General features: G+C 35.3%; 3 protein-coding genes and 1 long non-coding RNA gene across 7 annotated transcripts; 2 read left to right on the forward strand and 2 right to left on the reverse strand.

Annotated features, from left to right (window-relative positions):
• Window positions 1-16,714: 16,714 nt before the first annotated feature.
• Window positions 16,715-25,009, reverse strand: LOC104907003 (uncharacterized). 4 transcript variants are annotated; one of them, XR_007272671.2, is made up of 3 exons: window positions 23,618-24,806; window positions 23,279-23,340; window positions 16,715-22,948 (listed from the first exon to the last, which is right to left on the reverse strand). It is a non-coding gene; the product is annotated as an uncharacterized LOC104907003 (long non-coding RNA). The 4 variants fall into 4 exon arrangements; XR_007272670.2 differs by having other exon boundaries at window positions 23,306-23,340; window positions 23,618-24,805; XR_002041349.3 differs by having other exon boundaries at window positions 23,306-25,009.
• Window positions 25,010-25,087: 78 nt separating this feature from the next.
• On the forward strand, window positions 25,088-25,930 carry LOC104907004 (40S ribosomal protein S16). The gene has a single exon (XM_010695848.3). It carries the CDS (start codon window positions 25,264-25,266, stop codon window positions 25,705-25,707), a length of 444 nt encoding a protein of 147 aa, XP_010694150.1. The 5' UTR covers window positions 25,088-25,263; the 3' UTR covers window positions 25,708-25,930.
• A 14,041-nt stretch (window positions 25,931-39,971) lies between these two features.
• On the forward strand, window positions 39,972-43,367 carry LOC104907006 (uncharacterized). The gene is made up of 2 exons (XM_010695849.4): window positions 39,972-41,351; window positions 42,013-43,367. Exon 1 carries the CDS (start codon window positions 40,248-40,250, stop codon window positions 41,013-41,015), a length of 768 nt encoding a protein of 255 aa, XP_010694151.2. The 5' UTR covers window positions 39,972-40,247; the 3' UTR covers window positions 41,016-41,351; window positions 42,013-43,367.
• Window positions 43,368-44,390: 1,023 nt separating this feature from the next.
• On the reverse strand, window positions 44,391-46,901 carry LOC125495575 (uncharacterized). The gene is made up of 4 exons (XM_048640335.1): window positions 46,659-46,901; window positions 46,461-46,553; window positions 44,930-45,034; window positions 44,391-44,837 (listed from the first exon to the last, which is right to left on the reverse strand). Exons 1-4 carry the CDS (start codon window positions 46,899-46,901, stop codon window positions 44,391-44,393), a joined length of 888 nt encoding a protein of 295 aa, XP_048496292.1.
• Between the last annotated feature and the right edge of the window lie 25,188 nt (window positions 46,902-72,089).

Consider the following 72,089-nt stretch of genomic DNA (forward strand, 5'->3'; position numbering starts at 1 on the left):
GTTTTTTCCTTTGAACATCAGGGTACACACAAAGGAGTGCTGGTGTATGGTCAAAGTTACCTTCTGGAAGGAAAGTAACTTTAGCTAACTCAAAGTTTTCCATCCATAAGCTATTAACCAGAACCCTATCAATCCTTGAGAACACTCTAGAATCCCCTTCCTGCTTGTTGGTCCAAGTATAGAACCTACCATTGGCCTTAATATCCATTAGTTCACACACACTCATACATTCTACCATAAGGCCTATTTCAGACAGCCTCACAGGGCTTCCCAGCCTATCATCAACACTGGAGATGGCATTAAAATCCCCTAGTACCACCCATGGCCCCTGACATTCCCCAGCAATATTTTTTAGTCCTGACAGTAGGATGGACAAATGATGTTATTGAGTCTAGGAAATTAATTATGTAACTTTGAATTTATTTTACATAAATTCATATTATCTTGATTTTAATTTATTTAATTATAACTTGTGAAAAAATGGTTATGAGTTTAACCTAGTCAAGTTATTTAAATAAATTAATTCCTACTAGATAATTAATTTTGTAACTTCGAATTAATTTTAATATTATCTTGAGGATAATTTATTTAATTATAACTTATGGAGAAATGGTTATGAGTTTAACCTATTCAAGCTATTTAAATAAATTAGTTAATATGCTTGAAATGTTACGTGTTATAAATTGCTTTGAATTAACCAAATAACATGGAATATTATTTTAAGTAAAATAATTTTCATGATATTTGTTGGAGTATGCTTTGTTATTATTCTACAGGTTTAAAGAATTATTCTGTTGAAAACAAGAAATAACAAATCGAGCTATAATAGAGGAAGCGCATCAGGCTGCAGTTCCTACAATCCAGGAGATTGGAAACTAACTGACAAGTAAGCTCCTAGAATCCAGGGACTGGAAACTGTTTGACCAGTCAGTTCCTAGAATCCAAGAGATCAAACTAACTCCCAAATATTTAGCCTCAACAACAAACTTCACGCTGAATATGGAAGTAATGGTTGAGTTTACGTGGATGTGAATGTGGAGTTAGTTGGAGAAGATCATGGATAAAATGGCTACATCAACGGATAGATCATGGGTCACTTCCAACACCCATGCATGACTGCTTAGAGGAGAAAAAATAGGAGCTGCTGTGATCTTCCATATATAGCTTAATGATGAACCAGAATAAACAGATAACTTCCCAGATTTTATTGTATTATTTTGTAAGGAAGTTTATTTCGGTTTTAATACTCTTCAAAGCGATTATTCTTGTAATAGCTTTAGAGTGTTGGGTGAGTGAGATTTATAGAACAAAATCTTGTATTCAAGAGAAAGAGAAAGAGAAGACTTCGAGTGAAGTCAAGAGAGAAAAGTCACGAGTTCAGGGGGAACAAGATGACTGGGGAACCAGTTCCTAGAGGAACACAGAAGGTCCAATATTAGGTTGTACAAAAGAGAGTCTTTTGGCCTAGTATATTAAAGAGAATTTGAGTCAAAATCTCTCGTGGTCAAGGTTTTTCTTCCTTTTGGGACTAGGAAGTTTTCCTTGTAAAAATCTCGTGTGCTTGTCTCTTTCTAATTTCTTGTGCTTGTCTCTTTCTAATTTCGACTTTGTTTTAATTCCGCAAAAAGCTTGAAAATCTCCCCAACTACAATTCACCGACCCCCCCTTGTAGTTGATCTAGTGTTAATACTAGACTAACATAAATCAAACTATTAAATAAGACACGAATTTTTATTGATAAACATTCAAAACATAGTAAATGTCTTCACAATGTAAATATGAAGTAAACAACCTAAAGCCATTCTCCCATACGCTTAATCCCCAAAGACCTAGTATGACACTCATGCTTAAGTTGGGCTAGTGATTTAGTAAGAGGATCTACTACATTATCCTCAGTATAAACCTTGCTTACTTTCACATCCTCTCTTCTAACGATATCTCGAATAAGCTGGAATTTCCATAGCACATGTTTGGACTTTTTTTGATGCGATCTAGGGTCCTTAGACTGAGCTATGGCGCCATTGTTGTCACAATACAACTCAATGCCATTCTCATGCTAGGAACTCAACCAAGGTCACTAATGAACTTTTTTTGATCCAAACAACTTCCTTTGATGCATCTGTTGCATCAATATACTCAACCTCTGTTGTAGTATCCACGATGGTACTCTGCTTTTTAGAGCTCTTCCAGCTCATAGCTCCTCCGTTTAGAGAAAATATGAAACCATAGTAGGATCGAAAATGATCTTTTTCACTCTAGAAGCTTGAATCAGAGTATCCAGTAACAACCTCATCATCTCCACCATTAACCAACAATTATCCTTAGTCCTTCGCAAGTACTTAAGGATGTTTTTCGCTTCCATCCACTACGCATCTCCTGGATTTGACTGGTATTTGCTGCATATACTCAAAGCATATGCAACATACGATCGAGTTCATATTATGGCATACATAATGGATCCTAGTACTGAAAAAGCATAGGGAACATTACGCATACGCTTGACCTTATCAATATACGTCTCTTGACTAAGTCCAATCAGCCTTTTTGATCTATCTCTATAGATCATTATTCCCAATATGTACTCTACCTCTCCTAGATCATTCATAGAATTTTTAAGCCATTCATTGATTGACTCAAGCATGGTTTTATCATTTTCTGTGAGAAGTATGTCATCCACATACAAGACCAGAAAAGTAATACTACTCCCACTTAACTTCTTGTATACACAAGATTCCTCTTCATTTCTAAGAAAGCCAGATTTCTTGATTGTCTCATCAAATCTGAGGTTCCAACTCCTTGATGCTTGCTTTAGTCCATAAATGAACTTAAAATTGCATACCCTCCCAGGATTTTATGTATCTTCAAAACCATAAGCTTGTGTCATGTATACATCCTCTTAATAACCCATTCAATAAATAAAGCGGTTATAACATCCATCTCTCATACTTTATATTCATGAAAGGCAGCAATCGCAAGGATTATCCTAATGGATTCCAGCATGGCTACTAATGAGAATCTTTCATCATAATCAATACCATTAATTTGTTTGAAACTTTCGCCACCAACCTTGCTTTAAAACACTAATGCTTCCATCCTTATCTGTTTTGAACATGAAAATCTATTTGCATCCAATGGGTTTCACCCCATCAGGCAAATCAACCAAGTCCCATAATTGATTTTGAGATATGGAATGCATTTCAGATTTCATGGCCTCAAGCCATTTTTTGGAGTCTTGACTCTTCAAAGTATCTTCGTAGCTAGTGGGTTCCTCTGATTCTAAAACCGTTATTTCAAAACTTTCAGTTAAAAGGAAATTGTAGACACATAATCGTGTCTCCCCATGTAAGAGTCCAATGATGAAACATACTGCGGTATTAGTTGGCACAACCCAATGGAGGAGAAGTCCGAATAACCAGGCCATATGTGTTTTGAAATGACATTATAAGAGCTCAATTAATTATCCATGATGATTAATTACAAATTAAACCCATAAAATATTTTAAGTCCATTTTTAAAGCTCGATTGAATATTTATTGTTTAATAAATATTTTCGTAATTTTTTTTATCTTTAGAACATAAATCATATTTTCAACCCGTAAAATTCGATCTCCGAATTTTTAGGGATAAAAATGGCATCTTAAAAGCATGCGTAAAATAAAAACGAATATTAATGGAATATGCGCCGGACGAGGCAGCTACGCTTAGCATGCCACGTGCGTCCAACACATTGTTCAGATCGTATTAGGCGCACCAATGAGGGCCTGACCCGTGTACTTGTGATTCACACAGAGTCCTGCAACTGACGCAAGTCTTGTGTGAGACGCAAGATACTTCTTTATCTTTTCGATAATGCGTTTCCACGTGTAACTTTTTGACTAGATGAACCACGTCAGGCACGCCAATCTGCGCCTAATGCAAGTCCTTACGCCTGCCACGTAGGCATGTGCCTTGCGCAGGGCTTGCGTGGAGCGCACATTTTTGTTTGGCTATAAATACGGGTTGATTTCTCGAATCAAAGGCAAATTAGAACTATTATTTTACGAACGCAAATTCTCTCGAATACTCCAAAGTACATTCCGAATACTAAAACACTCAAACACTTTCAATCTTTCAAATCTATTCGTATTTCTATTCATATTATATTCCTAGTTCCAATACTGCTTCGCCTGAAGGTCATTACACTATCAAATCTAAACCACGTAGGTATAATCCTGAGGAGACTTGAATAATTATATTTTATTTTATTGAAGTTACTAACCGTTTCTTGTCCTAATGTTGATTTTTTAAAAAGTAATAATCACGTCTCTTTGTAGATTCTAACCTCTTTTTCTCATGTTTCTATTTATAATATTCATGTTATTATATGATTGTTCTATGCATGTTTTGTTGCTTTTCACCCACATGTTATTTATTGCTAAAACAAGACCTAAAGAATTGTAATAATTAATTCAGATAAATTAGACAACATGTTAGGAACCTTGTAATATATTTGCATAATAACATTACACTAAATAATTAGTCTTTTTTTGTGTTTCTTGAAGCAACTTAGATTAATTATTTTTAGGGTTCTTAAAACGTTATTTGATTATTCTTCTACATAATATCTGTAATGAATCGGTATTTAGTAGATGCCAACAATGGACAATATAGTTCCTGACTACACCCTCACCCCTGTACTAAATTTTTTGGTTCCTAAGCATATATAGACTCATGACGGAAAAATCTACATTAGATAAGTCCCTAAGATGTCTCTTCCGTTTCAATATCCAATCAGGTTTATGATTATTCCTTTAAAGAATTGTTACCGACTTCAAAAACATATTTTTAATAAAATCATAACATTGGGATGGTCAAAAAAACACCCTCGCACCTTGTGTAGGCATTAAAGGAATTGAAAAATCCACGCCTACAATTTGGCGACATCACTGGGTAGGATTTTTTAAAAAATTATTTTTTAAAAATAAGTGGGTGAAACTCAAAAACTACGATTCATTTTTATTGTTTTTCCTTTGAATAATATATAGTTTTGCATATGCATCACTATTGTTCAGCCACTATAAGGACAATCTACCTTGCCTCATTAACACATGTTTTATGTGTGAGGTCACCCCAGGGGGTTTGCACTTTGTCCTTCCAAAAAGCTTCATGAGCGATAATGTTAGATCTTAGTCATAAGCAAACTTACCCAACCATGGCAGTATTCTCTTGTTCATGACTTGATACTGGAGTGTGTCTTACACGTGGCCACCTCTTTAAGTAGGGGGTACGAAGCTGGGATCAATCTCTTAGTCATGGACCCTTTCAGCCTTAACCTAAACATGACCAATAATTCAATGTAGAATTGGACTTTAGGTTAAGAACTTCAACATCCATGTTACTTGACATTTATGTATGCTCCCAATTCTTTCCTGATCATATTTTATTCACATGTTGATATGTATAGCACCTAAAAATAACACAAATTGCGTCTAAAAAAAACAATAATCGTCGTTTTCGCACAAACATTCGTCAATTTACCAATTTGCATGTCGTAGAGCATTGCGCCAAACGCATTAAGTTATGTCTGGCGCAACGTTCCCGTGCCTGATGCATAGCCCGCTTGCCGCGCACATCTGTTGTGTGCCGCACGCATCTGTTGCGTGACACACAATCTTTTCGTCCCATGCAAATTGGTTTTTGGACCATTTGTTCGAGTCAACACTTGGTATCAATTGGTGAGTCTTTAATTTAGTGCATCCTAAACTGTCACTATAATTAATACGTCGGTTTTCGTGTCCTGGAATTATACCAAATTTGTCAAAACATCGTCTAATCTGCCATGAAAATTAGGGTGGGATCAGCATGCTAGTTGCATGAGAATGGTCTGATGAGGTGGTTGACAGGCTAAAGTCGTATCACCTAATCAGAAATAAGTTAAGGTCCACTAACTAGTAGTCAGGGAAGTCAGGATCGAATCTATAGGGAGAAAGTTATATTATCAAATCTGAACTCTAATATTATACAAACAATATCAGATGAAGATGGTTGTGTTACTAAACTAAGCAAATAATAGAATTAAACACGAAGGTATAAATCAATTAATATAGTACTAGGATTATGGATCACTATGCATAAAATTCGGGAAATCAGGGACGAATAAGAACCACCTAATAAGTCAAATTATCTAGGGCACGTGTAATTTCTCTCGAACATTACCTCCCTCAAAGATCACCTAGTTGTGCTCGCATGGTCAAGGGCCAGTTTGCCTAATGATTGAAAGCCTATACGGTATCTTTCCTCTCAAAGTAGATTCGATATTGCGATATTAGAAATATAAATCAGGCCTAACTTATAAATCTAGCATGAATTATTCAACCACAACAAACAATTTAAATACAAGGCAATTAGACTTAGCTATTAATCCTTCATTGCATACATAGATCCCCATAATCCAAGAAATAAAACTACTCACTCATAATTATGAAAGCAATAACAAAATCAATATAAAAACTCATACTTTGAAACATTGCAAATAACTAAGAAAGTAATCTAATCAACAATAAAGAAAGTAATAAAGAAAGATTACCAAATTGAAGAATTGTATTGAACTTATAAATAAGCCAAATGTTTGTTGTTAAATTGAAAGCAAAGAGCAATAAACTAGGGTTCTTAAATCACTCTCTAGATAAAACTAATGTTAACACTAAGATGAATAATAGAAATTCTAATTTTTCTATTATACAAGTCCTAAAACCAATAGGAAAAAGTCTTAAACACTAGCCATAAATTCATTAAAAAGCGCGTGGCAGGTCGTCGCTCGATCAGGCCAACTACGCCCGACCCAATCGGGCTTCAAAGCACGAGAATCAGCATAGAAACACAAGCGACCGATGTCATCGGACCGTCTGTTATCTCAGTAGTGGTGCAACAGAAATTTCCATGGGCGCACGATGAAGTCGGGCCAAATCGTCCGATAGGGCGTCAACAATGAATTACGACAGGGCTTGAATGCCTGATCAGGCCACAACAAAAGTTATTTGTGTCTCTTTGGCTCTCGATCGAGCTGTATCGCCCGATTTGATCAGGCCCAACATTCTTTCCTCGTTTCTTGGCTTCAAGTGCCAAATCTTCAGCTCTTCTTTTTACTCAAGCGTCCTGGAAAGCGTCCTCGAGACCTTGGGACCTCGGGACTCAACATCAAACCTCTCCAATCCAGTATAGCGGTCATATAATAGATATAAAGTAGGGAATAGTTTCCCTAAAACCTGCAATTCAACACAAAACAACAAACCATAACTAGATAGAGAATGTTAGTACAAAAATGGCTCCTAAGAGCACCATAAGCATCCCTTTTAGCATATAAGTAGGGGGGGGAAACTCTATATAAAATCATAACATCAAACTCCCCCAAGCTAAACATTTGCTTGTCCCTAAGCAAAGCATAACATGAATATGAATAATTGCTTTTTCACCCTTCAAATATGAAATTCAAACTCAAACATTTTCAACTCAAAACCCTTCAAGCAAGCAAGATTCAAGTTCAGTTGCTTAGATCACCCTAACCACCAATCACCTAAGTAATCCGTCAGACATAGCTGCCCTACATAACATGCGAATCATGAAAAGGTGCTCACCGAGGTGTCACTCCTCTCGATTTTGTGGCAAGCATAAAGTGTGCCCAATCGCTCATCAACCCAACCATAATATCCCTTACCGCTCACACTCTCATGTGTTTAGAAAGGTATAATATCGCTCATCCTAACCTAGTCGACTTAAATAACAAACTTAATCTTCAACTTTGGCATATTGACTCTATATTATTATAATAAACAATCAAACACGTGTTCAAAAGGTCTTTCTCAGGGTTGTAATGGGGCTCGGGTAAAGGTACAAAAATTATTTGAGAAATGTGGTGGAAAAGCCAAGAAAAGAGGAGCAAAAACACTAGTAGGACTAGATGTGGTCAAAACAACTCCCATGGCCTCAACAACATGACCTAAATAATATCCAACTTTGAATTTTACGAACCAACCAACACTTATCTCATTCCATAAGTTTTCAACAATTTTTCATGAATCATAAATTGTAGAAACTTAATGAATGGAAATCATGGAGATTTTTCATGTGTTATTTTTATTTATTTTTCTTTTATTTCACTTTACTTTGTATCAACAAAACACTATTTTCCAACCAACCCATGGAATCAACCACACAATATAGTACAACCTAACAAATGCTTCCCCAAGCTAGGCTTGTGTAAATAATTATTGAAGGCTCAAGGAGTGTAATGTGGCTTAGTATAGATCCAAAAAGTCATTAGGCTCAGCGGGGCTAAGAGGGAAAAATGATTCATTTAACAACTTTGAGGCTAAAAAATCCAAAAAATGAACGCCTCTATCACAACACATGTCCAAAGTCATCAGAAATCAACGAGTACAATGCCAAAATCAAGAAAAGAATGCTACGAGGAACTAACATACAAGGATAGAACGGACATAGATATACATCCGAAGGCTAGAATGAATCATTACAGTGTAACCAATTCAAGCATGCAGTTAAGGTAGGCGCTTTATCATCAAAATCTACTCAAAATCAAGGCAATCAGAGATCACATCACAACATCTCAATCACAAATGCCCAACTATCCAATATAATGAGTTAAATCATTTTTCAAAGCAAAGTTCTGGGCACAAGAAAGGAATCAATCTATTCATATTCAACTTGTATTTTTGGTTTTTTTCCAGCAATATTTCATTTTTTTGGGTTTTTGCATTTTTTTAAAAGCAATTAAACTAACTTAAGTAACCTAAAAAGAAGTAAAACTAACCTAAAAAGAAGTAAAAGTGAGAGTAGTACTTACACAAATCCTCCCCCAAGCTGAACTTGGCAATGACCGCATTACAACAAGGGGAAGGAGTGACATGGATATCAGTCATCCATGAAGGTATCACCACCATCGTCGTCCTCACCTCCGCCGCCCCTACTACTGGATCCCGGCTAACTGTAACTCGGGTTCCAAGTCTACCAAGATGGGTGCGCATCATGTTCAGCAATCCGATGAAGGCGGCAGTATTTGTCATACATAGGATACATAGCCAGGTGTTGTTCATTGGCCAATGTATCGACACGCTGACTGATGCTCTGGAGAGCTGCAGAATTGGCATCAACCTGCTGAATGATGCCCTGGATGGTCGATGTGTTGGCAATAATTCCAGTCTCCATCCCCTGGAGCATGCTCATCATCTCTTAAAAATCAAAACAAGGAGGAGCAACAAAATATGGGGGAGGGGGAGCATCAAAAGTAGATGGTATATCCTCGATATGGGGTGGGCAACGGTGGTAGGTACACTCGGGTATTATACGTTGAAACCATTTATTGACGACAATCGGTTTCTTAGGTTTATTATACGCCTTTTTAAGTAAAATGTTGCAATATACATACATTATCATGTATTTGCGGCTCCTTGTATATACGCTTTTTTTTAATTTTTTTTGATAGGTTTGTATAACAATTTATAAATAGCCACAATAATATTATTAAACATACATTCTTGCTTGCTTTATTCATCCTGTCAAAAAAATATTTGCTACGTTTAATTTATATACAAAAGCAATTCTATTCAAAGCATCAATTTCTTCTAACAATGTCTTAAAATGAAGTTTCTATAATCTAATGCTAGCTACTAAAGCTAAAATTCTAAAATAATCAAATAAATATGTACAAGAGCTAGACCGTCGTCTTCAATCTCCATCATCTTGTGTTTGATTATTTAAATAACTCACCCACATATCTTTTAGCTTGTCAATTATGTCTTGCGAATAAGTGATTATTTAAATAATAAGAGGACAGTCAGCTTGCTCTCGTAGCACCAAGGACGGTTTTGGAGCCCATCTTCACCAACTTTCTCTTCCCACGGTAGTCTTGAGCTGCGACCCTCCAAAAAAACCTGAAATTACGCCGAATTTCAGTTTTTAGTTTACACTGCAATGGAATACCGTATTATTGAAGAAGAGATGATAACAAAACTTCAAGATCCAAATTTAATACATCTTCATAAACTTTAATAAGATTATAAACGTAAATCTCAAACATACGATTTAGGTGTCTTTGATCCTTGTCCAACCTAAATCACAAAGAAGACAAAAAAATCAAAAAATTACAAAAACAAAATGAAGTAGTTTGTCAAAAATCAAGAAATAAAACCTTTGGAAGATAACGATGAGGCCACCGCTGCTTACCTTCATCAGCCGGAAGAGAATCTTCAGGCAATCTAAGTCCATTTCTTTATTTTTAACCAATTTTCGAGGAATTGTCTGGCCATAACTCATCGGAGATTCAGCATAATCTTCATTTTCTCTCTCCTCGTTAAAACTAAGCTCTGTATTCTCACTTTCTCCATTAACTGAGCCTGATTACAAATGTTTGGGGAGGATGTCGTGGTTGGTTTGATCACCCATCTTGCTATTGCCATAGTTGGTTTTGTCGAGAGGGTTCATGTTCCGGTCGTAGGTCCTAACCTGTTTGACTTGACTTATATTGGAGTCCTAGGTCGGCTCACTTATGGGTCAGATATACTTTAGCTTGGACACATCTACTGGACTCACTAAAAGAGGAGACTTTTCCTCTTGCGTGACTCAGAAGGCCGTACAAAGTTTACACCTAACCGACCTAACTATCTATATGATGATGATGATGTGAACGTATTACCACTACCACAACCTCATTCTCCGCCTGAGCCTGCGCCTCACACCTATTTTCTTAGGGGAGGATGTCGTGAGAGAGGGGGAAGGGCTAGTGCTAGCCTGGTCCTAGAGGAGAACAGGACACTCTGGAGCATCGTATGAAGAGGCTTGAGCTCAATCAAGCGGCTCTCAATTACCTTAGATTTCTTACTCTTCGACGAAGCAAAAGAAGAAGAAGGTTTCTTCATTGATGATTTTCGTTTCGCCATTGATGAGAGCTTGAGTGAGGAGAGAGAGATGAGTAACGCGACGAAGAAAGAGGGAGAAGTGAAGCGAAGTAATAGGTTATAAAATAGGAGAGAGAAAGAGAGAGAGAGTGTGTGAATAATATGGGATAGTGAAGAAGTGGGGGAAAGTTGGAAGATTTTTTTAATTGGATGGGGTGGGAGTTGTTCGAGGGGAAATTTTGTCAAGGCGGGAAGTTTGAATTTTGAACCGTTGTAAGGCTTGAATTTGGTATGAGTAACTATTTTAAAATTAAAATATTTCAAGGAAACCGGTTCTAGTTATAAGTAATCTCCTATATCACAACAAGAAAAATATACAAGTATCATAATGTATTATGTTGGAAAAAAATTGAATTAAAAAATTAAAATATTTTAAGAAAACCAGTTTTACTTGGAAGCAGTCTCTTATTTCACAACAACTTTTTTAATTAGTCAAAAAGTTAAACTTAAGAGACTGGTTTTAGATAATCAATGGTTTCCTATATTTAAGAAATGGGTTAGTAACCTCAACTGGTCTCCTATAGGTAGTCTCTTTGGCTATTTTTGTAATAGTGTGAGACCACTCAATACCAACACAAGCACCTTTGATAGTGCTCCACCAATTATCGGCTTCCCTTTTCAGATAGTAGGAACAGATAGGTACCCGTTTAGCAACAGGATAATTAGTAGCAGCGAATAGTTTCTCCATATCACGAAGCCAGTTCTCCAAAATTACGGGGTCAGCAGTACCCTTATAAGTCCGCAGCCTGTGACGATCAAAGCGAGCAAAAGTTGATTGCCCAGAAGATGAACTAGAAGTCCTATTGGCCAAAGAAATGAAAGTAAAGTGTAGGAACAAGTATTAGAACAATATACACAATTCTTTAAGTAGATTGAGGGTGATGTGGATATATAGTTTGAATGGATGATGAAAAACGCCCCTAATTGCATTTTCAAGGTGATGGGTCTCAGCATGACCCTGTTGATGATATAGCACGCTGTGTTGACTTCCTCAGTCCAAAAATTCTTTGGAAGATTGCAGGCTATGAGCATTGTTCTAGCCATGTCCTCCAGAGTGCGATTTTTCCACTCAATCACACCATCCTGTTGTGGGGTCCTAGGAGCAGAGAAGTTGTGATCTAGTCCTACATTGCTGCAAAAATCATCAAACTTGGAGTTTTAATTTAAAACTCCTTACCGTGGTCATATTTTTCCTGCAAAATAGAACTCGTAAACTAACCTCGGGGGTTGATCCGAGGAATGCCCCTCCGATGCCTAAGTCAGTGATGGGTAAACCGGAATCTCTCATGTGGAGTATAATGATGATAGTAAAACGTAATAGGGTTTAGGGTTCAGATGTAAAGAGCATTTTAATTTATGAAAAGGTCTGAAAGTTTTAGGTCCATGTTACAATCAACAAATGTTGATCATAGATTAGAACATAAAAGTTGTTGACTCTATATATATAGGCTAAATATACCCCAAATAATTCCATGAACAAGTAATTGTGCGAACCTCATTTACAACAAACACAAGCCTCAAATCTAGTGTGTTATTTGCATATGGAGCTTAAAAAGAAGGAAAAGCAAATAACACATACAACTTTTTAAAAATATCCCCATCATCAACTAACCTAATTAAGTCAGAATAAACAAAAGACATAGGAATCTTCTCTTTATCCCGACAAACTCCAAAATAATCCCTCTAGCTTGCTTTCAACTCAAAATGCGGATTGCTCGCATTAGCTCCCCTAGACACATCCACAACATCCTTTCCCTCATGTAGAGGAAACTGAAACACATCATAAAAATCAAATTGGTTAACCTTAAACTCTTTGGCATAACCAACTCTAAACATGCCAGAACCACCCTCAATCCACTTAAAGAATTGTGTATATTGTTTTAATACCCGTTCCTACAAGCTAGTCTGAACATGTAAATTGTAATATAATGTTTATGATCTCATTACATTCTACACTATTACCTTCATGCAAAGTATTATGTTTAGGTTTAGGGTTTAGGGTTTAGGGCCATAGCACAATTCCTTGTGTATATTGTTCATGGAAACTGGATCAAGGTATTCATAATAGATGGGTTAATTGAAATTTTTTAGAGTAATTTGATATAATGTCAGACTTTGAAACTTGAAGAAGTTTTTTTTCTTTTTTTTTTGGGTGTCTAAGAGGTAGAAGGAGAGGAGAGAGAGAGGGAGATGAAATCAACAGTAGAGGTCATAAATTGTATACATGGTTTCAAGATCATAAAGTTTTAGGTCGAAAACACCTTATGTGTTCATTTGTGTTAATTAGGGAGATCATAATGGATCTATGAATGTTTTTGGTGAGAGTTTTACAGCATTTTCCAAACATAATACTTCGCATGAAGGTAATAGTGTAGAATGCACGCGATCTTTTAATTTATGATTCAGGTGTTCCTACAACCTATATTTATATAGTCAACTATAATGAAATTTTTATTAGAACAATAGGACTTCTAATCATGTAAGGTATTTTCAAAACAAAGCATTTCAAGCTCTTCCTTGCTCCGACAGTTCCACAGGGTCATGCTGAGATCCATCAACAGTTCCATGTTCCTAATTATTTGGGGTATATATATGTATATATATATATAATATATATATATATATATATATATATATATGTATATATGTATATATATGTATATATGTATGTAATATTATATATATATATATATATATATATATATATATACATTCTCTCCCAAACACAAACACCACGCTTTCTATCTTCTTCCCATCTTCTATGAACGTCCCCCACAAAACTCAAAACATCTCCCTCTCCCTCTCCTCTCCTTCTACCTCTCAAATTATAAACACCCAAAAAAAAAAAACAAAGAAAAAACTTTTTCAAGTTTCCAAATTCGACTATATCAAATTATACTAAAAAATTTCAAATAACCCATCTATTATGAATACCTTGATCCAGTTTCCATGAACAATATCTCTTTCACTGTTGTTTGTCACTTGTTTTCTAATTGGACAAAAGTAATGAAAATTTGTTTTAAATAAGTCAACCTTTGCACAGTCTTCCCATTTTAAGTCTACCTTTTGATTATCACTGATTGAGTTAGGCTTGTATGTCTGTTTTTTTCTTGAGTTTTAACTTATTTGTAACTTGTTTAGTAAGTTACTTATGATACATGTTACAATGTCCCTTCTTCTAATACAGGCGAGAGTGGGGGTGGGACATTGTAACACGTATCATAAGTAACCTACTAACACGTATCATAGCTAAACCATTTGCGTCGTTTCCGCATACGACGCAGATCGTTTCTGAGTCATTTGCGTCGATGGCTTTGGCGTCGCACCAGAGTCCGACGCAAATAGACGCCTCACATCCGACGCAAATTGCCTTTTCTGTACTAGTGAAACAACTTAAAACTTAATAGAAGAAAATAAACGTACAAGCCTAACTCAATTAAGGATAATCAAAAGGTATACTTAAAATGGGAAGACAGTACAAAGGTTGACTTATTTAAAACAATTTTTCCTACAAGTAATTCAACAAAAATTAATTGTTGAATGAACCTCAATTCGATGAAATTAATTGGCGACAAAGAAATTCAAACAGAACAAAAAACTCATAAATGGTAGATCGAAGGAGAATGATGAGAGGGATCTCGATTCCAATAGCTTGTTGTCAATTCTTCTATAGTAAAGCCCAAAGAATAGATCTACAACTTCAAAGCACTAAATTATACATTCTATTCCTAAATTTCCAAGGAAAAAAAGAAATTGGCAAATTAGGAGACATAAAACCTGTAGGGAGACGACCAAGCAGTATGAACATTCACCGGAGAGCTCTGCACTTGGGGAAGATTAGTCAGTGGTTTCTCCGTTTATGTGTGCTAATCTCAATGTCAGAATCATAGATTAGTCGGTGTAGTATAGAGAAGACGCGGGTGGGTGAAATTGGGAATGGAGGGTGGTCTATGGTGGTAAGCGATAGTGGCTGCGATGATGAAATTAAATTGTAAAGGGAAGAGAATTAGAAATTAGAATGGTTTTATTAAATTTTGTCCTCTAATTGTTCATGGTGGCAAAGGATTACGCTAATTAATAAAGATATATTTGGGATTAGTAGTGTGTTTTCTTTTTCTAACTTTAATAACCTAAAACAAATGTGCTAAAACTAATTAATTGAAGGAAAGATTTAAAGTGTTACCTATTTCAAAATTATTAGTGTTACTATTGTAGAAGTGTTACTTATTTTAAAATTTATAATGTTACTACTTTAAAAGTGTTACTTATCATAATATTTTTAGTGTTACTAGTTTGGAAGCGTTACTATAAAATGTTACTCTCTGTGTCCTAGAATACTCTAGACACTTATCACACGACGTAGTTTTCGATGATAAGTTATTTTTTGGTTATCAATTGTTATTTTATTGAAAAGTAGATGTGATAGGTGTTAGTAGTTAGTAAAAGTAGTATCATTTTAATTTAAGGAGGGAGAATGTGGGTCATGGTAAGAGTTGGTAGGTAATAAGAATGGTATTATTTTTTTGAAGGAGAGATAGTGTGGGCCAATAGTTAAAAGGTAAAATAATTATAATAATAGTGGGTCATATCCCAAAATAGAAGTGTGAAGATTATTCTGGGACTGATAAAAAAGGAAAGTGTAAAGAGTATTATGGGACGGAGGGAGTACATATCATATGAAGTGTTACCTTGAATGTTACAAATGGATAAAGTTTTACAAAAGTGTTACTTAAATATTAAAAACATCTACAACATAAAAAGTGTTACCTAAACATGCTACTACTTAAGGTCAATTATATAGTAGTGGTGATAGATTCCCAAGGTTGGTATTCTAAGCAGTCGATGATATGTAAGAAAATCGTCGTTGATATTGGTACCGACGTCTGTATGGTTGTTGATTCCTAAATTAGTAAATTAGCGACCTCGATGAAACGTCTGTCCGTCAACGACCGATGACCGTCGTTGACGTTTCCACCGACCATTTTTTAGTGTGTCCACGACGGTGCTAAGTGGTCGTTGATATCGTCATTTCTTGTAGTGCGGGTGGCTGGGGTGGTCTATGGGGGCAGGGAAGAGGAAGAGGTTTTTTTCAGTGTGGTGATGGATGGACGTGGATGGCTGGGTAGGAGTTTGAGGCGTGGTCGGTTGGGGTGGCTCGGGTGGTAGGTGTGTGGGGATTTAATTAACTTGGAGTAGTTAAGGATTTATTTGAGTTATTTAGGTAATTAATTAAGTTAATTATTGTTTTATTGGGTTAAATAGGATGAGTTTTCTCTCATGTTTAACGAAGTTGACGGAAACTTGACAGCATAATAAATTAATGTATTTTTCAAAACCTTAGAGGCACCTTGTGCATTTTTAAACTGTGATGGTATCCTGTCCATTTTCGTAAAACTCAGTGTACCTGGCGAAAATGCATTGTTTTTCTCTTAGTTGAACTAAATTGATACTTATGACAAAATTTATCAAGGAAATACTTGATATCTAATACTATACATGATAATTCCATGTTGCTCTCTATCTCCTTAGATATCATTATGAGAATTGTATCTTTAATTGATGTTATATTATTTTGTTGAGTAAATATATTAAAAACAAATAAATAGCTAAACCAATACAATTGATGAATATCTTAAAAAAAAAAACCATTTGTCCAAAAGTGTAAGACCAAATAAGTAAACATCAGCACACCTAAACAACAAAGATCCTGCAAATGGTGCGCGAGAAATAAGAATTTCTCGCTACATATAATCCAACGCAAAACATAGAAATCGGAATCATTCATTAAGGATCTTTCATAAGAGAAAGAAAAGTACCTCCTGTTTTATTTAGTTTATAATATAATTAACTAGTACAACTGTTGCGCCTGCGCAAGTGGAAATACAACTCTCTTACTACTCGAGATAAATAACGAGTTTTGAGAATTAACGGAAAAACAAAAATAACTTTTAAAATATCTCAATTGGTTAAGAAGGATTTCATTGTCTGTAGCGGATGGTTTCTGGTCCATTCTTGTGGTCTTAATTTGCCCAACCCCTTCGGTTATGGCCGGCCCGAACTTGGCCCGACCCAAACTCCGCATAGGGGTTGGGTAAATAATCACTGGTTAGTTGTGGGTTTGTGATCGTTGAGCCATCGAGTGATTGGCCAGCAGTCATTGTGCTTGCGGTCGTGTTACGCTGGCTTACTTGTGGGTTTGTGATCGCTGAGCCACCTAGTGATTCTCTAGACGTTGTGGAGCTGCTACTGTAAAGCTGGCTTACTCCAGCGTTTGCAATCTGAGTGACGCTAGGTGATTGGCCAGTTCTTATTTGGGGGTTGCTGGTACTTACTCCAGGGTTTGCGATCTGAGAGGAGGTGAATGATTGGCTAAATCTGTGAGCTTCAGGTGCCATATTCCGATAGCTGCCCACAGAATTTGTAGCCGAAAGGCTGTAACTCTGCCTTGATGCATCTGACATATGATCCCTTCCACCATTGAACTTTCTTCCTCTTGGCATTGCAAGGTAGGTACAAGGAAAGCTGGTTTGTAAGTGAATAGTAAAGCTGGTAGTTTATTATATAGAGACTTGTAGAGCTTGATAAGCCGGGGCGGGCGGTTCAATTCTGGAAGGATTAGCACAAACAATTCTAGTTTTTTCTTATTAATCTGTGGTAGCCACAAAATATGATTTTTTTTTCGAGCGAACAACGACTTTGAGCCTTATGGTCTAATGTTTTATGTTTATTATTGCGCGGCCCAACTAATCATCTTATCATGTGTTCACATTTATGCAATTTAGAAACGTTTAAATATTTTGTGTTCATATCATTGAAAATGGTACTTAATATAGTACCTGTTTTATTTTTAGTGGGTCAAATTTGAAAATTAATCTTGTTAAATTTACGTCAATGTCATACACAGCGGCTACACTGGCAGAATATCACAAAGTAAACTAGTTATTAGGCCCGGGCTATGCCCCGAGTAAGAAAAATTTCATTTATTAATATTGTACTTTGATATGATAACACCAAATAAAACTTGGTCTAGTGGTTAAAACTTTAGTACATGAACTTGAGGTCATGAGATCAACACCTATACTATGCAATATCTAATTTTTTTATTGTACATGGATTACATGAACTAAAACTCCCTAGGGAGAGCGCCACGTGGCACCGTTCCTCGTTTACGCACGCCTATTAATATATTAGTATAGATTAGGTAGTTTTGATTTTAATAATTTATGTTTTTTAATCCTGTGTTTTATCTCTGTAATCGAATTCATAACACATAAACCTCGACGATAATTGATAAACTATACATATAAAAAAAAGCGATAATCGTAGGGGTAACTTTGAGTAGCCTTCTCCCCACGTTTTCTCTCGGTGCACGATAGCATATGGTGCCCCGTCGCCATGGCAAGATCATCTAGCGGGAAAATTCATGGTAGTAATCACGGGAAGCAGAAAGAGAAAGCTAGAGGTTCGACTTTTGATTCTTAAGCTTTGTGTACTAGTTCGATGGATGAAATTTTGGGAGTAGAAGCTTTGTGTTTTGGTTTAGATACTGGTCAAGTGGTTACACCAAAATCATCTATACAACAATTGCAAATGCAATATGAAATTAGGCATACCTTCAATGAATGGTTGCAATCCATTCATGGTAGTTGAGGAGACCAACAATTTGGAAGCACTAGGGGGAAAAAAAAAGAAGGGATGCGCTTTCTTCATTACGCAGCCCTTCTTTCTTATAGGGCTAGGTTTTTATAGAAAAGCGCAGCCCTTTACAAAAAGGGTTGCGCTTGACAAAAAAACGCAGCCCTACTGTAAACAGAAGGGCTGCGTTTTCTAGTCAAACGCAGCCCTTTTAAATGAAGGGCTGCATTTTTTGGGACAAGCGCAGCCCTTCATGGGCTTTTTTTTTATTTTATTTTGAAAAGAATATATCGCATTGGGCTTAAAATAAAGAAGCGCGCTAGGGTTTTTTTTTCTCCAACCCTCCCTCCCTCATTCTCTCAATCTCATTCTCTCTCTCCTTCATGGGCGTTCGACTGTTCTTCTTCAACCAGTTATGAATGGAAGTAACGAAACGGCGGAGAATATAGAAACGAAAAGCCCGCTGAAACGGCAGCAACCAGTAACGAAATTCGAACTTCGAAGAGAGAGTCTAAGGCGTATTTCCGGTGAGCCTTTGTCATTTGATGAAGCTGTGAGGAAAGAGAAAGAGCACGAAGAAACGCAATATTCTTCTTTCACGAAGGCCGCCGTCATTATTTCGGCCTTTGTTCGTCGCCTCCGATGAGTTTGGCGGTGGCCTTTGTTAGTGTTTTGATTTCAACTTCAGATCTATAATTTTGGGCTTTTGTTTTTCATTTTCGTTTATTTTTTTCATTTTTTGTTCATTTTCAGATTAGTTTATTTTTTTAGGGTTATTTTTTTTTCATTTTCGTTAATGTTCAAATTTGTTCAGATTAGTTCATTTTCAGATCTATAATTTTAGGGTTATTTTTTCATTTTTTGTTCATTTTTTGTTAACATCTGTCTTTATTTTCGTTCCTTTTTTTTTTCTATTTCCGTTTGTTTTTTTTTTCATTTCAGCACAAAGATTTCTGGAATAATCATTATTTTGTTATATATGTTATTTAATTTCAGTTGTATATTACATTATTTTGGTTGTATGATATTCATCACCTTTGGTTGTTGCTGCTGCTTTATCAAACTATATTATTTCATTTTTTTCTGGTCTAAAAGGGCTGCGCTTTTTACCTAAAAACGCAGCCCTTTGAAGCTTGAAGGGTTACGCTTTTTAGGTAAAAGCGCAACCCTTCATTGTGAAGGCCTGCGTTTGTAAAGCGCAGCCCTACTTAAAAAGTGAAGGGCTGCTATTGAAAGGGTTGCTGTCAAAAAGCGCAGCCCTAAGGGTCTTTTTTAGCGCAGCCTTCCTTATTTTTCCACTAGTGAAGTAAACCTAACTAAGGTAATCCGATTCCCATTTACAGCAGATTGAGAATGTGGATGTTATTGATGTTTTAGAAAATGATTTTAATCTAAATGAAATCGTGATGAATATGAATGAATATGTGATAAACCTAGACAAAATGGAAGATGAATTGGAACTGGTTTATACTGAAATTGATGACATTCAGGATGAGATAAATTTCTGGAGTTCTTCGATTATTTGCTATGTTGTAGGTTCAAATCCACCGAAGAATTGGATAGAAATATAATATGTATGTTCAACAAGATTATTGTTGCTAAGCATGCTTTGATAGATGTGATTGTTGAACTTATGTTGATTGTGTGAGAGTCGTTTTCAAGTAAAAGCCACCAAAGCATGTGTTACTCTTGTTTACGGGTTTAGTACTCAGCTTTGCTGATATGTGTATGTTGCTTTGTCATTTTTGTGGCCTGTCACTTGGTGGGTGGCAGTTTTCTTAAATGTTTCAAGTTGAAACCGTGGGTTAACCTTTTTCGAGATGAAGCTGATACGAGATAGTGTAGTGTTATATATGATTTCAAAAGTGAGGACCCTCGACTTGTAATAGTTAATCGTAATTTTCTATAATATATTTCCCCATTTAAGAATCGCTAGCTAGTGCTCCTGATTCTCTGTTCATATTATCTCTCGCTTTAGAGTTGTCATATTTTCAAAGGAAACTTTGCCGGATTTTCTGTAGGAATTCTAAGAGAATAGAGTTTGAGAATCAAGACATTGTTGTGGTAGTTAATTAATTTGATAGATTAAGAATTGAGTTCCACACTCTTCGATGTCGTCCAGTGAGTGTGATGGTAATAGTCCGTGTTATCTCGACTAGAGTCTCTTTCGTTGTGCTTAATCCTTTGTAAGCTGGTCGGGAGAATCTGGGTTGTTACACTTGGGTTCCTTTGTTCATCGATGCATGCTACAACAAGATTTCCATTCAAGGGACTTGTGAAAAGTGCCAAGTGCAGTTCCTCATGCATATCATTTGAAGCCAAACAATATAAATAATTCATCAGATATATTGCATGGAGAAACATAAGAAGTCGAAAGGGATGTGATTGTACGAGAAAAAAACGAGTAACCAATACTTTACCTTTAAACAAAAAAGACTCGTTTCGTCAATATCATCACCAATATCATCGCAAGCCTCATCGTCCTCTGTAATATCGACCTTTGAGTCTCTCCAAATATCACCTTCTGCACGTTGCCAATCTTGGACACATACCAAGGCTTGTACGGTCTTAGGCTGTAAAGAGCTATGATACGGGGATATGGTCTTACCTCAAATGTTGAATGCAAACTCGGAAGCCAATATGCTCACAAGGATAGTTAACGAATCACTTGCTAGAACAAAGAGGATCGGTTATCTAATAGCACATTGATGCCAATACTCCAAGACATTCAACTCTGAATCCATACCAAGGCCTTCTTCCTCCAAATATAAGTCAAGTTGAGACCTTCTTGTCCGACTTCTAGCATTTGTCCCTGTGAAACTATGGTAATCTCCAAACATATTATCATCATCTGTGAAACTTGGAGGCGGAGGAATACCAATGACTCATTGTACTCATTAAATAATTTGTTTAGAGTATCCAAAACACGATCAACCTTTCTTCTCGCCTCTTTAATCCCATACAATTTGGTAAAACTATACTCCACAAACTTGACTTCAAACCTTGGGTCGAGAATAGTCGCACAAGACAAGTAAATGTTATATTCTTCCCCATATTTATCAAATTTATCATACATTGGGTTTACCATTTCTCTTAAAAAATCATGGGAACTCGTACTTGCCTCAAGTAAGTGGAGATGAATCATGCAAGCCCCTCTAAAGTATAAGTTTGATGTAGGATTATTGACACTAGAAAACATGCATGTCACATCATAAAAAACCTTCAAAAACTTGTGCATTACACTCAACTTATTCCACTCCGATTCAGAAGGTACAAGGCTCATAAACGAATAATTTGTTGACCTTAATTGCACAAACACATCTTTGTAATAAAAGACATTATCAATCATCTAGTATGTTGAATTCCAATTAACTTTCATGTTTAAACTCAATTTCCTCTTAACATCTAAATGAAAATTCTTTTGGGCAGTCTCATAAAATTCCTTGGACCTTGTGGCAGATTTATGAATTAACATCATAAGTGTTCTAATCTTATCCAAAATACTTTTTATACAACCCAAACCAGCTTTCACAATTAAATTTACTATATGAGCGCAAAACCTAATGTGTAGAAAAGCACCATCACCAACCAAAGACCCTTTCTCATAAAGACGACCACGTAACTTACTTAACATTGTGTCGTTGTAGGTGGCATTATCAATAGTAAATGTAAGGACCTTCATCTCTAGTGATCATTGGACCAAAAACTGAAAAATCTCATTTACAATACTTTCACCGTCATAAGGAGGATTTAAAGCCCTAAATCTTGAAAGTCTTTTTTGCAATTTCCAGTGAGAATCAACAAAATGGGCAGTGATACAAATATAGTATTGTCAAGAATGTGAAGAACTCCAACAATCAGTAGAAAAACAAATTCGTCCAAGACTTTTTGCTAGCATATGTTTCACCATTTCCCTATCTAGTACAAAGTGAGGCGTAGCTTTAGACATCATCCTTTAAAACCCTTTTGTTCAACAACAGAAAAAGAATGTCCACCTTCAGCAATAAAGCTTTCCTTAATTGACTCATATCAAACCTAAAAGTTTCATCATCATTCACACACCCCCCCCACCCCCATTTCAAGTCCGACGGATCGCTGCAAACACCATTCTAAATGTCTCTTTAAATGAGATGTACCACTATTTCCCTTAGCAACCAAAGTTATATTACAATAAGGATAGGTTGCAATTTTCTCACCTGCCTCATTCGTTCCTTGCACTAACTCAATCCACACTTCGACTTTTGTTGCTTCTGTTGTGGAGGAGGTGATGTGTACTCAACATACACATCCTCTCCAGGGTCCTTCACAGGGTGCTGCTCCACGGGTGTTGACATTGAAGTAGCTTCCATGGTAAAGTTTACCACCTAAAAAAAGAGCAAATACGGCGGAATCTAACATTAAAATTCAAGCATTAATTCTAATAATGTTAGCAGATAGCTTAGTTTATGAGTAAGTTAGTACTCACTGCCTTTTATTATTTAATTACTAGTTCTGCACTTGGCCTTTCCATGTACCAAGTTTAAATGCAAGTGTTAGCTACTCAAGCTCAAAAATCACACACACTGTAAAACTATTCCAATATACCAAGCTAAACTAATTGTCACATAAGTAAGTTGTGCGATACGTCTTATGAACCAGCCATCTACAGATAGCTCAAGAGACCATCAATAACCATGCGTATTAACAACTCTTACATGTCACATAAGTAAGCTGTGCAATACCTCGATAATCTCAGCACAAATAATGATGATAAATCCTGCATACATAAATCACCATTAATCGTGAAAAATTGGAGTACAAATAAGAGATCAAACAATTCGACCATCAAACAATTTCCCAAAATAAATTTTTTAAAATGTTGCGGATTAACACACTTTGTACAAAATATAAGGAGTGAGAAAGTGAATGCACATCAGTCTCAGCTTTGAGCCTCTTTTTTATAGCTTGAGATTATAACTCTTGAAAGTTCAAGGAAAAGTACACGATTAATAAAATTACGTATTGGGTTAAAATAATTTATCAACTTAATTTACCATTGTACTTGTCTTTATGGTGGAAATTAGTAATCAACTTGTTCGGTGAATAATCAATAATGAATAATGATGATGACTTTTGTTGACATAGTCAATGGGTGAAGAGAGGGACAAAGCTGATTGTTATAGTACATTGGACATTGTTATCTATTCGTCGACGAATCAAGCTCCTCGTAGGTAAAAACTGGAGAAAGCAAAGAAGTAGAATAATGATTCTGTAGAAAAACAGTCATCGGATCTTCTATACACTGCTATAATTTCCACCAATTTTCCAAATTCTGAAACCGAAATAAGTAACCCCAAATTCACATAACAAACATAGGATAATAACAAAAACAAAGTACAATGTAGCAATCTTCTTCTTATGGTGCATCAACAATGGCGGAAACACTGATTCGCTAAAACAAAAAAAGGATTTATTGGGGTCGGATTCATTTGACCCACAAACCCCATTATTACTAGAGCGACAATCATTACATTTCTGAAAGAAAACATCATCATCTTGTTGAAACTCAACTTGAAGACCAACTTTAACTGTTCAACACATAAATTTATACCTAATTGGGTAGATTTTGGGGACTTCAATCTAAACCCATTTGAGAAATTAAAAGATGTGTTTAATCAATGGACCTGTAACACAAAAAAACCATATGAAGAACAGTTTAAGGCTTAAAACCCTAGCAGGGAATTAATAATGAAGAACCGAAAAAAAAACACTAATAAGGAAGGAATCAGAATAAACCGAACTCAATCTAAACCCAAAAAACAGAACTTCAAGCATGTAAATACAAATCAAAAAAACATCGAAGAGAATACTAAAAGGTAGATCGAAAAAATTGAAGAGAATACTAAAAAGTAGATCGAGAAAAAAAAACGAAGAGAATACTAAAATGTAGATAGAAAAAAATCGAAGAGAATACTAAATAACTCGTGTTTGTCCGCTATGGCGTTGCAATTCTCAGGAGAAGTTTTGAAAGAAAGAAGAAGAGAGGAGAGAGAATAGAGGAGAAAAAGAATTTAGGGTTTTTAGACAAAATGAGGGTGATAGGTTAGAGACTGTATAAAATCCAAATGATCCTTTTTTATCCGACCCGCTAATGTCTTATTAGGGTCAGATCTATACGACCGACCCTATTTTAATTGGGTCGAGTCCCTAAAAAATGCCCTTGACCCGACCTTATATTATAGGATCATGACCCGACCCCATATTATAGGGTCATAACCCGACCTTATATTAAAGAGGTCTAAATTGAATAAAAAAGATATTTTAAGTATTTTAAAAAATTGTGTTTAGTAAAATGATGATGTCTCTAGCAAGTAGCAATCATGTAAGTTATATTTTCATTATGAGCCCATTGCCGCATGGGCACACAATAGAAAACCCATACAACACTTTTTTTTTTTTTTACGGGATATAACACAACACGACTACACGAGTAATACAACAAGAACACATACATACCAAAAATAAAAGCCCAAACCCCTTTCACTTAAACCAGTTCGAAACTGTTGCCATACAAAAACCCTAATTTCTCCCCTCTCATCACCCCCTCAAACCCCTAATAATATTCATCACTCTTGCGCCTCAAAGCATATACTAACAGAGCAGAGAGAAAAACAAAAAACCGTAACCAATAACCATAACCATGGCAGCGACACCCCCACCAATCCACTCAGTGCAATGTTTCGGTCGCAAAAAAACAGCAGTCGCAGTAACCTACTGCAAGACCGGTCGCGGTCTAATCAAGATCAACGGAACCCCAATCGAGCTAGTCCAACCGGAGATCCTCCGTTACAAAGTGTTCGAGCCCATCCTTTTACTTGGTCGATCCAAATTCAATGGTGTCGACATGCGTATTCGTGTGAAAGGAGGAGGTCACACTTCTCAGATCTATGCCATCCGACAAAGCATCGCCAAAGCATTGGTCGCTTACTACCAGAAATTCGTTGATGAGCAACAAAAGAAGGAGATCAAGGATATTTTAGTCAGGTATGATCGTACTTTACTTGTTGCTGATCCTCGTCGTTGTGAGCCTAAGAAGTTTGGTGGACGTGGTGCTCGTGCTAGGTTCCAGAAATCTTACCGTTGAACAACACAAACAAAACCTCTCTTTTTTCTTTCTATCATTTTTTGTGTGTCTTGTTTAGGATTTCAGATAGGGTATGGTATGGATTCTTACTTCTTAGTGGTTTAGAGATGGTAATCAGCTCTCTAATTTTTGGTTTAGTAAGTACTTTAATGTTTCGAGTTTCGAATTATATATTATGTGAAGTAGTTTCTCATGTTCAATCTTATTCTTATTGTTATTCTTATGTCTGAATGTTTATGTTTAGTGATTGCTTTCAAGTTTTATGTGTAATTTTTCCAATTCTTTGAATGCTTGTTGGGTTAATTGTCTTTTAAGCAGTTTTAATTTCTTAAGGGATGATAGAGAGTGAGTGACAGGGAATGCAATAGGGATGGGAGGGGGAATTCGGGGGTTCATGGGGTATACACAGAGGTGGGAAATTGTAGTTATACAAGTAATTCTCTTTAAAAGCTTTCAGCAATGGTGGAGTTGTTGCTTTTTCTACTGCTCTGCCTTTTTTCTTGATCCTATTTGATTGAAGTTTTTGAGCTTCAAATTTTGGAATAACCACAACTTTTGTTGCACTCCTGATTTTTGATGTTCTGTTTTTGAATTTGAGTAATCGCTCCATACTTGATAATTCAATATTGTGGATTGATTTTGTATTCGTGTAGGTGGAAGTTTAATATGTTTGATGAATATTGTGATAGGAAATTTTTGCAGTTCATTAAATTTGTGGAGGGAGAATGGTATGTTGGATACTTCAATATTGGGTTGCTAGAATGACAATGCTTTCTCAATCACCCAACATTTGGGTTTGGGGATTTCTCATTGTTACAGTTCAATACCATAAAGAGATGGTGTGTTTAATGTTAGTAATTAGAGGGAAAAGGGGTCAAAGGGATGTACTCGGAGCATCCTTACCAATGATCAAGAAATAAGATCAAGCATGTAATCTTAAAAAAAATTCCCTTAACAATGAATAAAAATAAGATCATGGGTGAGTGAAATGATGGATAAGATTGTGGGATGAGTGATGTCAAACGTCACATTTTGACTGGATTTTAGAATATAGTAATTGTTATAAAATTTCCAATGGTTTTATTTAAAAAAATACAAAGCGAAAAAAAAATAGTAATAGTTTTTTTTTTCAAGCTCTATAAATAGAGATCCATTTTGCTATATTTTGGATAAAAAAATTTCAACTATTTACTTAATTTCTCTAGTTTTGCTTATTCTTTTATTTTTACACTTCCAAATAATAAAAAATAAAGAGTAAGAGAGAGAAAAGTAGTTGGGTGGGGTCAAAAAATAATAGAGAAAGAGGAAAAATGAGTTCAAATGATTTTTTTTGTTCATGGTTAAGAGGATATGTAAGATAAGATTATAGGATGTTATTTTTTAGAAAGGGAAAGTTAAGAGGAGAGTGGGATGATCTTTGTTTAAGATCATGAATAATGGTGTTCTCATGTACATGTAAACAAATAAGATTGCAAATACAAAAAGAGTGGTCAACGACAAAAATAAGCTAGTCAACGTTGGAAAATTGGACCAAGGTTTCTTTTGCAGAAATAATGAACTTTGGTTTTCATTTGCGAAAAAAAATTAAAAGGATTTTCTCACATTAAACTACTATATAAAGGTCTTTTTTGATAGATTTTCTTTAAAATTAATTTATATAACATCTGTTTTTTCCCTTAAATAACCATAGTTCAATTGTTATTTGCTTGCCTTTTCTTCTCTCTTTATATACTAGCTTTTAATGCACGCGATGACATTTCTTCCAAATCAAATCACTACTCCTCCAATTATCATACCCATATTTTTCAATTTCACGCAATATTTTCTCTCTCTATTCAATTGAATATCATCTTTATCAATTTTCCCCCAATTCAAACAACATACTTGATTTTGTTTCTTTCTATTCAATTAAGATCGTCGATTATGAGCTGAGGATTATCTCAAGCAAGGAGCAGAGTTGGCTTTGCGGTCGTGGAATTGGCTTTTGCTCAGCCCGTCATGGATCGTCGAACTTGTTTGCGGTCATGCCCCAAGCTTTGCAGTGTATGTTGAAATTCAATTATAGGCATTATTTTTTGATTTTAATATATGGGTTTAAGTATTTTTTTTATTTCCCCGAAATTGGAGTTCTCATTTTATGTCTCATTTCTTTTAATATTTGGGCACGAATATTAAAGTTATTTTAACAAAATTTGATTTTGTATTTTAATATATGGGTGTAAGTATTGTTTTTTCTCAAATTATTTTTATATATTAGCACAAAAACAATTTGAGTTCTTATATTTTGTTTAATTTTTTTTATATTCAAGGCCTAAATGTTGAAGTCATTTTTGACGAATTTCATTTTTTTCCGACCATTTATGATGTAATTTTAATTTCAATTTCAACTATCTTCGAATTAAATTTTAAATAAACTATAATTTAAATTTATTTTTTTTGAAAAAATTATAATACAGCACATATTCGTAAGAGTTACTGTAATTTGAGTTTAATTTACTCGAACATAGTACATAAGATTTATAGGACATAGAACATCATGCGTAATTTTATTTTCAATAACGAACTGCGTATCTAATTAACAGTAAAGAAACGACAAATTTCAGAGTTTTGTATTTGAGAATGTCGTGAATCTTCAATCTATGAATGAAACTATTTTTTCGTTTGTTTGGAGTTTGTGTTTGTAATTGAGTTTGTGTTTGTAATTGAGTTTGTGTTATGTAAAATTAATTTGAGAGGCCGTTGTGCTATGTAATTTTTTTTGTTATTGTATGTAGTATTAACGTTTGGTAATTTCTTGATTATGAATCTTTTTTTTGATTGAATTTTTTTTATTGACAAGTTTATATGATTGAATCTTATATGAGTTGATTGAGTTTAAATTTGATTTGATTGATATTTTTGTTTTGACAAAATTATGCATGGAATTAGGATTGATTAGGTGGCTAGAGGGGCATTTAAGTAAATTCCAAGTGGACACCATTGCACCCCTCTTGGCTTATATAATAGAGATAAAACCCCTTGGCTTATATAATAGAGATATTTTTATCTCTATTATGTAAGCCAGAGATATTTTTATCTCTATTATATAAGCCAAGGGGGAGCAATTGTGTCCCTCTTGGAATTTACTTAAATGCCCCTCACAACATTTCAAAAGAAACCTTCTGGCAACTAATCAACCCAAACCTACGTACAAACTTGCTGAAACAAAATAATTAATCAAATTTCTTTTAACCAAATTAAGTGATATAATGTTCAATCAAATAAACTTGCTAATAAAAAAAATCAATCAAAAAGATTCATTATCAATAACTGATATGAAAGAGAAGTCGTTATATAGAGTTCTAGTTCTGTTAGGATTCTATGTAAATTAGGAGTTTTATTTTAATTAAGTATTTATGTGATAAAGGAATCCTATTATACTTAGGAGTCTAATTCTTTATCATTGAGTCTAAGTAGAGTCTTATTTTACTAATTATATTAGGAATAAGCGTGTGATAAGTATAGGTTATTATTTGTCTTTATCCCTAAGATAAAGATAGATAAGTTTATTAGTCGTTATCTTTAAGATTGACTAGTCATAATAGGTTTAGGAAATCTTGTACTATATATATGGGATTTTTGACCATTAATAAGAGAAATATAGAGATTGATGAGATTAAAGTTATAATTTTCTTTGTGAAAATTTTCGGACTTCTTTGTGATTTCCAAACCTTGAATCAATTACTTTGTGTTTGAGATTTAAGATTGATTACTTAATTACTTTGTGTTTGAGAGTGAATCAAGACCCAATTCGTGAATTACTTTGTGTTTGATCGAATTGTTCTATCCTTAATACTTAAAGAAAACCCTAAAGATCCAGTCTTTCTTTCAAGATTCTTTGATTTCCATAAAACTCGACTAAAGTACATTCACATTCATATCAATAACTTATCAAAACATTAATACCATATACATCACAAAAAAATTTACACGGCATAACAATATTTACAAACACAAACTCCAAACAAAAAAAAAAAATTCTCTTCATAGATTGGAGCTTCACGACATTATCAAATATGGAACTTTCAATTTTGTCGATCCTTTACAATTAATCAGGTAGGCAGTTTGTTATTGAAAATAAAGTTATGTGTACTATTATATGTTTAGTAAATCCTAATAATATGGAATATGTTCGAGTAAATTAAACTCAAATTACGCCAATTTTTAAAAATATGTTGTATTAGATTTTTTTTTTCAAAAAAAGTTAAACTTAAATTACTGTTTATTTAGAATTTAATTCAAAAATAGTTGAAATTCAAAATAAAATTACATCATAAATACTCGAAAAAAAAATGAAATTTTGTCAAAAATTTCGACCAAAATATGAGAACTCAAGTTGTTTTAGTGCTCATATATTAAAAAGAATTTGAGAAAAAAAAAAAAACCTAAACTCATATATCAAAATCAAAAAATTATCACCGCAATCGAATTTCAACATATACCTTAATTTGGGGAAAGTCGAATTTCAACATAAATAGTAGAGCTTGCACCATGACTTGCTTGAGATAATCCTTAGCTAATAATCGACGGTCTCAATTGAATAGATAGAGAAAGAAAAACGAGGGTGGTTTGATTTGGAGGGAATTGATGAAGATGTTCAATTGAATATAGAGAGGAAAATCATTGGATATTCAGATATATGGTTTTGGAATTGGGGGGAGTAGTGGTTGGATTTGGAAAAATTGATGAAGATCCGATGTTCAATTGAATTGGAGGAAGTAGTGGTTTGATTTGTATTTTGGGAAATATGGGTTCAGTAGCAGAGCAAATATGGGTTTGTTCAAGAAATGAGAGGAATGACTTAAAAATGGGAGAGTAGTTTGGGGAGATTTTTGTCAATAGCCAATATTGAAGAATTGAAGAGAGAGATAAAGTAGACTGAGTAGTATATCTCTTTTGCCATGGGACACATGGGGTGCATATTAACATTTTAGTGCAATATATCTATTTCTATCAATCTATAATAACCAAAAAAAATCAAGCTATAATAGCTACATGCAAAATGCAACAACAATTGTATAACGTTTAGAGCTATATTTTAAAGTAGCATAATGTTTTAGTGTAGTGTTATCTCACCTCTACCTTTTTGCCTTAAATGGGATATTTAGAGTTTTGACTTAAAATTGTAAATTGTTATACACTATTATTAACTTAAAATTGTAATGTTGATTGATAGTGGTAATTGACTTAAAATTGTTATGCTATATGGTAGTTGATTGACTTAGATTTATCTTACTACTCTAAGCTGGTTTTATAATTTTAGATATATATTTATTAAAGTGTTTTTAAATACTATTTGTAAGTATTTCAAAAAATCTTATTCACAAAATGAAGATGAACTTAGATATGAATTTTCGTTTTTGGTTTATTTTACTATCAAGTAACAGTTATGTCCAACAATGTGTCGCACGCATCGCGTGCATAAAAAGCTAGTCTCTGTTATATAAGGGAACGAGGGAGCTATGGTGTCCTCCTAATAAATTTACTTAATTACCCCTTAGTAAATCAACTACTCTACCAAAAAAAAGATGAAAGAAAATCAAACTCAAATATAACATAAAAAATTAACAAAGAAAAGTATATCATTCAAATATTTGATCAATCAATACACAATCAAGTAGTAAATTACAAAGAAAAATACAATCAATTAACAAAATGAAATGCTTTAAATTAAACAATATACTTTATTGATAAAAATATAAGAAATTCTTAATAAATTTGTGTAACATTCTTTTATCGTTCATCAATTTTAATTTTAAAAATCTTGAAGAAAGTATCAATAAAATAAATAATAAAAGATGGGTTTGGTTAAGTGATATAAGCTTAATCAACAATATTAGCTAGCCCAAAAAAACATATCTAATGTTCAAATTTTACCTTTGCTTATGCCAAAAAAAATTAAATTATGTTCTTAAAAAGTGAGGCACACATCGCGTGCATAAATTGCTAGAGTTGATGTTACTATCATTTTTATGTGATGGCTAGCATTTATTATGATACATTGTATTAAGCCCCAAAGGGTTTAATGTTTACATTAATGTGAAGGCTTAATCATTCTAAGAAGCACATGATTAAAAGTCAAGGAAAATCAATTACTAAGAAGCCCATAAAAGAACGTCCATGAAGGTCAAGAATGTTCAAGAGATAGAAGTCACATGCCATCAAAAAATGGATAGGGACGTGGGTAACTGCAAATTTGACGAGGGAGCATGCAAGATTACATGGATAGTGCGACATGATCACTTTAGCGCCAAAAGAGAGCAGTTGTGATTTGAATCATAAATGATTTAAATCGTTTCCCTCCAAAGAGGAAAGGAAGTTACACATGATGATGAAGTATAAATACAAAAAAAAGGATCAATTGAACGACAATAAACACACAACAACATGCAATTTATTTCCTTTCTAGCGTAGCTTTAACCTAGATTAGCCAACCTCCTTCTGGAGTTATAGTTTAGTTCCTAGCCTAGATCTAGAGTCTAAGTGATACGTTTGATCATCTCCAGTTTTAGCCGGAACTCATGGAGGTATTCATTTTTGTGTTTTTCCTTTAATTGTCCAGCCTGAATTATCCTCACGTGTGTTATAAAGAATCTTTCTAGAAGTTTGTGATATGAGTGGGAATATTAAGCTTAAATTAATAGATTAATTGTTGCACTGTTGTCTTATTTAATACCTATCGCCTGAATTTATTAGGCGTTGTAGTTTAATTAACTTAAGCTATAACAAAGTACGTTAGCAAGATTTTAACTAATTAAAACCGGAAACCCCCAGGGACTAAGACTCTCGTGGCGCTCAGTATGTAACTATTGGGTGTGCATTGACTTATTTGCAAAGTCATCCAACTGATTTTGCACCAACATTTTTTTAGCGACCAGAGTGGGAGGAAAAATATTCATAATCAAATTGTGAAATTTTCCTCTTTAAGAACCTTTTAGCCTTTTATTTGAAGTTGCCATAAATCTACACAAAAAAGCAATAAAGGATAGAATATTCCTCCCCAAGCTAGAATCTGCAGTGTCCTCACTGCAAGAAACCAAAATAGAGAAGGAACAAAATCGAACCCCAACAATCATCCAACACCAAAGTCACCCACCAATCACCACAAGTCACCAATCACCACTAATGACACACATGAATATGAACCCCAACAATCATCCGACACCAAAGTCACCCACCAATCACCACAAGTCACCAATCACCACTAATGACGCACATGAATATGAACCCCAACAATCGATGCATATTGCATCATCAAAGTTGTCACAAGAATTCAACAAGTATGTCATCTCAAACAAAAATCCAAGCAAAAATTTGGAAGTCATATCAAGAGTATTAATAATAGAAAATAGAGAGACTTACAACCCAATGAAGAGTCGAATAAGCTTTACAATCACATAGCACTACTCTTGGAAGACCAACTTGAACTATTTCGTTGCCAACTTGCATAAATCCTATAACACCATTAATCAAAATGCAAAGAAGTGTTAAGAAAAGAGGAAGACTAATTAAAAAAAAAAGGGGAATTCAAAAGAAAAAAAAGGAATTAAAAAAAAAAAAAACAAAATGAAAAGAAAAGAAAGAGAAGAGAAGAAAACAATAAACGAGAAGAGAGAGAATCAGGGGGGATTGACTGCTGTTGTGCGACGTGAGGGTGGTCGGAGGAGGTGGCGTTGTGGGCGCAGTTTATGATGTGGTTGAGAACGGTGGGGCGCAGTTGAGGAAAGGAGAAGGGGAAGTGGTGCGTGTATGGGGACCGACAAAGAAATCCGGTGCGAGTGGTGGGACGCCGGTGATTTTTTTGTGGTGACGGTGGTTCAAAGAATGGGAGAAATGCTGGCGCGCAGACAGCGGTCTGCGATAATGGCGAAAGATGCAGGGGTGGGGAGGAAAGATTGAAACACGGAAGAAAGGTTCGAAAGAGAAGAGTGGGGTAGTGTGCGGTGTGGACGCTGGCGATAATTCCGGTGGTAGTGCGCGACGTTGGTGGTCGTCGGTGATGGTGACGTGCAAAGGCTGGTGAAGGCGTCGGGGAAGAAGATGAGAAACAGGAGGGAAGGGGGTCGATGGTGGCAGTGAAGATGCGAAGAAGTCCGGTGCGGGTGGTTGTTATACGAACGGAGGAAGTTTGTGGGTGGTCGGTTGTGACGGTGGTGGGCGTCAGAGCAAGTTGCCCATAATGGTGGTGTCTAGTTTGTAGAGTTCTTGGTGGAGGAGGTGCCTGAGGAACAAGAACTACGCCAGGAAGAAGAACCAGTGTTGGGCATGTGGGCTAGCGAACGCTGACTAACCAGCGGGCTGGGCAGATTTTTTTTGTTTGAATTTTTTTTTTGTCAAGACTTCGTCAATTTTTTCTGATTTCTTTTCTTAATCTCGGTCCACCTACAACAAGCACAAAAAAAATACACCAAAGTGAGTAAACTCACTCAAAAAGGAAGAAACAAAGACAAAAATCATAGAAATAAGTAAAGAAAAGAAGAGAGAAAATAAGTTAATGCTCGGGTTGCCTCCCGAGAAGCGCAAATTTAAGGTCTTGCATGACCGTTGAAGACTAGTAGATCACTTATAATAGTTCAATGCTCTAAGAAGCTTATCATATGTTCCTGCAGACATCTCACAGCATATTATATAAGAGTGAAAAGGAAAAATGAAAAAAAAATTAGTACTAAAAAAATAGTAAAACTACAAAAAGAAAAATCAAAGGAAAAATTATATTTACAAGAAAAAGTAAAAGAAAAATTGTTAGTCTGTTTACATGACTCAGAAGAAGAAAAAGAAACTAAATGTACATTTTTTATGTTATCATGTGAGTCATTCAAAAGGGGAGAAAGAAGGAACAATGGAGGATATAATATAGGAGATAAAGGAATAATGCCAAGTTTTTGAGAGAATGGAACATGAGATTCAAAAATAGTATTAGATGGAACCGACAAAGACTCATGCACTATTTCACTCTCAACTTTAGACTCATATGCAGATGAAAATAAAGTTTATCGAAAAGGTGTCAGACACTTCACTTTCAACTACAGATTCGTCAACATAGAGACACAAACCACCAACTCCACCAATTACACCCTTACCTTCTACCAAATTATCATGAGTCAAATCAATACCTTTCTCTTCCGAATTATAATTCTCAACACTAATATCAGTATCATCAAGTATCACCTGTTGGTTAGTAGATTGCTGAACTACAAGAAAATCAATAGATTTTGCTATGGTTTGGTAATCATGAGCTAATTCATTTAAATCTTCATGTTGATTAACAATATACTTTTTCATCATGTCAAAAAATTCTTGACGCTCTGATATTTTAGGTTAAAAATAATTATTCTCTTCAGGTTGATAACATTGCGCATAATCAGGCACATAAGACTCATTAGGGTAATGAGAATATTCATAGGAATTCATGCACAGTTTTTGTAAATTTTGACAATCATATGATGCATCATAAACATAATCATTCGCATTATAATACCCCAGAATAATCATATTGCCCTTGATAATTAGAAAAAACATCCCCATCTGAACTATAATTATACGACTCCATAACAACACACTAAAACAGAGAGGAAAACAACAAAAAAAAACTTTTTACAAAGAGAAAAAAAAATATATATATACACAGTTTAATTTCACCAACAATAAAAACTAAATAAAACTATACCGTCTCCCCGGCAACGGCACCAAAATTTGATAGGTTGTCGTACACCCGTCAAAAATAATTCCTGCAAAACCTTCTAACAATGTAGTAGGGTAAGTAGGGTCGAATCCTCAGAGAGATGGTCGTTTTAATCTAGCTTCTAATATATGGAGAAACTAAACAAGATCAGGAATAATTGAATTAATGTTCTAAACTAATCAAACTACGAAAATCAAACTAAAAAGATCTAGGGCAATGATTCACCATTTTTATACTTATAAACTATCAAAATATCATCACAGTTCAATTAATCGTATATCTAGAGCACAGGTTAATCCTTGGTCAGGCATTAACGCTCTCAAATCAACATATGTTAGTACGGTCGCTCAACATAATCAGATTTGCTAATTGTAGGTAAGCCTCTAAAGAGTACTATCTCTCGATCTATGACTCGATATTGCAATATTTAATCAGACAATTGATCATATTGCAAAATTAACAAGAAAAAACACTAATCAATTAGAGAAATCAATAACTAATCAAACCATGAATAATATCAATCAAATCATATTATATAGACATGGATTCCCAAACCCTAGAAATAATAACTACTCTATCATGAAATAAATAATGAAATCTAAATCTACAAGGAAAAGCATAATAAAAGAAATCAAGGAAAGAAACTAAGAGAATTCATGAATTAATGAAAAAGAATAAAAACTAGGGTTTACACTAAAAACTAGAGAGAAAGAGAGGAGAGAAAACTAAACTAAGAATAACGTGATGGGAGAGGAGAGAGAAAGAATAAAAACCTAACCTAAATAATATTACCTAATATGACTAGGAAAGTAATTTACAAGATAAGGAAAGTCTTAAATAAATCATTAATAGGCGGATTAGTGATCCGCGCGTACGCGTGGAGATTCCAGGAGAAACAGTGCAATCTTCCGAAAGACATAACTCCTTGACTAGAAGTCTCCTCGGGGCGTGCCACCTATCGTTGGAAATCTCTTCAAGTCTAGTTTCCAAATCTGCTGGAATTACTCGATTTTAAGGATCACATCAAAAGTTATGATCAGAAGAGTAGACGTGACTCTTTTTCCACATTTCTTCTAGTGATTTTCCGCTTCGTTTTTGCTCAAACTCCTACTATGACATATCCATACGATCCTTATTCATTGTAGCTTCTTTCCACGTGCTCCTAATCCTCATGTTTAGCTAATCATACTCCAAATACGTTATTAACCCCTGAAATTCATCAAAAATAAGAAAACATACCGAATAGGAGTAGAATATCATAACTTAAGAATATAATGCAATAATGAACCTAAATATGAAACTAAATGCTCTAAAATGCAACCTAAATGCACCTAAAAACTATATATAAATATGACTTATCATACGTACAAATGGCTCAAGAGGGTATGTTGAATTACCAGAATTGACCGTAGGTATGAAAGGAACCTACAGGCTGAAAGTGCAGCAAGGCACCAGAGTTTCTTTGCTTGGAATGAGTAACCCTTCCACTTTGAAACATCACCAGAGGTGGATGTGGCTGAAATAGTCCAGGGAGTACCTTATAAGTGTTCTCCCCTTGAGAAAAGAGAATTCTCAGCGTCAAAAGACTTAAAGTCTGGGCAGAAGAGAACATAACTTTTGATGCTAAGAAATCTAGCGCCATCTTTGACTGGTTATTATCTAATAAGAAAACAAAGTTGGTAGGGAGGCATAAATTTAAAATCGTTTGATGAAGGGAAAAAATACTGTAAATTACACTACTAGAAAAGGCGTGTTGGCTCGACGCTTTTTGGCCCAATTGACGACGCTTAAAAGCGTCGAGAAATTTGCTCTCAACGCTGCAAAAAAGCGTTGAGCAGAATGAGTCGGCATTTCGCGTCACCAAAAAGCGTCGCCATTGGCGCCGCTTTACAGCACCTCCCTTACATGCATAGCCGTCGCCACATTGTTTAGTGGGGGTGCCATCAATTAATTTATAGACGCTTTAAAGTGTCCTAATTCAAGACGCTTTTTGTCGACTACAATTAGTTACAACGCCTTTTAGTGTTGAGAGAAATTTGGCTGGAAAATTATTCTTATATTTGTCATAAATTCTTGACAAGAAAAGCGTCTACATTTTGTATGGACTCTTTTGGTACTTTTTTTTCTAATTAATTAACAAATTCAAATAGATAGTAATACATTATATATATAGTAATTTAGAATACAAAGTCAACACTAGAACTTGAAGATTACATAAAAATACTTCGAATAATATATATAGTTATCATAATTATAAACGTAGTTCGTACATTTAAAAACCCTACATATTGCACGTTCATCAAATCCTAATACTTCATAACTAATATATTTCTAAAAATACCACAAAACACACTAAAAATGTAGTTGTAGCCTTACAAATTAAAGCCAACTAATAATAAGATCTAGCAAAATTATGATGGTAGCCAATTTAAAGCCTCAAGTAGTCCGTCTGTTCTGGATCTGTTGGACCTTTATTATTTTCGAGTACCTTCAAGAAGAAAAAAAGGATCAAAATTATAATTAATTAGCACATGATGTAATATGAAATATATAATGTGGCTCCAACATAACATAAAGGAATTTAATATTGGAACAGTATATAGTAGCAAGTATAAGAAGAACAGATGGATGTGACTATGTTTCACAACTATGTGAAATAGATGCATCGTGCAGCTTCTTAGCCACATTAGATACTTGCTAAACCTGGAGGTCATATGATAGACATTAATATTCTAGTAATCAATTTGCACTTGTTCATCTCTAATAGACTAATACCAGCAAGGCAGCAACAAAACTATGTCACTCAGATCGTACGTGGGAGAGGTTCAAGAATCAGAGCACGCCAAGCCACCGACTAAATGGAGAGTTACAAGAATTCCAGAAAAGTTGTTCTTATAGCAAATTAAAAGCATACAAACACGTAAAGTATTTTCGCAGCCGCAAATACACACATAAGGATCCCTAGGCCTCATAAGCATAGTAAAGTGTAACATGAAAATTTCATGATTATCTCCCCTACTCCCTTCTGATACACTAATATCGCTAAGAATTAGCAACTCCGTAAAAGCAATGGAAGACTGTAAGTCCACGAAATGTGGAGAATAAGTTACAAAGTTCCGGACAATTCTTTTGTGACCAAAAAGTTACTGAGAAAAAAATCATATAACGGACAAGGAGCTTATTTCTAAAGAGGAGCCGGAGCTTACAAATGTCTTCAGCAGCGGACAACAATGGTGGGTCAAGTGAACAAATCCCAAGTGGATTGACGGATAAAAAAAAATACATCAAGCCTCAGAATGTGTAATTGTTCTGGTTGGTATGTTCCTTTCTCTGTTGAATTTACTGATAAGATTCCAGAGTTCTGATAGTAGTTTTTATGTTCATGCATTTAGTATGCAATTTTTTGGATTATGCTCCAAAATTAGTCAAATAGTTTTCCTAATAGTTAGGACTAGTTGCTCATAATTAATTAGTGGTCTACATAATGGTCTATTTAGTGGGATAAAGGTATAGTAGTGGATTAAGTAGTGGGCATGTTATTAGTAGTATTTTGTATGCCTATTTAAAGGCGGTTTTGTTAATTATTTATGTACATGAAAAATATATAAAAATGTAGTCTTTCTAATTCTCTCCAAGTTTTTCTTTTTTCTCCTCTAAAAATTCTACATGGTATCAAGAGCATCAGGTTAAGATCCAAAAAAAAAAGAAAAGAAAAAATAGTAGAGAGAAATAAAGAAGAAAACGACGAAGAAAAAAAGGGGAGAGAAAGAGTGTTAAAAAAAATTAAAAAAATAATAGGAAAAAATTTATGAGTGTTTTATGTGTTTAACCATGGCAAGTAATGGTTTTACATAGATGTATGGATGGGTTTCCTTTTAGCCCATGAAATTATTTTTGGTTACTATAAAAAAGAGGGAGTAAATATTGAGGGTGATGGGGCAACCTTCACAAAAAAATCAGATAATTGGCAATCTGATAATGGTGGAAGTCCGTAGTCAATGCAGACATGGTTTCCAGAATTTTACTAGTGGATGTGGTCAAATTTGCAAAACTACGTCGAAGAGAGTTTATGGAGAGAAGTGCTCCATTCATTCATTGAAGGTTGATGAGAAGTGCATCAACAAATTTGAAGATGGTAATGAGAAGTACATTACATTAGGAAGAGAAGTGCTTCTATGTTAACAGAGAGAAATGCTCCAACATGAAGATTAAGAAAAAAAATTTAAAAGTCCATCATGATTCATACGAGAAGAATTACGAACAAGCAAGATTGTGACACAATGTTTAATGTTGGGTCTTAGAAATTTTGGATCAACGGGGTGTGTTGGATTATGCTCCAAAATTAGTCAAATAGTTTTCCTAATAGTTAGGACTAGTTACTCATAATTAGTTAGGGGTCTACATAATGGTCTATTTAGTGGGATAAAAGTATAGTAGTGTGTTAAGTAGTGGGCATGTTATTAGTAGTATTTTGTATGCCTATTTAAAGGCGGTTTTGTTTAATTATTTATGTACATGAAAAATATATAAAAATGTAGTCTTTCTGATTCTCTACAAGTATTGTAGTGGTGTCAGAGCATCTTAAACAAAAGTAGAAACAGTTTGCTCCAATCTCTCTCACAAATACACTAGCACACGTGTAAAGCAAAGAAAGCATTAAACAAAAAAAAGAAGGGGAAAAGTAAAGAAAACAAGCAGGTTCGGTCCACCTTGTCTTCACAGCAGAAGAAAGGTAAAGTAAGAGAGAGAGAACTAGAGAGGAGAGAGAGAACTAGAGAGAAAACACAGTGAGATTTAAACACAAAATTGAGTGAAATCCATGGCTAATAATGGCGTGAATCCGGCTTCTCAACCCCTAATTCCAATTTTTAAGGGTGAGAAATACCATCGTTGGAGTATCAAGATGAAAACCATGTTCAAATCCCAAGAACTTTGGGAAATTGTTGAAACTGGATATGCCGAGCCAAGGGAACCCATTGCGGAAGCAGATAAAAAATTGCGTGATAATCGCAAACGAGACGCAAAGGCTCTATTTTTTATCCAATCGACAGTGGATGATGAAATCTTTCCTCGGACTTCCACAGCAAAGACATCACAGGAGGCATGTGAGATTATCAAGCATGAATACTTTGGCGACAAAAAGGTAATCTCTATCAAATTACAGTCCTTACGTTCTGAATTTGATAAAAAAACAGAGTCAATGCAATCCTATCTATCTCAAGTGTCTGGGATTGTAAATCAAATGAAATCTTATGGCGAAACCATTGATAATGAAAGGGTGGTTGCTAAAGTTCTAAGGAGTTTAGCCCGTGAGTATAATCATGTAGTTACAGCAATTGAAGAATCAAATGATATGACTAACTATACCTTTGATGAGTTAATGTGTTCTTTACTAGCCCATCATGAGGTCAGAATTAATAAAGATGATGAGAAAGGGGAGGAGAAAGCATTTCAGGTGAAAAGTGATTCATCCTCTAGAGGAAGGATGGACAATTATTCTAAAAACCGTGGAAGAGGCAGAGACGGTTTTAGAGGACGAGGAAGAGGTTGTGACAATAGCTTCGGCCGTGGCAGAGGCTATGCTTAATTTTCGGGTGAATGTCGCTACTGTAAAAAAAATATGGGCATAAGGAAGCTAATTGTTGGTCGAAGCAGAAAAATGACCAACGGCAAGCAAATTTCACCGAAAATATTGATGACGACAACAATGACAATAGATTATTCGCGGCACATTCATCCGCTCCGGACACTCACCAAAGCAACTCTGTGTGGTTCCTTGATAGTGGTTGCTCCAATCATATGTCCGGCTCAAAGGACTTATTTAATGATCTCGATGAATCAAAGAAGGGTGTGGTGCGACTTGGAGATGACAAGAAGATGCAAGTTGATGGCAAGGGGACAATCGGCATCAAAACTGTCCAAGGTGATGTTAAATTGCTTACTGATGTGCAATTTGTGCCTAATTTAGCCCATAATCTGTTAAGTATAGGTCAGTTGATGAGTAGTGGTTACAAGATAGAATTTGATGGTAATTTGTGTACTGTGATTGATAAGAAATCTGGCCATTCCATTGCAAATGTTCATATGACTCAAAACAGAATGTTCCCTCTTGATGTTTCTAAGTTATGCCGTTACAAGCATTAGTTGTTGAAGAAAAAAATGAATATGAGTTATGGCATTTACGATATGGGCATTTGAATGTGAAAGGTTTTAGACTATTGAGTCAGAAAGGGATGGTTGTTGGTCTTCAAAAAATAAAAGAGCTTGATTTTTCCGAAGGGTGTGTTTATGGAAAGCAATGTAGAGCCTCTTTTCCTGTTGGGAAATCATGGAGGGCTTTGGTGGGTCTTGAACTTGTACATACAGATTTATGCGGGCCTATGAAAACGGAGTCATTAGGTGGCAGTCGATATTTTTTGTTGTTCACAGATGATTTTACGCGCATGAGCTGGGTCTATTTCTTAAAACTCAAATCTGAAGCATTTGAACACTTTAAGCAATTTAAGGCTTTGGTTGAGAATCAAAGTGGCAGGCGCATAATCACTCTCCGAACTGACAGAGAAGGTGAATTTATGTCTGATCAGTTCAATGCATTATGTGATGAGCACGACATTCACAGAGACCTCACTGCTCCATACACACCTGAGCAAAACGGAGTTGCAGAGCGGAAAAATCGTACGGTGGTAGAAATGGCCAGAAGTATGTTGAAGGCAAAAGGGCTTTCCAATGAATTTTGGGGAGAAACAGTTGCAACAGCAGTATTCTTTTGAATCTCTCTCCAACCCGTGCTGTTCTCAATCAAACACCGTGTGAAGCGTGGAGACGTAGAAAGCCTTAGGTATGCCACTCAAAAGTTTTTGGTTGTGTAGCATATGCTTTGGTTAATCTTCGCTTAAAGCTTGATAAAAAGTCTGATAAATGCATTTTTATTGGTTATTGTAATCATTCCAAAGCATATCGTTTATACAATCCAATTAGTGTCAAAGTTGTTATCAGTAGGAATGTTGTATTTAATGAAGAGGCTAGTTGGGAGCAGACAGGAACAAGGAGCACAATTGATCATGTTCCTGCAGATATTGACGGTGAAATGGTTGAAGTTTCACCTCCAGCAACTCCACACATGACATCTCCATCAAGCACTTCTCCTTCTACACCTGCAACGAGCAGTACATCTCCAGCTTCCAGCAACAACAGCGAAACTCCACCAAAGAAGTTCAGAAATTTACAGGAAATTTATGCTTCCTGTAGCTTTGCTTTATAGGCCAATGACCCAGTTTGTTATGAGGAAGCTGCAGCAGTACCAGAATGGCAGAATGCGATGACATAAGAGTTACAAGCTATTGAGAGGAATACAACATGGGAGTTAGTTGATGCTCCGGAAGACAAGAACATAGTGGGATTGAAGTGGGTGTTCCGCACGAGGTATGATGCTGACGGAAACATCCAAAAGAGGAAGGCTCAACTCGTGGCCAAAGGATACTCACAAATGCCAGGTATTGACTTTGATGAAACTTACTCTCCTGTTGCTCGTTTTGAAACTGTGAGAGTATTTTTAGCATTGGCTGCTCAATTACAACTTCCAGTGTACCAATTTGATGTTAAATCTGCCTTTTTAAATGGTACATTGGAGGAAGAAGTTTACGTCACACAACCAGAGGGCCATATTCTGGATGGAAAGAAAAAAAAAGTTTACAGGTTGACAAAAGCCTTGTATGGGTTGAAACAAGCACCTCGTGCTTGGTATAGCAGAATTGATGCTTTTTTTCACAGTAATGGTTTTACAAAAATTGAGAATGAACCCATATTGTACTTGAATCGGCAAAGCAATGGAGAACTTCTGGTTGTTTGTCTGTATGTTGACGATATGATTTACATGGGTTCATGTGAGTCGTTAGTGTCTAAGTTCAAGTCAAGCATGATGAGTACTTTTGAAATGACTGATCTGGGTCTTCTTCAATATTTTTTGGGTCTTGAAGTAAAGCAAAGCGAAGAAGGAATATTTGTCTGTCAAAAAAATATGCTACTGATTTATTGAAAAAATTCAACATGGGTAGTTGTGAAGCCGCAACAACTCCTATGAATATAAGTGAGAAGCTACAGCGTGAAGATGGGACTGGAAGTGCAGACCCAAAGCATTTCAGAAGCATGGTTGGTGGTCTAAATTATTTGACACACACCCGACCCGATATATCTTTTGCTGTGAGTGTCGTGTCAAGGTATATGCACAATCCAACACAATTTCCCCCTTTGTTTCATAAATGGAATATGAGATGCATCTTTGTATGATTAAAAAAATATATATTCTTGTACAATATGTTAGTTGATTTAGAGAAGAATATACAAGCCATAATCTTAGATAACTAATTCCATGAGAAAAATAAAAAATAACATCCCACACAACAAGAGCTTGGAATTTTGTTATGTACTGCATCATGGTCAATGATCAATTGATCATTATAAAGACAAAGAACTAACGTGGCTAAGGCTAGGTATTTAGGGGCATTAGACATGCTTTCCATACCCCCAGCCACGACAATGTGTGCGAAAAGGGAAGTGGGGAATGTTAATTGTGAAACTAATGAAGAGGATGACAAAGGAGAAGAGGAATAAGGTGGAGCGGATTGGTGGACGTGGGTCAGGTAGTGTTGGCTGGATGGGGCAGACTGGGGGGAGTGTAGGGGATGCTGTGTGGATGGTGTAGGCTGCTGCACAACGGCATCTTAGGGAAACAGACATAAATATGCAGGGGAATGGATGTGGGGAAGGCACTGCAGTAGGAGGACTAACAAGTTAACCGTGCTACTATTCTGAACATCTTCTGGTTTTTCATCTTAAATCAACTAACCAGACCCAAGAACAAAAGAAAAGCCAAATTTTGGAATTATCAATTAAGGACAAACTTAGTAATTCATTAAACCATATTATATACAGTAATATGAGAATATGATAGTTCTAGAAAGCATCATAATTGCAACAATAGGAGCATATATGAGCATACCTTTTCGTTTGCCACTTCCAAGACTTCTTGTGCACAATCAAAAAGGTGCATTGACGAAGCCTCTCCTTTACGAACTTTACTTACTAGTTGAGAAATTTGTCCAACTAGAGTCTTAAGTAGAGAGTTGTTCTCTTGAACTTGGGCTTTCAACAAGCTATTTTCCTTCTTAAGAACGGAAAATTCTTCTTTATCCTTCTCTACTACCACGGTCCTCTTTTGAACCTTTTGCTTATTCAGAACACCTTTCACACCGTAAATGTCACCCTTTCGAACTCCAAGTCCATAACCTACATGACGTTCTGGAATCTCTCCACCATACATGGTGTGCTCAAAGGCTTCATAATCGAGTTCTAAGTCAGACTTAGAAGGGCATGCTTCTTTCAACGATTCCAACTTGACATATGCATCATCCTACACATACAATTAACATATAAAATTGAAGAAGTATCATTTTACATTCAAAGGAAGCAAGCTTAAAAAGTCATTCTAATATGTACTTATACCACAAATTCTGCTGTGTCTGTCTCGGGTAGAAAGCTTCCATCCTTGCCCATATGAGTTTTTTTCCAGAGAGCTAACAAGCTCATTTTTTCTCCATGCTCATCTTCCTATTGTTTTTATTAATATGAAATAATAAAAAAAAATCGACAAGATAAGATGTGTTCACTAGTGGAAAAATAAAGAAGGTCTGCGCTGAAAAAGGCATGTAGGACTGCGCTTTTTGACAGCAGCCCTTTTAGTAGCAGCCCTTCACTTTTTAAGTAGGGCTGCGCTAGAAAAGTGTAGCCCTTCCTACTAAAAAAAAAATAAAAAAAAATTTTTTTTTCGACATTTTTTTACTCATAATCTCACATTTTCTGAAATTAAACAGAAGAGAAACGAAAATGAAAATACTAAACCCAAAACAAAAAAAAGAACGAAACGAAAATGAAAAAAAGGAACAAAAACTAATATACAGAAGAGAAGAAATTATAGATCTGAAAATACAAGAACATTAATCAAAACAAAGATGAAAATACAAGAACATTAATCAAAACAAAGAGAAGTATACAAGAACATTAATCAAAACAAAGAGAAGTATACAAGAACATTAATCAAAACAAAGAGAAGTATACAAGAACATTAATCAAAACAAAGAGAAGTATACAAGAACATTATAGATCTGAAAATACAAGAACTACCTCCAAACATTAACCTAATAATGTTTAAATACATAAAACAAAACCCTAATACATAATTAAGGAAAAAAAAATTTCGAAAAAACTTAAAATGCCTATTTGGAGGCTTAAACGAACTCGGATGGCTTAAAAAGCCTAAACGTCACAGCATAGCGATGTGTTTGACTCGTTGGCCCGTTCCGCTTCCAAAAAGGTATCACAATAGGCAATCGGACTCCGTCGGCATGATTAGTGCAAATCATTTCAGCGTTTTTGTCGCAACGTTTCTGGGAGTTTTTGAGAGAGAAGAGAGGATGAGAGAGAAGGAGGAGAGGGAGGAGGGACGTGAGAGAAGGAGGAAAATGAATAATGAGGGACGTGAGAGAGGAGAGAGAAGAATGAGGGATATATTTGACGAATCCCGCTTAATATTTGAAGCCCGCGAACTTTTTTATTTCAAATTTTTTTAGGAAGGGCTGCGCTTTTTTTAAAAAGCGCAGCCCTACATAGCAGAAGGGCTGCGCTTTTGCGCAGCCCTTCTATAGGTAAGAAGGGATGCGCTTTTCCTAAAAGCGCAACCCTACTAAGTGAAGGGCTACGCTTTTTAAAAAAGCGCAACCCTTCAACTATGTAGGGCTGCGCTTTTTAAAAAAAGCGCAGCCCTTCACTAGTAGGGCTGCGCTTTTAGGAAAAGCGCAGCTCTTCCTGCGCAGCCCTTTCTGTTTTTTCCCTAGTGGTTTATAATATGTGTGTATATATATACTAAATTCCATAAAAAAGTTGAAACATTCATATTTTTCAAGCAAAATATAAGTGAAAGGCTTAATTCATCCTAAATATGAAATATATAAGAACCTATTATATTCATGATGCATACATAATCAGCTTGCTTGTTCGCGAAGCTCTTCGAACCACATATGTGAAGGTGATTTAGGGAGGCTCGTGCTTCTTTCCCCAATTCTAACAGTTTCTGCACTCATTTTCATGTAGATTTATTATGGAAAAAAAGTTTATGTTTTCATGAAATAAAATAAGCAAAGAGTAAATAAAGTTTATTTGTAAGTATGTTACTTACTTTCCCTTCTTGTGAATCCCAATGCTTAACCATCTTTATCCACTGATTACTAGTAATTCCGTACGGTGGATCCATATTGCACATCTCATCGAGTGTCTTCTGCGGTGGTTTATAGTGACTTGATTTGAGAGAGTGTTTAAACTGCCTCCAACTTTTACTAGCATGCTTGAGTATTTGTTTGACGTATTCAGGACTGTCGGGGATGACAAACCGTGCCTTAGTTTGAACAAAGAAACAAGCCATATATTAACTTTATCAAAAGTTATTCACATCAAACATATTAGAGATAGCTACAATTGATCAACAACCACATCAAACATATTAGTTGTACGTCTATCAGAATATTTTGCTGAAGTTACTTCAGGTTCTATGTCGATGCTCCTTAGTTTTACAGATGAAAGGCTAAGGCATGATTGCTTAGGTGTGTCCTGGCCGTGTATTTATTATCTAAGTGGTTGTACAGTAATTTGCTTTCATGTATTGATCTTGTACTAGCTCAATTGAATTATAAGGCAGTGCCATATATGCTGATAGGAATAGTATCGTTTTATTTACCTACCTCCAAATAAGAATTTCGGCTGAGAAAAACAAGTGGGACTTGGATGCTGAAGAATTACTTGTGTTTTTTTTTCTTTCCGGGGAGTAACCGTTGCAAATAACTTGATTCTGTCCTCTAAATAGGCGTTATCTCATATGCTTTTTGCATCAGGTGATATGTTTGAGTGCTAGAGGACAAGGGTTAAAGGGTTGGTAGGAGAGGGAATTGAACACCTTTCTTGTGTTCGTGTGCTCATGTTGGACTCTTCCCTTCTATAATGCCTAACATGTGCATAATTCAGTATCACACCCATAGTCGATATATGATGACCTACAGACTTACACAATACTACCAGAACAAGACAACATCATAGACTTAATCCGACTGCAACAAGTTTGAATCAGATCAATTCTTTTCAATCATGGCTTTGCTCAAGCAAATAACTGCATCTTTCAACACATGTTACCAACAATAATATTGTTTAGACTTTTGAAACATTTTACCAATTTAGCATATACCATCTAAACATTTTTATTGCCCAATTTGAATAATAATTTTCATAAATTAATTTTTATTTTTCTGATGAACCATATTTTTGTATTTCCATGTCCTTCCAACCAACAATTTTATCCTGTCTATGTATCCCTACTTCAAGTAGTTAGCCTATAAGCAACAAAATAAAATTCACTTTATCAATACATGGAAAAGGATATCCAAACATGCGTTCACACTTATCAACGTAGAACACCTTCAACACATTAGAGTTCCATAAAGAGGTGTTGGCATGGCAAGATCTAGCCTGATACCTAGGCACACTTACTAAAATTGAGACCAAGATAGTTGTTTTCACATTACTAAAATCAACGACATAATTGATTCCTGGTGTTCAAACCCATGGTCTTCTTTCTACAGAATTAAAAAAACCTCGACATGAAGTCCAAGAACATTATAAGCATTAGCAAATAGTTAAGTAATATAACATAATTTGGCCAGCCAGTGGATTCTCAAAAGTCAAAACATATAAACAAAACAGCAAGTTCAATATGATTAACACTATTCAAGGGAAATCACTATTGTGTTTCATCACATCACCCTTAATCTTTTAACATATGTGTACCTCATGGGAGTGACAACAAACACATTTATCTTACTTATGTGAGGTAAAAAAAACTTCAGAACCATGACAATAACAAATTTATGCTAATAAATTGCTCTATAATCCATATGTTAACAGTGATACCATGATAGATTAATAAGAAAAGGTAAACTACTTGAAATGACGCAAGCAATGTGAAAACAACAATTTCTTTTTGTATCGCGTCTTAGGTTGTGATACTGTGGTGATGTATTGTAGTGTTGTATTCAGTTGTTGATGGGGATCATGCTGCGTGCATGTAGGATAGGGAAATTGGAACTGGTTCATAACTGGAAATTACTGCTAAAGCCGGTGATGAGCTAAGAAAAGAAGGAAAATCTATAAGAGTTGTATCATTTGTATCTTGGGAGTTGTTTGATCAGCAATCCGATGAATACAAGGAGAGCGTTCTTCCTGCTGCAGTTACAACAAGAGTAAGCATTAAAGCTGGAACAACTTTCGGATGGCAGATGATTGTGGGGTCGAAGGGGAAGGCCATCGGTATTGACAAGTTTGGACAGAGTACACCAGCTGGAAGGATATACAAGGAGTATGGTATCACAGTAGAGGCAGTTATTGAAGCTGCGAAATCAGTTTGTTAAGTCACTCATGGCTCCTGTTTCCATTTTTGTTAACTCAAGTAGACAAGGCTCCTGGTTAATCTAGCGAGTATTGTATCTCGGTAAGAAACGGAAACTTTTAGTCCGATTTGTCAAGATAAAACTTAATTGTAAGGCCTTCTTATAGTATAAATGTTTGTTGATTTGTATTAAAGAAAATTTCATCTAATTCGTAATATGGACCAACTCATTTCTGTACAAGGATAAATAAAGACAGTGAAGCTGATATGTGAATTAAGCAGTTTCCCCCCCTTCATTTTATCAAATTGTCTCATCCTTGTTGTTTCTATAGAAGTGTAAGGCTGCTATTGGGTTATATAGACATGTCTTCGTCCTTCGTATCTATTTTTATTAGGGTCTGTCGAAGTTATGCCCCAACTCACCCTCTAGAAAACATAAAGAGAGGACAGAAGGGAGAAGTTTCAGAAAAATAGGAACAATAAACAGCTATAACCACAAAGTTAGGAGTTGCGAATTTTCGCCTATAACTAGCATGATGTTAATGAGTGAAAGGTACTTACTTTGATCTCATCTACCATCTTAGCTTTGAGATTCTTGTCGACAGAATGCCAATTTGTTTCTCCAACTGGACAATATGTCTCAACCTTTGCAATGCTGCCAATGAATCTCACCAACGTACTTCCACCTTTCCTAAGTGGTTGGCAAAACTCATTGAATTCAACGCGATATTTGACACCGTTGTTACTCCACACGTCCATTATCGAAATAGATCCACTAACTAGTGTTATGTTACCTTGAGCATCTGCATAGAAAGAGACAACAAACAATTATATTACATATTAAAGTACTTAATATTTCACCTTTATATCAAATGATAAACCAGATCCTTAATGAAGAACGAAAAATAGAATGATTTACCCTTGGTCATTACCTCCTCCTTGTCATCAAAATCTACATCTAAAGTCCAATATGGATAAGACTTTGACCGTAGGGATTTCGATGTTTTTGACTTATGTAATGCTTCTTCACCACATTTTTGGTTTGTTTGATGATTCTGATAATTTCTTGCTAATTTATCAATATGATCAGAAGGTGGGATACGACCAAAACTAGTAGAAGAGTTTTTGAGTTGTTTTGGTGTAGTAGAAGATGATCCTTTTTGAGATGGAATAGTAGCGGAGATATGAGGAGAAGGTGGAATACTACGTGACCTATGACCAGTGGAAGTAGAAGGGTTAATGATTAGTTTTGGTGCAGTAGAAGATGGGTTGTTGTGAGATGGAATAGTAGGAGAGATATGAGTAGAAGGCGGAATACTATGTGACTTATGACTAGTGGAAGTAGAAGGTTTAATGAGTGGTTTAGGTGCAGTAGAAGATGGGTCGTTGTGAGATGAAATAATAGGGGAGATATGAGTAGAAGGCGGGATACTACGTGACTTATGACCAGTGGAAGTAGATGGGTTAATGAGTGGTTTTAGTGAAGTAGAAGATGGGTCATTGTGAGATGGAATAGTAGGGGAGATATGAGTAGAAGGCGGAATACTATGTGAGTTATGACCAGTGGAAGTAGGTGGGATTGATGCAATAGAAGGTGGATTTTTTCATGTAGCTCCTGATAGTGGTGGTGGACTTTTTGTTGTGTTCAAACATGGAGGTTGAACCTTAGATGCAATGGTACTCGATGGACTAAATGGTCCAAATCTGACACAAGAAGGAACTTGAAGTGTTGTGATTAGAGAGGTTGTTTTTTGGTTGGTTGTGATACATTTTCAGCCAAAGGTGAGGTGTTTGAAGTTGGTGACTCCGAAGACGAATTAGGTTTAGTATATGAGGCATGTATATCCCTCGTTCTCTTCCCTCGATAAGTCATCTTCTACAATATAGCACAAGGTACACAAAATATACACTGGTTAGAGAGAATAAAATAAACTAAGTGAAAAGAGAAACCAAAAACATTTAGGAAATAGTTTAATTTTTTATAATCATGTTTTGGCCTATATCAGAGCATGGTGGAAAAATGCAAGGAATTGGCTTTTGGTATAAAAAAATATTGGAACTTCCACATCCCATCATATGTTGTAGTACATCATACGTGCATGTAATGTAATATATATTTGATCACTCCAGCTACTCTATTTGTATATTTCGCTAGCTTCTTTTTCTATCATTCAACTTATTCAACGAATTACTCATTTCATGCATAATTACATCGAACCAAAGTGTATTTCAAAGCCTACAACAAAAGTTCTCATGTAAAGCTGGCTTATGAACTTATTATAACTTATGAGATCAAATCTGAGCTTCTTAGTATCGAATTATAGCGACCACGGGCACCCCTTATTGGAACTTACTTAAACTTATTGGAACTTATCTGAAGTTTCTTTAGGCAAAAAGAACACGACCTTCATTTTATGCAAGAAGTATTTTGAAGAATTCAGCACACACCCTTTGCCACTAGGACTTCTTCCGGATACCACATATGAGACCTAAACTACCCATTTGATGGAGATTCTTCCCCTAACAACATGCTGTTTCTCTAAGAGTAAAATCTAATAGGCTATATGAATTGATAAGCTAGATGTAAAACATTCAAATAAACCTCTAGCAATTAAGTGACAAGCCTCAACTGAAGTAACTTTGAAAAAAGGGCACATCATATAGAAAATGCACGTTCCCACAATCCACACAAGTACATGGAATTGAGTCATTAACTGAAACCAATATAAGCATGCAAGAGAACTCAATAGTAATGCCAACTAAAGAGCAACATGATTTGCTTGGTTGGTATAAAAATGCGAGGAGAGTGATTAGCCTTATTTATATCATTGGATCTACAAATTCATGTGATGATGAGGTCATTTTATTGCTAATAACCAGGTAAAAGTTTACTCTAAGCAACAAAGTTAGCTTAATACCATAGTTATTAGTACTCTTAGTATAACTTCTAAAATAAATAAAGTTATGAGCACTTACAGGTAACAAATTCAATCACTCCTAGCGCAATCAAGACCGAAGGCGTGCCCGGACTCTGAAAAAATCACAAAATATCCACAACAAAACGTGAGCACATGTATCACTGCAGCCTTTATGTGGATTGCAGACTATAAAATCTCAGCAAATCAGACCTCTAGCACATACAATGACATGAAAAGATGATATATCAATTGTCAATCATATACTTTAAAATGCATGATGAATATAGCGTCCAAGAAAGAGTTATACGAACAAGGAAATGGGGAAATAACAATTACAATATTGTTAATGACTGAAATTTCATTAAAACAGTTAAGGATACGAACCCAACATAAAAGAATAAACCTATATAAATGAACAATTAATTATAAGAATCCAAAACCCTACTATTCTAGAATTTCATCATCGTCGGGTATATCAAACAAGTCCCTAGGCTTAGTCTTAATTAGATGAAGCCATCCTTTTTGTATCGCATCCTCGACATAAAAATCTTGTGTTGCTTGAGAAGAGAAAACAAATGGATCATCTGACAAATTTCGAACAGTGTTCATCAATTTCGAGAAGTTGACAGTTACTCTGCCACTTGGGTATGTTTTACAACCCCTACGTATATCAACCCAGTCACAACGAAACATTACAACTTTGAAAGAACCATAATAATCAAGTTCAAATATGTCTTTGAGTTTTCCATAATATACTTGGCCATCGGCTTCAACCATCACTACAGAATTTTGTGTCTTCCGAAACCATTCACGATCCACTGTATCAAACTTATAACCATTAATAATGAAGCTTTTTATCCTTTTACCGCAGTTGCTTAAACCACCGGCCAACGCTTTTCTCAACTTTCCTTCTACAATGCTATCATCTAGGTTATGGACCTATAATTCCAAATAGATGGTTAATTTAAACTTAGATTGATATATAAAACAATTAAGGCAACTTCAAATTTTGAAGCATATAACTTGGTTCTGCAACCAATAGGAGAATTCATTAAGCCTCCACTAATTTTCGAGATATTAATTGGCCTTACTTCTTGCGACTCCATGCTCTTGTCGCTTTAGTTGTAAGAAATCACTTAAGAATTTGAAAAAAGTGTTTGTTAATGTTTTAATTATAGATACATTCGATAAATAATGCATAATGATACTTACTGAAATACTGGTTTCATATCACCCGAATGAAGCAAAACATAGCGATGTGCTTCCTTTAAACTTTTGTCATCAAGACGGACATTTTTTCTCTTTCCAACGACACGACCACATGAGTTGTATAGATGGTTATTAATGTGCGGAACACCATCATCATTCCTTTTTGGTCTAGTGAACATGGTCTCAACACTTTATGGCTGTGCTTTATTGCTAACATGAGATTTCAAAAAGGTCAAGTACCTCTGAGAATAATGAAGATTGTGAGTGGAAAAATTAGAAAAGTAGTTGATGGTGGTTATTTATTACAAAATGATAAAAGAAATTTAAAAGAGTAATCTAAATTTGAGATATTAACCTTTCAATAGGATACATCCATCTGTAATGAACAGGTCCGCCGAGTTCAACCTCATCCACTAAATGAATTAGTAGATGAACCATAATTATGAAAAATGTTGGTAGAAATTCTTTCTCCATCTTACAAAGGGTCAACATAAGATTTGACTGAATGGTATCTAACTCTCCTTTATTAATGGCAATTCAGCATATCTTCTTGAAAAGTACGACAACTCCTCAAGTAAGTCAGTAAGACGCTATTAAAGCAATCGGAAGGAGGTCTTGCATGAGGATATGATTGTCATGACATTTCATATTAATAAGTTTTCGCTCCTTCATATTCACACATCTCTGCAAATTTGATCCATAACCATCAGGAACTCTAAGCTTTTTCAAGACTTTCAAAAACCGTTCTTTATCTTCTTTACACATATTGTAGGCAGCTGGAGGCATATACTCTTTAACACGATTAGGATGAGTTTGAAGCTAAAGATGAGATTTTATGTTTCGTTCTTTAAGAGCCTCCCTAGCTTTCTTATCATCTCTACTCTTTTCTGTGTCTAAAAGAGTTCCTAATAAATTGTCACACACATTCTTTTTAATGTGCATAACATCTAAATTGTGTCTCAGGAGATAATGTTCCCAATATTCCAAGTAAAAAAATGTACTTTTCTTTTTCCAACTAACCTTTTCATCTTCATTTTCACCTTCATCATCCTCAATTTCATTATTAGATGTCCCGACTTCTTGTCTCCTTCTTTTTTTAGAAATTATTTTTGATTTCCCATAAACATAGTTAACTTCTTCTAGTTGCTTCAAAATTTATGTCCCACTAGCAGGAACATGAGCAAGACCATATTTCTCTTTCCCATCAAATAAATTAGCTTGAAAACGAAAAGGAAACCAAGGCAAACCTCCTTCAACCGACTAAGAAAACTAAATTAAGGGAATAACCGACTTTCGCTTTCTATTTGGGCCAAATAACGCTCAACTTAAACTTAAAATCCAAAATATACATTAATAATAATAATAACCTCATAAAATTAAACACATTAATATATAACAACACGACAAAATAATTCATATTCTAACTCAAATAAAGTAAGAATTTTCGGAACATAATTAACTTAGTAATTATATTTAACTTCTAAATAAACGTTCTTAAAAACAAGGCTATTACATTATTCATCAAATGATTGAAGAATTTAAATGTATTTCATCTGTGTTCTAGGAATATGGCAAGAAAGCACAGGATTTGTCTAAACAGTTTAAAATGATTTCTTTCATGCATTTCCTAGAGAAGAGAATGGAATAGCGGACCAATTGTCCCAAATAGCTTCTGCTAGAGAGGAGGTTCCTTCACCAAATAAAGATATCATCCTTCAAGAAAAGATCCTGGATCCTATTAATGGAGCTAATAAAGAAATATCAGATAATATATTGGAAGTCTATGGAATTTCAATATTAAGAGAGGATGAAGACTGGAGAAAGGAAATTATTCAATATCTCCAGAATCCAACTGGGATAAAAGTGCCAAATAGAGTTAAAATGGCTACAACTAAATTTTGCATGCAATTTGGGGAACTACACAAGAGAGATCAAGAAGGATTACTTTTAAAATGTGTAGATGTTGGAGAAGTTTTAACCCTCATGGGAGAAATTCATCAAGGGCTATGTGGTGCTCATCAAAATGGCTTGAAAATAAGATGGTTATTGCACGAACATGTTTACTATCACTAGTAGAAAAACGACGATTTGCGTCCCCTGATGTGCGTCGCACTAAAACAGAAATGACGCAAAAACCCTATTTGCGTCGCACATGAAGAAGAGTGCGACGCACATCATGTGTAAACGAGCACCAGAATAAGCTATCTGCGTCGCATCGACCAAAGGTGCGTTGCAAAAGCCCAATGTGTGTCGGACCACAAGGCGCATACGATGCAAATCGTCTTTTGTTTAAAAAAAGAAAAATACACTATGTGTGTCGCATGGTAATGTAGCGCGTTGCAAAAGCCCGATTTGCGTCGGCCCTCATAACCTGTCCGACGCAGATCCGCGTCCCAAATATTATTAACCTAAAAACTCAGCCTTATACCCGGCCGCTTCTCACTCTCAAATCTCCTCCCTCACTCCGTCTCCCTCCCTCACTCATACCTAAAATCTCCAGCCGTCACTCATCTCCTCTCTCTCTCTCACTCCATTGCAAACATTATTTCGTTCGTTTTGTGACATTTCAATTTCGTCTGCATCCGTGAAATTTATCATTCGAAGACCTTGTTCGTTCATTTTCGTGAATTTTTCGAAGACCTCGTTTTTTCATCCGAAAATCTCCAGGTAACTTATTTTTTTTCTTTTTCTTTTTCTTGTTTTTCGCCTGTTTTAATTTTTCTTAATTTGTCATTTTTTTCAGAATTCAGATCTTGTTTGAAGACCTCGTTTTTTCATTTTCGTGAATTTTTCGAAGACCTCGTTTGTTCATCCTAAAATCTCCAGGTAACTTATTTTTTTTCTTGTTTTTCGCCTGTTTTAATTTTTCGCAATTTGTCATTTTTTTAGATCTTGTTTGAAGACCTCGTTTTTTTCATTTTCGTGAATTTTTCGTTTTTCGCTGCATCTTCGTTTTCATTTTTCCAGATGTGTTCGAAGTATAACAACGAGAAGGAAGGTCAAGATGTGAAGGAAGCTCCAACATTTTTGTACTATTATTGATAGATTTGTTTTTATGAATTATTGTAATATATATGTTCTAAATTTGAAGCATATTTTCGTTTTTATTTTTCCAGATCTGGTCGAATTTTTGTACAGTATTGTTATTAGTTTTATTTGATTTTCAATCCTCTATCTCTACACATTCATTGTCCAAATTTGGAGGCTGTTGATTTTCAATCCTCTATCTCTTACATCTCCATAGTCCATTGCCTTTGTTGTTTGTATTGTAATTAGTTTTTTTGTACAGTATTCATTTCCTTTTCAATTACTGCATTCGTTATTGTTGATTCATGATGGAATTTGTGTAGAATTTCCTGCATTCGTTAGTTTTTTTTAGAAATTTTTTTTTGTTTTTAAAAATTGCAATTTGCGTCGCACGTAGCCCAAGGTGCGACGCAAATCACTCATCTGCGTCGCACCCTAGGCGATGTGCGACGCACATTACCCTTTGAAGTGGGCTGGGGAGAGCCATCTGCGTCGCACCGTATATAACGTGCGACACAAATAGTTAACTAATCTGCGTCGTTTTCGCATACGACGCAGATCACTTTCAAGTCATTTGCGTCGTGACCTGTGCCGTCGGACCAAAGTCCGACGCAAATAGGGGTCCAGGGTCCGACGCAAATCGACGTTTTTGTACTAGTGTATTGGCCTGCTATGAGAAAGGATTGTATAAATTATGCAAAAGGTTGTAAAAGATGTCAAAAGTTTGGACCCATTAGTAGGGCGCTAGCCTTAGAGCTGAAGTATATTCTTAAGCCTTGGCCATTTAGAGAATGGGCAGTAGATGCTATAAGAGAAATTAATCTTGCATCTTTTAAGAAGCATTCATACATCCTAGTAATTAGTAATTATTTCACTAAATGGGTAGAAGCACAGGCTTTCGTAAAGATCACTACATAGGTTGTGATAAACTTTTTGGAAGAAAAGATCTTTACAAGATTTGGAATTCCAAAAACCACAACCTTTGATCAAGCTTCAATGTTCAGAAACCCTGATTTATTAGATTATCTTACCCAATTTGGAATTACTAAGTTGCATTCAACACCATACTATGCTCAGGCTAATGGTCAAGCTAAGGCTACCAACAAGATCATAGTAAATGGGATGAGTTTTTGATCAAGCTACAATGTTCAGAAACCCTGAGTTATTAGATTATCTTCCCCATTTTGGGATTACTAAGTTGCATTCAACACCATACTATGCTCAAGCTAATGGTCAATATGAGGCTACCAACAAGATCATAGTAAAGGGGATTTCAAAAATGGTAGATAATAACCCTAGGAAGTGGGATGAGTTATTGTTATATCCTCTATGGGCCTATAGGACCTCTAAAAGAGAAGCAACATGAGTTACTTCTTTCAACTTAGTTTATGGACATACTCCAGTAATCCCAACTGAAGTGAATATAAGATCATCTAGAGTAGCCCAACAAATGGGATTATCTGGAGATGATTATTCTCAGGCAATGAACATTGAAGTAATGGATGCTCTAGAAACTAAGGAAGAAGCCTTAGCTAAAATGAGAATCCAAAAAGAAAGTATTGCTAGAGCCTATAATAAAAAGGTAGTGGTTAAAAACTTTCAAGAGAATGATAAGGTTTGGAAGATGTTTCTACCAAAAGCAGCTTATAAAGACCCTCAACTAGGAAAGTAGTCACCTAAATGGCAACGTCTTTTATCATTCACAAGAAATTATCTGGAAATGCATATCTGTTGAAAGATATAAAGGGCAATGTAAAAGATAGGGCTTTAAATGGCAAATTTCTTAAAAAAAACCATCCCTCTATCTGGGAACAACATGATCTTGTGTTTCAACAAAAGCATGCAGAATTGTTTCAAACATCTAGGGATTACTAAGTTACATTATTATAAAATTAATGTTCTATATCTTAAACGTTTCAGCATTGTCAACAGTTAAGCTAAGATTTTTATGGCTGACCAAGCATTACAAAGTTTCTCCCTTTGGAGAATCAAGCTATGTTGTACGACCATTTATTTAAGCATCCCTTGTCTCCTTTTGGAGAATGGAAGATTTCTTATTAATGATGGTGGTTTCTTCTTTGTTAATCTTAGACAGGCAATTATGTAAGGACTACCTTTCTTCAGAAATAGACTTCAATTGCTGACCATAAGAGTTTAAAGACTTTTGGGTATGTGCAGTGAAGTTTCTAAAAGATTTGGCTTGGGCTTCCAAAGAAGTTTCCTCTTCTTGGAGTTTATGAACTGAAAACTTAGGAACTCCTATTTCAGTATTGCACTGCTGAAGAAGAAGAGTTTCCTTCACATAATCAAGACAAGGTATCCAATATTCAAAACCTTGGAATATTAAAGATTCCAAAATCTGCTTAAGAGCTTTTCCAGAAGCCTGATCATGAGGATTTTTTGAAAGGGCAAGGTAGAAGTTCCATATCTTGTCTTCTTGCTTAATGTGTTCAGAATGCTCATCAGGACTACTCGTAACACTGCTAGAAGCAGGTTGGTCCCTCACAATAATGGACATGTCCATATATACTTCTTTTCATCCATCAAACTCTTTCATCACACTTGCTTCTTGAGTGCTTCCCTCTGCATCATAAAGAAGAGAAGCCAAGTTAGCAAGATAGTGAAGTCTGGTTTTTTGAGGTTATGAGTTCAAATAGAGGAAGTCTGAAATGAATTTATGAGGAAAAGAATGCAAACCAGTTCCAGAAGAGGATTGTGAAGATGATGAATCCTTTGACATATGGGTGTTCAAAAGTTCAAAGTTGCTCCTCAAAGGTACAACATCTAAAGGAATGACATATGTTGGAACCTCTTCCCTAAGAATAGTGGGGCTTGCTATGACGACCGTTGAATTAGGAGGAGAATTTGGAAATTCAACATTCAATGGAATTGAATCCATGAGATCCTCATCGCCTTGAAAGAAGAGATTTTCTCCAGTAGATGCCATGTTAAGCCGCCTAGATTCTCCTTGGGGGGCACCATCTCCTGCCAAATCACCATGTCCTTCCAAAGTAAGGATAATTTTTAACTCCAACTGGGGGAAATTTTGCTTGGTGTAGAGATAACAGGCTCGTCAGCATGTGTATTGTTGGGTTCATCAAAATGACTACCCTCCATATCTAGTCATGGACCAACTGTTGTGGGAACACTTGCAGCAATTAGACTAATAAGGTTGGGATTTGAAGGTTGTCTAAGATTAAGATTTGTTGGCCTTTGCATAGATGGATCACTAAGATCCTTAGACTTCGACTTTATCAGGCCAGATGAACCTACAATGCATAATAAATTATGAAAAAACAGGTTAATGCTAAAATAAAGCTTCATATCAAGGAATATAAAGAGATGTATATACATGCTTTGGTTCCTCGAAGTTTTATTTTTGGGAAGATTTGAGATATAGTTTTAGCATCCTCTTCATCAGAAGAAATATTGAAATGCTGGAATTAAGAAGCTGCTTCTAATTTGTGACGTTTTCTATAAGAATGTCTCAAGGATTTAGGAGCTGAAAGAAAATTGATATCTCTTTTCCTAGAAACTTTCTGAACAAATTCAGATCGTTCTATTAACCTTGGGGATGGAGTGCTCTTAGAAGTAGAGAGGTAGTTGTAATCCCTTTTCCTAGCAACTCGTTTGAGAGGATCGATTTGCTCTATTGGTCTCATGGTTTGAATGTCCTCCATAGTCTGGACATCTCCATGAGAGACCCCTTGATCATTGGCAAAATCATAGTCGTCTTGTCAAGGAATAGGCTTAGGGGATTCGTTTGTCCACAACATTCCAGTATAACTTACCATACCTAGAGTCCACTTGCATTCCCTTAGGGACTTTCAATTTTTTCTTGCCAGCCTTTTGTAAAAAGTAATAAAGGACATAAACAAATTAGGTAGAAAGTCTTCTTTCCAAAGTTATAAAATAACTAAGAAGATAGATCACTTACAGCCTAAGAAGAGTTGATCTTCAAAGTATGTTATAGCATTAGCACGTTGTTGATCACTTGGGAAAACATGATCCCACCATGTCTGGAAGCCTCGAACAGCTTCGGAAACCCATTTCCAAGGAGTAATGGAAATAAGGGTGATGCCGAGAGTGTTGCTTCGAAGGGATTTACCTTGCTCAAAACGACCCCTTGACATCCAAGGATCATTGCGGGTCAGGAAATAGGGTATGGCTAACATTTGGAGTAATCCAAATTGTCTAGCTATAGATGTGGATTATAGAATTCAAAACCAAAATATTCAGGTTCAGCTGCTACTAAATCCCTGGACTTAAGGACACTACTCCAGAAGTTCCCACTCCCTATGGAACCAGAGTGAATTTCTAGGGATTGCATCTATGTAGGCACTGCATAAAGGCGCTAAGGTTCTTGCTCAACAAAAGCAGGTTGCTTACTTAGGAAGATGTCCCAGGTGCCAAGGTGGAGATAAAATACTAAGAAATGCGAGAAGAGTAAGCTCGGATGCCAGACCTCATCTGGAGATATGAGATTGAAACTCACTTCACCATAACAACTACACTCTTCAAGCTTAGAAAGGAATGAAAGTGGAACAAAAGAACGATCTTTTTCATCTGACCCTTGTGCTGCTTTAAAATCAGGAGGATGGTTGATTATCATCAAGTTGGGAAAATATAAATGGCCCCAACAAGTCAAGAGCCACAAGGGTCCAAACCCCTTATCAGTGGAGAAAATGAGAGACTTAGAGGTAGGAATGCCAAAACCTTTGAAAGACTCCCTACTTCTAAAGAAGCATCTATAAAGTTGTCCTAACAAGATAGGAGCTAAAGCAACTTCCTCAGAAGTATTAGAGATGTTAACATCTAGAGATAGCCATAATGTTACTACACCTCTAGTCCTAGACATCATCGGTCTGGAAAAAGCAAAGGTGAGAAATAACACTTCTTCTTGAGGATTCACTACCTCACTTGAATCCTTACTGGTGAAGAAGTCAATAAATCTTTGAAAGAAACATTTGCTAGCACTAGCAGAAGGTCTAGCGATTTGGTGAAAGATAGATAGACATTGACTACACGGTTGATTGTATTCCTTCACATGATTGAAAATAGGAAGGTCAATCCCATACTTACTTGTGGGGGAAGTTCCAGTGATAAAGGCAATATTAGCTAAAGTTATAGTCATTGGTCCCCATTTGAACAAGAAACAATTGATGGCAGGATCCCAACAAGCCAATAAGGCAGTATAGAGGGCTTAATCGAAAGGAATAGTTTCATAAGAAGATAGCCTTAAGAAGGGGAGTATCTTGTTCTTGGTCCAATTATCATGAAAAGGTTGCATGCGTAAAAACCATGCCCTTGCATCCACTCCTGAAATCCAGCCTTTAAATGGTTTGCTGGATAAAGGTCAATGTAAATGAATAGTTGACCTTGAGGTGAAAGGAAGCATCCTAGGTTTAACTTCTTCTAAGATGATATGATTCAAGAATTGGTAGCACTGCTCCAAAATAGGTTGACGATGTTGGCTCCCTAGCTTAAAAGAAAATCCAAGTCCAATGGCAGCCATTTTCTCCTCCAAGGGCGTGTTAGGAGTATCAGAGCGTTTATTTACATACCAGAATACTTGGGATTTATAGTGCCTAATATTCACTTTTATGGCGTTGCATAATTGAGAAGCAGCCTCAGATTGCATGGGCCTCACTAATTTCATTTTCACGGTGAGTCCTTGCTTCTTTAGACATGGTGAATTTAAAAATTTGACTGATGTATGTGAGTTTGCAAAAGAATTAAATTGGTCTGAAAGATTTTACGTTTTTCTGAAATTCTTAAAAGGATATTAATGGAGAAGACAACCAAAAAATAGGTCACGTGCAAGAGGCGTGTCATTTTAGTTTGGGTCATGTTTTAGCGGGCCAAGTTAACGCCAAGGTCTAAATATAGGGGTTGAAAGTCATATACAAGTCCATTTAAATGAATAGTGACATGAAGCTCAAAATTTTTTAAAATTATCTGGTTAAGGCCCGTTTTTAATCAAAGAGGCGCAACTTTTAACTTACCAAGTTTTCAAGAGATGGTAAATTTTCTTATAAAAAGAAATGATGTAATGATTAAAATTCACACCCATCTCCTAATCATTCTCTAATAAAAAAACTTCTCATCTCCCTACCCTTTTCTCTCTCTCTCTCTCTCTCTCTCTCTCTCAAAATCATCATCAATGGAACAACCCTAACCATCTTTTGACTCATGTCTCACTATTGAGACAAATCCTCAAGAGGTTAATCAACCTCAGTCCCAGAGGCGTATTCCTCTACCTCCTACTATTATAATAGAGGAGCTAGAGGAGGAAGAAGACGAGGAGGAAGAAGAATCAAATGATGGAAGAGGAGATCCTTTCTCCTCAGAGAACTCTTCCCAGAACACTCATCCTCCCCATCAGATGACTCTAATGGAGATGATGTTGACGATGAAGATGACAAGGAAGAGGAAGAAGAGAATATCTTTCATGCCCACCAATGGGAGGAGGAGGAAGAAGATGACCAGCCTCCTGTAAAGAGGAGGAAGGCCCGTAGGAGCCATTCCAAGGATAAGTATGGCCCTGTCCAAGGGCACACCAAAGGCAGCGACTCTGAGGCAGACTCAGACACATACAAGATGCCATCTCTAAGGGATTAGTTTAGCCTAGGCCTACGAAATTTCGAATTAGTTTCTAAATTTAATTAAAGATTCTTAAAATCTTTAATTTTTTTGGGTTGTATGTTTTTCTTTTTATTTTTATGAAATATATAGATATTAAAATATTTTTTGCTTATCTCTCTTGCAGTTTGCATTATCGAAATTTTAATTACATTATTCATTATTTATTTGTCTGATAAAAAAAATCAGACATTTAAAAAGATGAACAATTTACAATAACCATGACATCAAATAATGTATGAATAAATAATTTTAATTAAAAAGTTACACAAGGTGTCTCTTGGGATACTAAAACTGAAAATCATTTAACTTGGGACATAATTACTTCTAGATAGTAATGATGAAATTATCAGATGATGGAAGAGGATACGCTTTCTCCTCAGAGAACTCTTCCCAGAACACTCATCCTCCCCATCAAATGACTCTAATGGAGATGATGGTGACAATGAAGATGACGAGGAAGAGGAAGAGAAAGAGAAAGAGGAAGAAGAGAACATCCCTCATGCCCACCAATGGGAGGAGGAGGAAGAAGATGACCAGCCTCCTGTAAAGAGGAGGAAGGTCCGTAGGAGCCACTTCAAGGATAAGTATGGCCCTGCCCAAGGGGACACCAAAGGCAGCGACTCTAAGGCAGACTCAGACACATACAAGATGCCATCTCTAAGGGATTAGTTTAGCCTAGGCCTAGAAAATTTAGAATTAGTTTCTAAATTTAATTAAAGATTCTTAAAATCTTTAATTTTTCTGGGTTGTATGTTTTTATTTTTATTTTTAAAAAATATAAAAATATAAAAATATTTTTGCTTATCTCTCTTGCAATTTGCATTATTGCAATTTTAATTACATTATTCATTATTTATTTGTCTAATAAAAAAAATCAGAAATTTAAAAAGATGAATGGTTTACAATAACCATCACATCAAATAATGTATGAATAAATAATTTTAATTAAAAAGTTACACAAGGTGTCTCTTGGGATACTAAAACTGAAAATCATTTAACTTGGGACATAATTACTTCTAGATAGTAATGATGAAATTCTCCACTTGCACACGCCATTAATATTAATGGTTGACCTCTAGAAAAGTACAAATACAATTAAGAGTTAAGATGCAACTTGTGGATAATCCATGTTTACCCACTTTACCGACTAAGGGAAAAAATTGGGGGTATAGGATCATTAACCAGATTTTAAGATAATCAAGGTCCATAACTAAATATTGATAAAAAAAAAACGTGATTACAAGTGATGCTTAGTTATCCCTACAAAATAGGAATAACTATTTAACTAAACGTATTATAAATACGCCATTAAGTTGTTAAGTTTTATCACTGCTATAAATCTCTACTTTACATAAAGAAATCCTACACTCCAAAACAATGGTAAATCCTCAAGATGAAATTATTCTTAATTTTCTATGAGAATGTTGGAGACATAGATTTAATATTGACATTGTTAAGGAAGACTAGGAGGAATTCAAGGAGAGTGGGATCAAGAACTGGCAGGAGAAAATCCTCAAGTATTTTGGAAAAAGATTCAAAAATCCAACCAAAAGAAATTGAGAAGAAAGATTCAAGCGCTACTAACATTGGAAATGACATAGATTTTCTAACGACTAATCTTTGGCCACTACTAGGAAAGAGTGACTTGCTCAATCTCCTGGTAGTTTGCAAGACATGGGGTGAGAATATTGTCAAACAATATTTTCCTCCTGATCTGGCCTTTATGTACCACGGATCAATTATCTGTGAAAGCAGTCTAGGAGTCTTCATAATAAAATATCGAGTTGTCCAATTGGATAACAACACAACAACACTAGCTTTAGAAAGCTAATCCAGTACAAGTGTACATGCATATGTCGCCTATGGCAAGAACACATGTTGGAGATAGGATTTCTTATGACATTGGATGAAGATTACTTCGATGATGATGACCCAGATGCGGATGAGAATGAAGAGCCACAAATCATTATTAGCTTTGCCCATCTTAAGGCAAGTTAGAGTATTAGAATGAGATGTTTGATTTCAGTTTATTAAATCTAGTTCATCAACTGTCATGTTTAATATGAGTAGTCATCCTTTAAGAAACTATGTAACACTTGTTGATGATTACTAAAATGCATTTTATGTCATGTTAAGCTAATGTTCACAAAATGAACATACTAAGATTTTTATTCCTTACGTACCAAATTATGTATTTAAGCTCATAATATCCAATTATAAACTAAAATGTTTAAAGTGCATAATGAACTAAAGAAATAAAAATCTAGACCCTAAGGTCTATAACATGAGGTCATCATGAGACTTACTAACAAATTGGTCAAGAAGTCTTCTAAACTTCTCGAAAAAGGGTCCAAATACTTATTGGTTGATCTTAGAAGTTATTATAACAACAACCGTTATATAAAAACAAATCGATAATTTAAAGAAGTTGTGTTAAGAAGTCTCTCCCATCATTTTACTTTCATCTTACAAAGTTAAGAAGTCTCTGCCATCATTTTACTTTAATCTTACAAAATTCAAAAACGATGGATTTGGATGCTCATGGGGATATAGCAAGCGACTTTGATGAAGATTGTTTTAACCATCACTAATCACTGGATATTGTTCAAGAAGATAAAGAATCTTTCATAGCAACAAAAACACAACAGTGGGGTGAACAAATGGCTAGGATCTTTGGGAATAATCCTACAATGGAGCCAGAAGATCCAGCACTAGCAGAATCAAGCGCCACCAAAGTTGGCGCCAACATGGGTATTCTAGCCACATACATTTGGCCAAAATTACCAGCCAGTTCACAAGAGGAACTGCTGACAGTTTGTAAGAGATGGGGAAAAGAGGTAATAAATACCCTCGCCTTTCCAAGACCCCAAATTCTAAATTGGGCCTATGCAAAACGATTGGTCCTCACTTGCACCCAAACTTCTGTTAAGGTAGTTAGAGTGGAAGCGAGTCAAGATGAAATAGAGGGGAGGACAGTACATTTCAAGTGTGTATGTCAACTATGGGAATTATGGGCCTCAGGAGGTGTAATCCCCCATGATTTTAAAGGATTTTATAAATATATTTTAGTATTTATATATTTAAACATAATTTAGTTTTGAAAGATTTGACTATTTAAAAAGGTTGACTATTTTAAAAGTCAAATGAAATTATAGAAAGTAAAAATAGTTTAATTAAGCATGCTTTGATAAATGTTTTAAATACTAATTTGATTTATAAAAGAAGTCTAAGTGGACTCGAGGAACTTAAATTCTAAGTATATTAGGAAAGAGGAGTCATATTGATGATAGAAGTTCTAATTTATTGATCCTATTCATCATTAATTTTAATTGAGCCCAATCTCTTTTCCTAAGCCCAAAAAGGAAGCCTCCTTATATATATCCTAATACCCAATTATTTTTCCCCACACAAGAATTATTTTCTCTCTTCTCCCACTCAAATCTCACGGCACCCTCTCTCCTCTCCCACGGCTTTCTCTTTCTTTTCTATCTTTCAAGTTCTTTCTTTCTTTCTTTCTTCTTCTTCAAGTAACGTTTCTTCCTCAACAAGTAACGCCACAAAACTTTCCATAACCACGAAGTTTCGTGCACTGTGCTGCTGCCGTGAGTCCTTGTTTTCGGCGTGTTCTTGGTTCTTCTTGGTGTTGGTTAATTTCTTTTCTTTTTTCTCAAGATTTCATTAAAGACTATGTTTTTATGCTTTCTTTTATTGTGAATCATGATTATTGGTTTTAATTTACTGTTTTAATAAATAATCTTGATTCATATATATTATATATTATAAGAATAAAAATTCAGATTTGTTATTGTTGTTAGATTGAAGTTTTAATCAGTAAAGCATGGATTTTTAGGGTTTTAATTACTAGAAAACCATAGTAGCATGTTGTATAATATGAGATTGGTTTAGATTATGAATTTAAACATGTTTACATATGTTTAAAGAAGGTTTTATGATTTTATAAGTTGCTGAAATTTCAGAAAAGATTTTAATAATGGAGTTTAAGAATTTTAATTACTAGTATGGTAATACTATGCTAGAAATTACAAGTAATTGAGATTTTGGATAGTACAATCAACTTTTGAATATGTTTAAAGGGGACTTTAAATATTTTAGTGTTGCTGTATTTTTATTTAAGAGTATTGATTTTAGTTTATATTGATTTCTAGGCAGAGAACACTCTGTAGGAGAATTTTAAAGAATTAAAAGTGGCCTGCCGACTAGTTTACACAAGGTACGTACATATTATCATGTATATGAACTTTATAAGTTCATATGTGATTTATGGTATTATTAATTTCTACATGTTTTATGCTTGTGTGCAAGTATGTGATTTTGAGATTTATTATGAGTAAAGATTGTCATGTTTGTATGGATTTATTGATGCAAGCATGTGGATGGAAACTTTATTATTAATTCACATGGGGGAATTAATATATATTATTGAGATTTGTTCATGTTATTCATGTGTTCCTTTGCAAGTATTATTTTCACTACTTTATGAGGATTGTGGGTCTTATTAAGTTGATAAATTATGCCTTTTTAAAGGTAAGTTGGATTGTCGGCTAGGTTCAACAAATAAGAAGGATTGAGATTTAAGGAAAATAATCTTGGGTTGTAAGTAGTGATCACTTAATTAAATCCTAAGATAAAAGAAGTTCAGTTGTGACGGTTTGATTTTATTTCGGTGTTGCTTGTATGTGTGTCAGAACAAGCAATAATTTGTAATTAACGTAAAGTGTAACGAGGACTTTAGACTTGTGCACGTCTAGAGTTGGAGTACATGGTGGTAGCCCATGGCTTTTTCTGGGAGATGGATTGATGATCATCCCTATTATTATTTTAAAAGGTTCCTCGACATCGTAAGTTATTCTGGAATACGTGGTAGCTCCCGTATTTCGTCTTCTTAATGAAGGCATTGGTGGTAGGACAACTCAAGTCCAATAACTATTCCATTTGAGTATTAAAAAGATGTTTAGAGTTTAGTTCAGTAAAAGTTGTCTGTAGAATATTATATCATTATATTATTATTTATCCCTACATGTTATTTATCTAGTATCATGTTAGGAATGCTTATGTTTTAGTATGTAGTACTCAGCTTTGCTGATTACGTGCTTTGTTTGTGATTGTGACCATGGCTTTGCCTTATTGATCCTGTGATGACCCATTTTGGTGAGCAGATTCAGTAAAGCATTGACATTACAAGTCCGCAGATGTGCACCATTGGGAATCTGGAATGGAGAGAATGTATAACTAGTATATGTTATTTTTCTGCATTAGTAGGAATATACATTATTAAGTTGGTTTGAATAAGACTCATTTAGATTTGTTGATTTGTAAATACTTGTTTATTTATTTATTTATAAGGTTAGAGCTTAGTTATATGTTTTCCGCTGCAAAATTGTGAATAAGCCAATACGTTATCACATGGGCGATAATACTTGGGTGATTCTCTACTTTTATATTATAAATGTATTTCTGAAAAGAGAGAATTACCGGGGTGTTACAGGAGGCTTCTTCCCTTGGATGTACTTGGCCCTATTAAATAGAAGATACACCTGGGATAACTCTTATCGTAGGATGATCTTCAAAGATAGGTTTAACTATGTTCCTGGAGATGGCTACTATTTCGCTGTCATAAGATATGCAGCAGGTTATGAAATCGAAGATGAAAACTATCACGCCATGATAGGACTCGTCTGTAGAGAGCATCTCCAGAGGATACCCATTAGAGCATTTGCATTCAAGTAAGTTGTAATATTTGTCTACAAATAGATAAATTTTAATGCTTATAAAATTACTTCGAAAAGTAATTTCTTGAATGTAGTATGGAATTTCGATCATTAATAAATTATTGGATTTTATTAAATAAAATAAGTTATTACGTGTCATTTGATGCTTATCTTTCTCTTTAAAAGCTGCCCCATAATTAAGCAGTTAAGAAAATAAGTGGAAAAAAGTGTAAATCTTTGCCTATAAATATATGTGTACAAATACCACATATATGTTCAATCTTTAAAAAGATTTAAATTTAGGGATGTCTTCTATCTATGTTTCGTCCAATAGTTCCAACGTATAGATCATATCCCTTAAAAAGCCCAAATCATCACAAAGCATTTGATATTATATCTGGAGATAAGGATGAGTAGTTCATAAAGAAAGAATCCATTAAAAGGAGCGCCACGGTCAATAAATGTTTTTGACAATAATCCTATTATACAAAAGGATCTAAAACATATAAACAAATCTAAGGCCTTTCAAATAGGGTCAGATTTAGATTTAATGCAGGAATGCATATTTCCAAAACTTGATAAAGATGATCAAGTCACTTCCTTATTGGTATGCAAATCATGGGGTAAAACCATCATGGAAGATATTTGGCAACCTGATACGCCTTGGAGATATCTAAGAAGACTTTTTGTTAAAGGAAACACAAAGAGCATAAAAGTCTTTCGAATCATGGATGGATCATCTTCAAAAGATATGGTACAATATTTATGTACATGCCAAATATGGCATAATCTCATGATCCTTGACGTGGATCCCTATTGGATGTTACAAAATTATCCCATGAGAACATGTCATAAGCAAACTTTCTTAATGGATTTCAAGTTGGCTAGAAGAAAAAGGGAAGGAATACATAATAGATTATTCTTCTCAACTAAATTCAGCCATCCTAAAGAGAAGATTTGTCGATCACCTTAGAACAATGGAAGAAGTTACTTGTAGAATACTATGAAAACAGATTGGTTATAGCCATTGAGCATAAATACTCTGCTAATAATTTATGGGTTTCGAGCACATCACCTCACAAATCAGGGGGGGAATTTGTTACTACCATTTTTATGTGATGGCTAGCATTTATTATGATACATTTGTATTAAGCCCCAAAGGGTTTAATGTTTACATTAATGTGAAGGCCCAATCATACTAAGAAGTCCATGCACCGGGCGAGCAGCTTCTCAGCTCATGCAGGCTAGTTTTGGGCCCGGGCGGGCAGTTCTTCTCGCTCACCCGGGCAACCCAGATTTGGCACGATTTGTATTAACCCTTAAAAATATATAAACCCCATCTTTTATGTTTTAGGCTACAATACACACAAAGGGAGATTAACCTAGGGTTTAGTGAAATAGGAGACAGAAAATAGCATCAAATCATCCATTAATGCTTGTATTGTTCATCCATTTTCTTTATTAACCAAAAGTGCTTGTTTGGTGTGTTTTTTTCTTCCGGTGCTCGGGTTTTCTCACGTTACTCAATGTGTTTTTCATTGTTTTCTCACTATCTTAGTTTCATTACTTTTATTTGATTGTTGATTAGTGGTAATTACAAGTAATTAGTTGGTTTGCTTAATCTAATACTTAACACAAACAACCAACTTGAAAGAGGTAGTACATCTTCCATCAACCACTCAACTTTCTTTTCATTTCCTAGTTTGGACCACGTTCAAATAGACCCCATCCTATATCCCCTATTCTCTTCCACTTTCCCCACCATGAAATTTTAGCCCACCACACTTCGGCCAAATGAAGATACGGAGTATATGTGCTACTTTGAGCCCGATGAGGATGAAGAATTTTTTTTCTTGCCAATCTGAAGTTTTAGACCCATATGAAATTCGAAGCGAGTTGGGTAAGTTATATATCTCTAACCCCCCAAATTCATATGGTAAATCTTCTACTCCTGTATTTAAAATACAAGCCCCACCGTGGACGATATGTGATGAATAAAAACACGTAAAAAGTAAAAGCCATCAAAGGCGAAATAAAACTCGGTTTGCATTTAAAATTTCATTATAACAACAAGAAGAAATGGTGGGTGAACAACGGGTAACTCGAGAAGGAGAAGATAAAAGTTATATATTATCTAATATGCATAACTGTTTTTTTTATCCTGATAGCATCTACAAAAGGCAAAGAACTAATGGTTATGGAGAAACCAACAACAACTAGCGAGAGTTTAACCTAAGTGGTAACCCAACTCAACAACCTTTTTTTTGTGAAGAATGGAGGCGCGACTAATCCTCAATAGCCTTCAAGGGGAAAAATGAAGATTCTAGCATGGAACTGTAGGGGTTTTCTTTCGGAGGCGTCCAAATTTTCATTTATAAGTTTCATGCTAAACTTTTGTAAATTAAATATTATTTTTTTGTCGGAAAGTATGTGCAAACTTGATGAACTTATCCCCAGATTTTGTAAACTTAGATGGGAAAACTATTGTGGTATAGATGGACAAGGACAAAAAAGGGGAGTTAGCTTTGTTTTGGACATATTACGTAGACATCAAACCACTCATAGTATGTGAATGTTTTATGCTTTGTGAAATATCAACTCCTATGGTTATGTACTATGTTGTTTTCTTATATGGGACTCCACATATACAAGATAGGCAAGCCATATGGAACGAAATAGCTACCACTTGTTTAGAGAAATACTCTATTATCATTCTCATAGGAGAATTCAACCAACTGGAATTTCAAGAACAAAAATTAGGAGGAAAGCATGAAATAATAGGAGCACAAATTTTTTCAAATTGGCGCGTACTTTATGGACTCACGGAAATACCAGTGCATGGCTACCCCCTATACATGGACAAATAATAGGGAAGGAGGTGATCAAATATATGAAAAACTAGATCGGACATATAGCGATGAAAAGTGGAGGTTAAACTTTCCTGAAGCTAAATTGGTTAACTACCCTATTTTATTATTTGACTATAGTCCCATAATGTTGGATGTAATGCCAACAAAAATAAATTGAAATTCCCATATAGATATGATGCCTAGTGTTGAGGTTTTGGAGGGGTACAAGAAATGATTAGCAAAAAAATCATAAAGGTTCAAAAATGTTTCAAACACAAAGAAAGTTGCAGGAAATAGGTAGAACATCGATTGGTAAAACATTCTAGATGATCTGGAACATCAACAACAATAATCTGACGACTTCCCAACAACCTCAAAATGAAAGTATCGAAAGGAATATGAAGAGAAGATAAGAATATAAACGGAATTCTGGAAATAAAGAAGCAGATCCAAGTGGGACATATGGGGTAACCAACCTACCAGATTCTTCTTCAAGCAAGTCAAGAGTAGAAAGGTCAGAAATAGAATAAATGCAATCCAAGGTACAAAAGGCAAATGGTTACAGAATGAAAAATACATAAGTGAGGAGTTTGTGTCCTTTTACAAAAATCTATTTAACCCTCGAAAGCAAACAAAATTGGATCCTTATTGGGGGTAATGGTTCTCTGATCACCTACCAATTGTTAAGGAGGAGCATAGGCAACAACTCATCCAGACAGTAACAATGGAAGAGGTACGCAAAGTTGTATTCTCAATGAAATCCCAAAAATCACCTGGACCCGATGGAGCTCCCTCAGGATT

Source organism: Beta vulgaris, chromosome 3, assembly GCF_026745355.1.
Source record: "Beta vulgaris subsp. vulgaris cultivar EL10 chromosome 3, EL10.2, whole genome shotgun sequence".
Taxonomy (NCBI): domain Eukaryota; kingdom Viridiplantae; phylum Streptophyta; class Magnoliopsida; order Caryophyllales; family Amaranthaceae; genus Beta; species Beta vulgaris.

Coding starts and splice junctions, on each gene's coding strand:
- LOC104907004 (XM_010695848.3), top strand. CDS start 25,264: ATGGCAGCGACACCCCCACCAATCCACTCAGTGCAATGTTTCGGTCGC.
- LOC104907006 (XM_010695849.4), top strand. CDS start 40,248: ATGGCTAATAATGGCGTGAATCCGGCTTCTCAACCCCTAATTCCAATT.
- LOC125495575 (XM_048640335.1), bottom strand. CDS start 46,901: ATGGCTTGTTTCTTTGTTCAAACTAAGGCACGGTTTGTCATCCCCGAC. Junction 46,554..46,658: donor GGGATTCACAAGAAGGGAAA/GTAAGTAACATA, acceptor AAATGAGTGCAG/AAACTGTTAGAATTGGGGAA. Junction 45,035..46,460: donor CGAACAAGCAAGCTGATTAT/GTATGCATCATG, acceptor TAAAAACAATAG/GAAGATGAGCATGGAGAAAA.